The sequence below is a fragment of the Carassius auratus genome, chromosome 9, assembly GCF_003368295.1.
Source record: "Carassius auratus strain Wakin chromosome 9, ASM336829v1, whole genome shotgun sequence".
In the NCBI taxonomy this organism is placed as follows: domain Eukaryota; kingdom Metazoa; phylum Chordata; class Actinopteri; order Cypriniformes; family Cyprinidae; genus Carassius; species Carassius auratus.
Genome location: NC_039251.1, coordinates 8,996,026 through 9,068,114, shown reverse-complemented (window position 1 = coordinate 9,068,114; position 72,089 = coordinate 8,996,026). Strand labels below are relative to the sequence as shown.

Below are 72,089 nucleotides of genomic sequence, written 5' to 3'. Positions count from 1 at the left end.
GTAACGGACTAGTAAATGTAAAAAAAAATTTATAATAATAATTCAATATTGGTTTATCTCTAATACATACAAAAAACAACTTATAAACAGAACTACATGTCTGCTTCTTTTAACGACATTCAAATTACAACACACAGTCATGACCTTTTGGCAACATGGCAATTTTATCTTATTCCCAACAACTAAACTCCTATAGTACAAGGTTATTTAATGAACGGACACACAGACTGGAAGTCATGGAGACATAGTTTGGGTTTTATGGTGGAAAGAAAAATTCCCTGAAAACCTGCCCTCTGAATGCCGAGAAGGAGATAATTGCACATAATGAGACACAAAAAGCACTCAAATATCATGATTAAACTCTGTGAAACAGGATAGCTGTTCCAGCACAAATTGGTTTAATAGTTCAAACAAATGACCGCGGGATTAGACCAAATGCAGCTACACAACAAAATGTCAACTCAAAATTAAAAGAAAAAAGACCATAGCAACAGCAAAAACAATTTTACCCACCACTTTATTATTGCACATAATGTGGTAATTTTTGTAGGCCAGTAAATAAACCCTATGACAAGCATACCGTCAGGCCAGTGGAATCCAAAATGGTAGGAATTAGTGATGCCACATAAAACTTTCAAGAAAAACATGAATCTATCACTGTACCGTGTACTCACATTTTACAAAAAACACATTATGATTCACATTTCAACCATCTAAATCTGTCCTCCCCTCATAAACAGCAGAACATTTTCTACCTTCTCGTTTTAAATATCAAACTTGCAAGCAGAGGCAAAACAGCAACAAAAAAGAAAAGAAAAAAGTATGAGTAATGGATGTTAACAAGCAGGGATTTCCATCAATCCAAATCAATTTAATCAATCTGCCAGCAGATTCCAAATGTTTGTACACTATTGCTTAATAGATTTCTTTTAAATGAATGTTTTTATTCAACAAAGACACAAAAGTTAAGATAAATTTAGAATGTTACAAAAGATTTCCATGTAAAAAAACATGCATTTCTTTTGCACTTTTTCTTCATCAAACAATCCTGAAAAAAAAAGCAGCACAACCGTTTTAAACACTGATAATAATAATAAATATCTCTTAAGCAGCAAATCAGCATATTAGAATGATTTCTGAAGGATCGTGTGACTCTGAAGACTGGAGTAATGCTGAAGATTCAGCTTTGCATAACAGAATAAATTACATATTAAAATATATAATTTTTTTTATAATATTACTCTTTTTACTTTATTTTTAATAATAAAAAAATGAAGTCTTGGTCAGGCTCAGCATAAAAATTACCATAGAGTGAAAAGCTCATCTAACCTGTCAGGCAAAGTGACCAATTGGAATCAGATCCAGAGGCTGAAATTTAACAAGAGCAGCATCAGCAACGACGTCTCTATGTGTTATGTACTGAAACTGTATATATTTGCTTAGCGGTTTTGGAAAATGACAAAGTTCCACTTCATGTCTTTTTCTTTTTTTCTTTTTTTTAAGCTGTACATGTGGAAAGTGCAGTTTGATGACAACATCGCATGTTGTTTACTTGATGTGCTTACGCGCCGATAGCTAAGTTAACAACACAGAGATATCTGAAGCAGTTTTACTCACCGCATGCGGATCCAACACACGATCGTGACCCTTTTTCGTTGGGACTGCATTATCCTTAAGAAATAAACTATGTGCAAATCCGTCGTCAAACTGGGCCTTGTTTGTAAAACAAGCATCTTCGAAATGCAGGGAACAAACACAAACACTTGCACAACTCCGTTGATGCTCTTTAAAAATAAACTCCGTCCACTGATCCCTTAATGCTGTTTCTCTTTTGGTAATCTGTGCAGGGTTGTCTTGCCCTGGCAACCAAAAACACACTTCTTTTGTGACTTTTCGCGACGCTCTCGCTCTGATCAGTGAATGTCTGTTGTGCTCTCAGTGCTGTGTTATACGGGAGCGCGCGCTCTTCCGGCAGAAGTGCCTCAGGACTCATATAAGGAAATTCCGCTCCATCTAACGTCACACAGACCCATACTCGAAAAAAACTTTCCGAAACTTGTGACAAACCGGAAGAGTTTTTTTTGGAACAAAAATACTCCTTCAAACGTACAACTTAATTTTTGAAACTTTGTCCATGTTTAGCATGGGAATCCAACTCTTTAACAGTGTAAAAAACTCAGTATGCATGAAATAGCGTTTTGGAATTATTTGGTTTTGGAATGGAATTGAAAGGATTTTTTTTCTCAGTTGAGGCTTTAACCTCCAATTAAGGTCCAATCATGATGAGATGATTGTGAGTTATAACTTCTTAATATCTATCCTCATACTCTGTTTTCAGGGTTTCAAAGTGGTACCCTATAATAATCGTTTTGGGTTCCCCAAAGAACCCTTCAGTGAACAATATTTCAAAGAACCATTTTAATAATCTGAAGAACCTTTTTTCAATATTAAGAAATTTTTGTACAAAGGTTCCATGGACATTAAAGGTTCTTTATGGAACCATAGGTGCAAACCTTTTCGTTTTTTAGAGGGTATAACGCATAAGCAGACTGAATAAGGAGCAGGCTAAAAACAGTGGCAGGCTGCGATTACTGGCATCTGCATCTGGGTCGGTGCACTGGCATCTGCATCTGGATCAAGTTGCGTTCCCCACCTACCTGCCCTGGGGCTAACACACCATTAGTGCCAGTTGTTTGGAGCAGTAAAGCCTACAGACTAGCAGTCCTGACGTCAGCCTGGTGGCTAAACTGGGCAGCCCATGCAACTGTGTACACACAAAAAGTACAAAAATGGGCTCCAACACCTAGAAACGCAACAGAATGGAACAAGCTGATATTCCCGAAGGAAGTCTGAACTTTGATACAGCCGGATCAAAAACATGTTTGCCAATCCAGAAGGTCTGGAGAGACATGAAAGCACATAAAGCCGTCCACCTTCAAATGCACTGAGGGCCAATGAGATCGCTGAGCCTCAGGCAAAAGCTTCTGAGGTACTGAAATAAATACGAGACCAGGGATGAGCCCAGAGCGCTAGAGCGATATTCATCGTCACTGGCAAATCAGCCTGATGCTCTTCATGTGACTTCTGGGACGAGGACGGCAAGCTGACAATCAAACAGTTGCTTTTGATGGCAAAAGCTCCTGGACAGAGCGCAAGTGTTCACAAATGGTATGGAATGGGATAGCTGGGAGAAAAAGGTTGAGTGGAAAAATAATGCATTGCTGCACCAAATGTGTGATGAGTCCTGAATGTACTAGAGAAAATTCACTGTAAAAGGTGATTACGAAAATTACTGTTACAAAAAGTTTGAGAGCATATGCAAAAAAAACTAAAGTAAAATTTCTGTAAAAGATTAGGGGCCCTATTTTAACAATCTAAGCACATGGTCTAAAACACACGGCCCAGGTGCACTTAGGGTGTGTCTGAATCCACGTTGGCTAGTTAAACGACGGAAAAAATTGTTGGTGCGCCTGGCGCATGGTCTAAAAGAGTTGTCCCTATTCTCTTAATGAGTAATGCACGTGTTTTGGGGATAACGTAATAAACCAATCAGTGTCTCATCTCCCGTTCCCTTAAAGAGCCAGAGATGAAACGCAGCTCCTCGTGCACAAGCAAATAGGTAGCCTAATTCTGATTCATGCAATGACTATTCATTATGACATGTAGGCATTTTTATATTCATGTAGCCTACACGATAATTAACATTGTAATCCTTGATTTTTCAATATTTGGCATGTTTGTGTGCTGCTGCGAGTCCCTGTGTGTGAGTAATAAGAGTGTACGTGCATTGTGGACCCACCTATAGGTGTAAATTCCTAACATGCTCTTTAAATAAATGAATTCTTTTTTTACATTTTGGATTAAAATGGAAACTTATCGCCATTTTATTGTCCACCTCAACAAACCACATGATTTTATATATGTTATGGCTTTCAGTGCCACTAACACTGTGCTTCACAGACCCATTTTGCTTTTAATACCACCAAGTGTTTCTCTGCGCAGATGTGAAGGTGATCTTGAGAAGAAAGTTCACATTGAGGCACACTGGGTAATGTCAACAGATGCTGAAGGAATGTGACGTAGAAGAAAATGCAGGGAGTGAGAGTGAGAGAGAGAGAGAGAGAGAGAGAGATCAGCGAATGGCCTCTTCTGATGAGAAACACGGGATTAGACAGATGCTGGCGATCCCAGGCTGAAATTGCTCTTTCGGACCCAAAGCGGATTAGCGGACGGTATGTGTGGCCTCCAAATCTCCAATCCAGCTCAGAGAGTACAAAACCATTACATCAAGCCTAGATTAGCAAAACAGACCACCAAAAATGAAATCTTGCTCCCTCCGAGAAGATCAGGAGTGAGATGATTGGCTAATGAGTGTTGTTTCTGTGATCTACTTACGCAGAGCAAAATGCTGCTGTCAACATCATTACATAAAACATTCATATTTAGATGAAAGCATGTCAATATTCCCAGTAAATATTTCATTATGTTCATGCATAACCTAAAAAATTTCCAGCATCCTTACTCCAGTCTTCAGTGTCACATGATCCTTCAAATAGCATTCTGGTTTGCTGCTCAAGAAACATTTAATATTAGCATAGATGTTGAAAACAGTTGTGCTATTGATATTTGTTAATCTTTGTAACATTATAAATATCCTTTCTGTCACTTTGATCAATTGAATGCATCTTTTTTGAAAAAAAAATAATAATTCAATATTTAAATTAGTTCTGTCAATCGTTTAATCGCGATTAACAGCATGCAAAATAAATGTTTTTGTTTACATAATATATGTATGTGTGCTGTGTATATTTATTATGTACATATAAATACACACACAAAAATACGTTGTTTATATATTTCTTATATTTATTTATAACATAAATTATATGAATAGAAATATAGACATGTACAATACAACAAGCTGCCAAGCTGTGCAAAACATGCACAAAATATGATAATTATTTTAGCGAAGCATGTCTTTTTTTTATATATATATAATATGGTCATGAAAACGTAACTTTCTCTTTACATTAACTTTATGTTTACGTAAGTAAGACTGCACGGTAACTTCAATGATAGGAGGTACCCATTCATACCATATGGCCATAATTAAGTGTTTATAATTTAGTGTATTATGACTCATGAATGTAAATCTTTAGTGTGGTTTAATCACAATGCCATCACCATAATTTTATAAAAGCAGTAAGCCAGCTCTATCACAGTGATTTTACCACAGCTAAGGTGGATTTAGGCCATAACAGCACTTGCTCATGGTAAAATCCCTATAACTGAACACTCATGGTTCATTGCTTTACTAACCCAACGGCTGCTCACAGAATGAAGCCGTATGACTATTAAGTGCTCATCTGTCTAGCGGATAATTCGATGAAAAGACAGCATATGAAACACTATGACCTTTTCCTCTGTGAACAAAAATGGGAAAATATAATAAGAAAGAGGGAAGAGGAAAGATAAAGGAAGAGAGGGAGGCAGGCAAAAGCAGCACAGCTTACAATTTTTTCCAAGAATAATCAAACTCCTCCTCGAGCTGACAGTTGGACAAGATGGCCTTGGTAGAGTCGAGGGGACAGATATTTGAGTGTGAATCAAAAAGCTGCTCAAAAGCCTTCTCTGGCATCTCAAGGCTGATTCTCAACCCTCTATCAGACGCTATTCCTGCAGCAGAGAAACACTATCCTCCTTTACCGAGAGAAACAGGTTTGTAATAGCACAGATCTGGATCACAAAAGGTTTATTTACAGACAGACGTAACTGAAACCAGAGTGGAGCTGATTCTACAGTGTTTATCTTGTTCAGAGAGGGGTAACACAAGATGCAAAGCACTGAAGGGCCATGGAGAGGTCTTACCTGGGCGGCTGTTGTAACTCATTGTGGCTACGGTGGCGGCTTTCTCTGAAGTGACTGACTTGATAATAAGAGGAGTGTGTCCTGGCAGGTGAGGATGTGAGAAACACCTCACGGCTCCTCTGGGGCTTGTTGGCCGGTCACCATCCACTGTTGAATGGGAAGACGAGTCAAAAGAGACACGAGACAGGAAAGAAAGGACAATCTCAGAAGCTCATAGCGCCCCCTCTGGCCGAAGTCCAACTCTGTGTGTCGGTTCCTCTTCGCTCGATGAGAATGAACTGTCAAAAGAGCAAAAAAAAAAAAAAAAAAAAACACGACATTACACAACAGCTATAATTAATGCTGTCTATCTTGAACTGAAGTACAGCCTCTCAAATGAGCAATCTGGAGCACTCTATATATAAAAAGCACATTAGAAGACTCAACTAGCCTTTGATTTGAATAAACTTCAACGTTAGCATGTTGCCAAACAATACACTCAATACTCTAAGTGTAAACATGCATAGCATACACAAATATTGGGTAAAATATGTGTTGTGACTTAACAAAACTAATGAAAAAAAATTAAAACACAAATTAGAAATGTTTCTTTGGCAACTAACAAAAAAAAACTTAACACTGAAGTATTAAAATTATTAAAACTGAAACTAATAAATAATTATAGATAATTATAATAATAATAATAATATTATTTTATATATATATATATATATATATATATATATATATATATATATATATATATATATATATATATATATATATATATATACACACACACATATATATAGCCAAACAATAAGAAACTTACTTAACTTTAGTTAAAGCTAAATTTAAAGTGCAAAACTGAAAAAAAAGATAATTTAAAGTACAAATACTATAATATTATATAAATACTATAATACACTTTGAATATCCCATTTTATTTTATTAATTTTTTATAAGTATCATATTGACTGAACTTAAATCCTTATGTCGAAGGTGAATGATTTTTAAAACACTCCATATTCCATCAAAATTTTATATATGTTCACCAGCTTGAATGAATTTTTTGGTTGTAATGCATTTTTCGATTGGCTTCTGTGTTAAACATGCGATGCCTTAGCATTTGGTCAGCTAGAATGCCTTACAACGTTCACTAAGTAGGCAGCACACTAGGTTTTGTATCAGAGCCAAATCTGAAGTGCACATCACTCAAGTGGGCTTTTCCTGGTCAATATACATACGTGACAAAGGCCAGAGCAGAAGGATGCCATGACACATTTTTGACATGCCATGGGACGGGTGTAAACCACCCTTTACCAATCTGTCACGATGACACATTTCCTCCCAGCCTGCCATATTTGCTGTCACAAAGCTCAACAGAACTGACAATAACCATCACATGTCAAGCAGTAACGCAGCTCGCCCCACAATAAGTGTGTGTACATTTCTCCTTATGTCCACCTGGAACAAAGGAACCTGTCTGTCAGAATAACAACAGTATCTAGAGCAGTCTAGCACACAGCAGGACATCACAGCTTAGCCATGTTATGTAACCATAAACATCAGCTGTTCCAAGAGGAATGAGGCCTAGACTAAAGGAAAATCACTCAGTCTGTGAGGGTGGGTTTACTCCAACACCATGTTTCTGACAAGTAGGACCGGGTAATGCTAATAGGGATGGGAATCTGAGAGAATTTCCCATTTCAGGACTTTAACCATTCATTATAACAATTATTTTAGATTTTTTTTTTTTTTAAGAGGAAATCCCATCTCACTATAACTGGGCCCAACTATACACTAAAGAAAACACACATGGCTAACAGTAACAGTTCCCAGGTTCATACTGAGTTGCACGGGATGACAATAATGACTTATTTTAATGAAAAAAAGAGCTAAAAAACAAAAACTGTGGGTGAATAAATTTTAGACTGATTCATCACTCATCAGTCATTTTGACTAGTTCATTAAACAGTCTTTTATTTTGAATCAGACTGCAATTGAAGTGTAGGACACAATGCACACACAAAGACAAAGCTCTGGGTGCATTTACAATCTTAGTTTGGTTCTCTTGGTCCAGACCAAAAATGAAAATTATACTGGTATAAGTAGTTTTTAGGATTATTCGATGAATAGAGAAAAGGAATAGAGAGTTCAAAAGAACAACATCTGTTTCAAACAGAAATCTTTTGTATGGATTTGTTGCCATTATTGTTACTAATGTCTTTACTGTTTTGATGCATTTCATGCATCCTTACAAAATAAAATGATCAATTTATCATAAAAAACAGTAGAGTAATGAACAGTAGAGTATGCAACAAAACAAAACAAAAAAAATCCTGGATTGGTTTAGTTATAACTTGGCATTAATTAGGGAGTCAGGCAGTTTGAATGAGAGTTTGAAAAGTACAGAATTATATAGTCAGACAAAAAGGAAAGTAAGAGTTAGCTCAGGGTTTAAATTAGGGATGTCAACGATTAATCGATGATCGATTAATTGTCGATAAGAGATGCAATCGATTAAGGCTATCGATGGTCGGTTAACCGATACAATGTTGGGCCGCGCGGCTCATGCGCACTCAACACGTGCGAGCGGCTGTGAGTGACGGTGACGATATATAAAAGCATCATCATTCATTCACAATGTACAAATTAAGCTTTTAATGTGATTTAAACTTTAAAGTACATTAAAATAGAAACAACATAAAAGTTCTTCAACATTAAATGCAATAGAAATGTAGTTACTAATCATTTCATCAGATAACTGTTTTATATCGTGCGCTTTGCAGGGCTGCGGGACACAGTGACAGGACAGGTAGTCTATTCATTCCTACAACTTGTTAATTCATTCCTTATTAATGTGGCAATTGTCCATGTTTCATTAATTTTGTTCCCTAAATAACCCATGATTTAAGTGAAATAAGGGAACAAATTAATAAATCGAACGAATTCTTAATTCATGAAATCTTTAATTTCCCTTCCCATGTTTACCACAGTAAGAGATGCGAAAACAGTTATTAAAAGCGAAAGATAATAAAATAAACCTGGGAAATTAGAGGGTTAGACTATGAAGATTTAGGAAAAGAAACAATGCCTAAATATAATGAATTTGTGGAAATTCGTGACCAACCGGCAAACCAGAACAAAGCCGCGTAAATGAAGACTATGGGGTCCAAAAGCATAGTCGCGATCTAACATTTTCCAGTTAACCTATTATTCCTCTAATAAACAAAGCTTTTATACCACACTTGTCATAATCAGATCTTATCATTTCTAAATAAATAATTGCTGGATTCAAAACAGCGATTAATAGGCCCTGTGACCGACACATTCCTGGAGCATTCAGTTTAAATAGACCGTAGTATACCGGTCCACTCTGCTGTTCCAAGGACGTTTTTGCTCATATGAAGAGGATCATCTTTTCCGTCTATATGCGAATGCGTGTTAACTACAAGCCTAGTTTACATTATAAATAATAGTTTAACATTCAAATACATTGCGAATATGGAAACATTTCGATTTGTGCCGAATGAGACATGAGCAATAACCTCCAAATAAATCTAGCCAAAGCCCCGCTCGCTCATCCTCGTCTGCACGCATGCACTGTCACGATTTAATGCGCTGTATGCTCTAGGACAGAATCCAGCAAGATCAAATTAATGTGAGCAACTGTGTTTTGGTGCAGCAGCGCCGATGTAGTTCACTTAATGTGCAGCGCAGTCACACGCGCTCCACATTTCGGATAATTTTATACAATAATGTCAGTTGAAAACATTGCAATTGTGCTTTAAAATACAACAACGAGCACCACAAAACCATTTAAAGAGGCGCGTTCAGCGTTCTCCGTGCGGGATTGGAAACTGTCAACAAAGTAAAATGACCTCAAAAGTATGGCGCGCTCTCTTCATTTTATCAAATGATCATAATCGCATCTATTCATTTTATAATCCTGCTACTAGCATTTTATTCAGACTAAAACCTCTTTAATTCAAGTGAGAAAGCATTTTGTGTGTGTGTGTGGCTTTTGCACATCCTGTCATACCGCTGACTGCGTGCCTGCAATAGACGCATTTTGCAGTATTATGGTTAATTTAAACGACGATCGATCATGGAAATAATCGAAATTTGACATCCCTAGTTTAAATCAAAATCAAAAATATAGAAAATATTATAAAGATAAACAACTGGAAATAAATATGCATTGGTGAAGTAAGACCAGGAACATGCATTGAAAAAAAACCTCAATTTTAATTTTAGCCACGAGTAATAACTGGATGCACAAGATTTATGTTAGACCACAATAAATTCTGAAAATGTATCATACAGCATATGATAAATTGGGAAGTGCACATATTTTACTTTAGTGCCGTTCTAAATTCAGTCAAACCCATTGAAAACACTCAAGGGCATGCCTGGCTTACATTTACAAAAGACGACTCCAAACCACACATCTATGCCCTCAAAAATCACAAATAAAAACAAGACTGGAAGTATTCGAACCCATTTAAACGTGCCAAGAAAATGTGATTTAATCTTAGCAACTCCTAAAGCTGACGTGAAGTTTTCCGCACACACCAGGAAAAAGTGTTGCATCACAGGCCCTAGCGTGATGAAGCGAAGCATAAGTGAAAGTGAAGTGATGTGTGGCCAAGTATGGTGAACCGTACTATGAATTTGTGCTCTACATTTAACCCATCCAAGTGCGCACACACACAAAATAGTGAACACAAACACACCATGAATACGCACCCGGAGCAGTAGGCAGCAGTTGGGGGTTCGGTGACTTTTGCTGTAGGGTCTCACCTCAGTCATGGTATTGAAGGTGGGAGAGAGCACTGGTTTTTCATTTCTCCCACCGACAATGCATGCTGGACCTGAGACTCGAACCCATGACATCCGGGTTACAAGTCCGACTCTCTAACCATTAGGCCATGACTGCCCCATTTTAATGCCCCATTTTTAATACTCCATTAATCTGTTTGTTTCAGAGAAGCACGTCTCTGCAGAACCACACACAATCTTTATGGGACGTTGGATTTTCCAGCTTTCCTTTCAAAGAAAGTATGGCTTCTCACTGGGGCCAGGTGGCATGGATTACATTTACTGGAAGGAGTTTAGTTCCAGCTCCTACGGAAGTCTTTTGCACTTGCTGTCATCTCATTTCTCACATGGTGCCGTTCCAGCCCCATGTGCGTAATAAGCAAAGAGAGAAAGTAGACGTGCACGGACACAGTGGATAAAGATCTTGAGTAAATGTGAGAATGCATGGGCGGAGACTTGGGCCACAATGACATTTTTGTGCACAAAGTTGTACGTAAAATGTACAACTGTAGAAATGCCTATTTTATCAATGCATATTTGAAGAACGAATGAGAATTTTATGATTCTGGTCCCCATTTGGATTCGGATTCCAAGATTTTTTAGATTAGGGATTAACAAAACTGAAGATATGGCTATTTAAAGAATAACATTTATCAATGCAATTTGAAGAAGGAATGAGAATTTAATGATTCTGGTTCGGATTCAGGTTCCACAATGATTTTTTAGTCATCAGATGAGATAAAAACGAAACAAATGTATATATATATATATTTTTTTATGAAGTATCATTTGTAAGAGTGACGGTTACTAAGACAGTCCAATAAAAAAAATAAGTGAAGAATCGATTGAAACAATTCATTAAGTCATTTGATGATTCAAATCAATTACTTGATTCAACTCAACTTAAGACAAACTGATTCATTTGAGAAAAAAAAACTGTTTACAAATCAAATTATATATACAAATATATATATATATGTCAAAATGTACTGAGAATTACTATTGATATTATAATGGATATTGAATATTAAAAAAGTTAAATGTAATTTTTTTGTGTGGGAAATCACTAGAATTGTTCAAAGAGACTTAGTATTGACTTATTAATTGAACCATAATTCACAGAAAGTAACTGAATCTGAAAATCAAAAACCACTTTGACTAAAATTCTGTGAGTTTCTGATTGAAAATGCATTCTTATTCATTATTCATTCATTGTCTTTGATTTTTACAAATCAGACTACTTTTTTCCCTATAAACAAAAACAAAAAAACATTTAAGTATCATTCAGTTACTTAATTTTATTTACCGTCAAGAAAAATGTAGCGAGCGAGTTAATTCAGTGAATGATTCAATAAATAGATCCATTCTGTTTGTTTGAACAGTGCAGAGCAGAAATTACACACTTCACCTTTAAATGCTGCCAAAGAAAGCCACTTCTCCAGCATCATTTGCAGTGGTGTCCGTCTACGAGGTGTAGTGTTTTCCTGAGAGAGTTTAATGGAGTGAGCTTCCTCCCTGACCCGAACTGAACACTACAAGCTCAGTCACTTACTCCCTCACGCGTCAGAGATCGCTGACCGACCACATTCGTCCCAAACCACAAATGGCCCCGGCAGCAAGACCAGCGTGACTGTGTGAACCGCAGTGACGCAAGGATGACTTGAGGGAAACCCCTGATATAAAAGTCAAAGTAGCATTTGAAGAGCCACAAAGAAAGACACGTTTTCCACCCCGAGCAGCACTGCTATTCTCAGCTCAGACCAATTTTAGTTAAGGGGTATCTCTTGAATTTACATCACCATGTATGAGTCTGTCAAAACATGTTAACTGCACTGCATCACAAGAGGTCAAACATCGTCTGGGACAACTATATTAACTTGTGCGTTAAATTTAGGCACTGCCGTCCATGATATGCCTCGTAGGCTGATTTGGAGATGATTATTGCTTTAGATTACCCTCCATAGCGAGAACATGCATGTTAGCGTTCATCTTTCCAAACGGCTGGTTTCTATGCTCTGTGGCCATCACACTATGTTTGTTATTTCAGTTGCTCACGTACTAAAACAATATGAGTCCCGCTTCTCAGGTGTCAGAGGCATCTTCCAACACAGATATACTTGGATGAAATAACGTCTGATAAATGACAAGATAACGCACACACAAATGATTCAAAGGAAACATATCTATCCAAAAAGGGTTTCTGACGCATGTTGAAAGTGCAGTTTGGTTGGTTTGATACAAAAACGCTGGCTTTGATAAGGTTAGGACTCTTTCGTTCAAGTCTGAAGTTTTAAAAAAGTAATGATAACAAAAAGATTTCAAAAGTTTCATTAATGTTGTTCTAGCCAGCCTCAACTAATATAAAAAGACTACAAAAAAATACACTGATTGCAAGAAGAAAAAATGTGCACATATATTGTATGATTATACAATAGAAAAATAGATAAGTAAAATGAATAAAAATATAAATATTATGAATATCAATCTTTCTACAATTTCATATCATAAATGTCAAGAAAATGAGGCCAATTGCCAGTTTAAAGAGAAAAAGAGATTTTTATATATATATAAATAAATATAATTATGACATATAATAATTAAAATATCAATCACCATAGGCTGAAGATGTATGGTCAAAACAGCCACAACTAATTTATATAAATATTATTATTTTATTTATTATTATTATTATTATTATTATTATTTATTTTTAGATAAGATTAATGGTAATTGTCATAATAAATCATACAAATAAATATGAAAAGAGATAATATAAAGATCTAAGGTCTTAAGTTGCTGGGGTATATTTTTTTGCAATAGCCCCTCTGTTTGGGTAAAAATTTTAGATTTTTCTTTTATGCCAAAAATCATTAGGATATTAAGTAAAGATCATGTTCCATTAAGATATTTTGTAAATTATCATAAATATATCAAAACATAATTTTTGATTAGCAATATGCATAGCTAAGAATTCATTTGGACAACTTTAAAAGGTGATTTTCTCAGTATTCAGATTTTTTTTGCACCCTCAGATTCCAGATTTTCAAGTAGTTGTATCTCGGCCAAATATCGTCAGATCCTAACAAACCATGCATCAATGGAAAATGAATTTATTCAGTGTATTTATGAAGTATCATGGGAACCATTCAATATGTGACAACTGTAACGAGACAGGTTACACAAAGATATAAAAAAAAAAAAAAAATCTGAATTGGAATACTGGCCTAGTTTTAAATAAAACTGTGTCAAGAAAGCGGGTCGCAATGCTAACAGATAGCTTCAGGACAAAAATCAGCCAAAGTCGGTCAAGCGTCCCGACCCTGACTGCTCATGTCTGGGGGTGCGGGTTTAACCTGGGGCAAAGAGAAGACACATACATACCCTCAGCGGCATTTCGGTCTTACATCATCCTGTCTGGGACAAAAAAAAAGTGAGACATGGCCGACCAGCCGTCTAGGGTGACCATCACAGAGGAGCAGATCTGATACAAGCTGACAGGCCCAAAGAGAAAAGCCACGCTACAAGACATCAGCAAGAAAATGACACCCAATCCAACATGACAGAACGCCGCCTGTGTTTGTACAACGGTCGCTGCTGCTCGCTCATGTTCACTACACCAGCAGAACAAATATAATAGCAGTTAGTCATTAGGCAGCACTGAAGGAGCTAATGAATGTTTAAAAGCTACTGTGCTTTTGATCAGTGACCATTTATTGTTTGGCAAGTCTAAATGAATCAAAACTGAGAACCAACATAGAAACAAAAGCCTCTGGCTGACCATAAAAATCTCTTTTTCCCAATGTCTTTGCTTCGGCTAAACCCCAGCTAAAGCTCTTTGTGTCACATTCCATTAAAAACTACAATATTGCGAAACTTTTGAGGGAACAGTGTTGGAAGGGATCTCAATGTCTACTCATAGGCAGGCTGATTTTCAGTTGGGTTTCTCGCCAGGGCTGACGTGGTGAATGGTGTTGTGTGCCATTAAATTCACTCCCAATTTTCATTAAGGAATTCGCTCAGTCGCTGACGTCTTGGTTTGGCAGTGTAAACTAGAGCAAGATGTGTTTAAAAAAATGAGTAACAGATTGTGCATGTTTTAACCAGTGATTTGGTGCAGTAGGTGTTCATTAAAGGAATTAGATCAGCCGAAAATTAAAATTCTGTCATTATTTACTCACCCTCATGTCTCTCCAAATCCTTAAGCTATTTTTTTTTTTGTGTGTGGAACACAAGGGGAAAACTTTTTGAAGAAACTTTGCGCAGCAACTACAGCTGTTATTAGGGTTTATTATACTAAAACAATTCAAACTCCTTTTTTTATTATTGAAATTAGGCTGCAAGAAGATAATATTAGATGCAAAACTTAAACTATTAAAGAAAATTTAGAAATACATTTTATTAAATTTGTTTATTTTGAAGCATCAAGATTACTACCTGGAAATGAATAGATTAAAACTAAAAACTAAAACGAAGGCCCTGTCCACACGAACGTGGTTCTTTTTAAAAACGCAACGTTTTCTACGTGGTTTGGCCGTTCGTCCACAAGCAAACGCAGCACCAGGTCACGGAAACCAAATGTTTTTGGTTTCCTGCCAGGGTGAGGGTTTTCAAAAACTCTGGTTGCAGTGTTATCATGCAGACAGCGAAACCGGAGTTTTTGGCTCTTGACATCAAAGCCTGCGCTGTTATCTCCACCTACTTTAAACTTTTTCAGGCTTCCGATTGGCTTTACGGTGGAGATTTTATCGCCACATGTTTATTTGGCATGCAGTGCATCATAGCGTACATTTGTATTTTCATGTGGATGGAGATTTTTTTTTTTTTAAACAGAAGGGAAAACTAAATTTATAAAAATACCTAATACCTGGACATAAATAAAATGAAAATATAAAATCTCTATTCAAAATATAAATAAAAATGGTTAAAAAAAATTATCAAATAGTACTAAAATAACTAGCTGTCTTCAGCTCAAAAGAAAAACTGAATAAGAGCAGCATGGAAGTAGTTCAAAAGATTTTGTGTGCTATATTTCATGTCTTTTTAAATGTCTTATATGATAGCTTCACATAGGAATAAATCAAAATTGAGATTTTTTTTTTTTTTATGAAACTACGAATGAGATTTTTTAAGAGATAATGTATATGAGTTTTATGCTCTACTACTTTATTTTACTATAAATTAAAATCATTTATTCTGTGTTCTAAAACCATATGCATTTCTTTCTTCTGCAGGACACACTAAAAAAAGAGATTTTGAATAATGTTGGTTATCAGTTCAAACTTAAAAGTCATGTTTCTCAAAAGAACTAAAAATATACAGTTTTGGATTTGGAATGACAGCAAGTAAATGACGACATAGTTTGTCATTTTTGGGGTGAAATACCCCTCTAGCTGTTTTTTTTACCATTCTATCTTGGAGCTTGACAGCGATGGTCACAACGAATTGCAAGAAGAAATTCACCTTTTGCAAAAAAAATAAATAAATAACAAGAACATAGAAACTCATACAGCTTTGGGACAACTTGAGAGTTAATAAATGATGACAAAGATTTTTCTTTTTGTCTTTAAACTGTCCGATGAGCATCAGTTGAGCAGCATGAATTCAACATCTCCATGTCCATACAGGCCTGTGTGTTTTCAGACAAACAGAGAGCAGGAAATGAGCCTTGTGACTGTGTGCCTGCCTGGACTTTATGAGGGGCAACACAATCATCACTCACTCTCTCACTGTGGTCATTCACTTTCCCTCGGCTGTTGTCTGCCTTCTGCGTCCTCCGTTCAGTCTGCCAGCCCGGTGGAGCGTTAACAAAGGCCAGAAGGGCCACAGTTAGGTGACAATGAGGTTCATATCACCTTGACTGATGTGCTGCCCACAAACACTCAATTTTCATTAAACTCATCACATAAACAGACAAGCTTTTCATTATCGCAATCTTGGGTTTCGGACAAACACGGATTGCCAAATGAACCCAAGCCTTGCCAAGTTTTGCCAACAGAACTTAAGCAAAGCAAAAGTGGCACAGACACTAAAGGATTCCACACTGAGGCGACAGCATTCAATCCACTCATTTTAATACCCCAAAATCAAAAGTCTGTCAGTATTTACTCATCCTCATGTCGTTCCAAACCCATACGAATTTCATTTTTCTGTTAAACATATTCTTAAAAGTGCCCTGCACTTTTGCAAGTAACAAGTGACAGTTGCTGTAATTCTCCAAAAAGACAAAACCACAAAATATATGCTGCATGATTTGGGGGCAAAAATAAAACTAATTCTGATTTTATGGATTAAAAAATAAAATAAAATTAAAAACTAGTGCTGCCATTTAAAAAATTATGATAAAATAAAATTTTATTGTTTTTGTTATTGCTGTTGTTGTTACTAATTAAAATAAGAATTGTTTTAAAAAAGAACGAGTATTTAAAAGGGATAATTCATCCAAAAATTATTTTGGCATCATTTACTGAGCCTTATATTAAATCATTTGATAAAAGACATAATTGAGATTTCAGTTTTATTTTGATAATGTGGTAGAAAAAATAAAAGAAATAAAATTATGTTTCTTCCATATAATAAAAGTGAATGGGGACAAGAGGCTGTCAAGCTCCAAAAAGAACAAATGAGCACTACAAAAGCAGCATAATAGCAGTCCAAATCAATCTTGCACTATATTCCAGCCTTCTGAAGCCACATGAACACATTACGTGAGGAACAGACTGAATTTAAATCATTCTTCACTAAATTGTTTCTCGTCAGTCGTGGTCACCATTAAAAGTATGGAAAAAGAGGAGTTTTACATTTTTATAAATATCTCCTTTAGCACTTCACAGAAAAACAAAATCATAGAGGTTTGGAAAAACACGAGGGTGAAAACAAAATGACAAAATATACATTTTTGTGGTCACTAATCCTTTAAGGAGTTAGGCATCCAGTAACAGCAGACAACACTAGGCCTCAGGGACATGAACACAATCCTCTAAATAAAACTGTCGGAGACAAACATCCAATTTTTCAGTTAGAGGACAACCTTTCTACGGATCGCCAGTCATACTTGTCATCTGTCCAGCCGCATTTACCACCTACAGTTACGCCCCGTCTCCTGTTAGTGCTCTTCCTCGCTAAGCATCATCTAAGAGCGGCTGGAGCCAAATTCTCCCTCTCCTTCCTCTTCAGCCACAGATGCGGCAAACGGTGCAATCTGCCAATCTCCATGAGTCATCCAGCACTGTTAATTATGTACCCTGAGGAGTAGAATTGATTAGCGAGGGGTCTCAAACTGATTTAAATTGTTATTTGAGACTATATAAAGCGTGGGCCTAAACATTGCCATTTAGTCACATTCACTAAGTGCTGTCGTTACTCAGAATACTACTTTGCCAAGTCACACAGACTGGATCTGTGGACAGAGAGAAATACTGTAGATAGAATAAATGATGCTGTATGCGTTTCGAGGGGAAGAGGTGTTGTAGAATTAATTACTCAATCATAGACGAGTCTCCATGGGTTGACTAGAATGTCAATAAGAATGGCAAGTCTACAACTAAACTGTTAGCACAAGAACAGAAGAGCAAACTAAACGTCAAGCCATTAATGGAAGCATGAAAACACAGGACCATTCAGATTGCTTCCATTGTCCTCATTTGTAAATCGCTTTGGATAAAAGTATCTGCTAAACGACTAAATGTAAATGTAACATTTGCATCCAACTTAAGTCACAAAGCAGAAAATTTTAACAGAATTCAAAAAACCTTGCAACAGTATAATATTTATAATTTCTTTCATTCATTCCTGGGGTGAAATGAGACTATTGACTTGAAGAAAAAAAAAAGCAAGAAAAGCAAAAATGATTAAAAAGTGCTATATAAAACAAGTCAAAACCCCAAACATGGTGTGCACACATTCTTTTTTGGTTTGTTCGCAGAAATCAAAAAGTGCACAACAGGGGTCGTGCAAGACTGGGTTAACTCTCTGCTGCCCTGCTTTGACCTTCTTCCTGTGGGGCCTGGAATTTACAAGGTCTGAGCGCCGGTCCTTGAGATCCGGAATGTGGAAAGACGAGCGAGCTTCCTATAGGCTGTGATTAAAGCCTGGGTTTATATGCCTGTGCATGATGCCACATGTTAAAGCTTCAACCACCAGCTATGTGTGACAGCATGATATAATCACCAGCGGACAACACAGTCGTCATGACTCAGCTCAGAACATGAAAACAACATTACTATAATCTCATCCTCATTTCTGATAAGAGAACGGCTACTTTGTGATACAACCAAACGTTACAGAATCAATCTTATCCGTTTTGCTTAAGTCCAAACTTAAAGAAACTACAGCCAATCTCAAAAAAGAAGGTCTATATGAGCTAGAGAAGCACTACATGGAAAAAGCAACAAAATCCTACAAATAGATATCTATGAATACTGAAATAAATACGTACGTACATCATAGAACAACTCTTAAAGGAAAAGTTCAACCAAAAATGAAAAGTTGCTGAAAATACTCACCCTCAGCCCATCCAAAATGTAGATGAGTTTGTTTCTAAATCAGAACAGATTTGGAGAAATGTTGCATTACATCAAATGCTCACTAATGGAGTGAATGGGTGCCATCAGAATGGGAATCAAAACTACTGATAAAAAAAAATAAATAAAAAAAAAATGCCACAAATAATAATCTATGATATGCATTCGGTCCATCAATTAAAATCTTGTGAAGTGAAAAGCTGCATGTTTTAAAACATTTCTTCTGGCCAAAATACAAGTCCATAATCCATAATAACACTTCCTCCCATCCTTTTTTCCTCTCGCACCAAAAATCTCAGACATGTATGTTTAGAACTGGTTTGGATTATTTTCACTTTTAAATTGTGTGTGATATGTGCATATCTCTCCCCTGTTTCAGACTACACTTTCTCACTGAAGAAAGCAATATTGTGGATTATGAAATTGTATTTTATTCAGAACAACTCCCATGGTTTCTATCTTAATGTTGATTTTTATTTTATTTTATTACAAACATGCAGCTTCGTGCTTTAGAAGATGTTAAGTGATGGACTAGAGTGGTGTGGATTACTTGTGGATTATTGTGATGTGTTTAGCTGTTTGGACTCTCATTGTGCTGACACCCATTCACTGTAGAAGATCCATTATTGAGCAAGTGATGCAAAATGTATCCAAATATGCATGAGAAAACAGACTAATCTACATCATCAACATATCTGTTGTATAGCCTGAGGGGAGTACATTTTTATCAAATTTTCATTTTTTGGTGAACTGTCCCTTTAAATGACACAAACCTGACACAAGCATCGTGTAAGGTGCACAAACTACCAAATGCCAAAACGTCGCATGAAAGTGTGTAAAAAAATATGACACTGGCAATGAAAACGGATCTACTGATCATAGATGACCCTGTCAACATGTCAACTCTTGTTTCCAAAGAACTGAGACAGAGTCAGAACACGTTTATACAAACCTATACATAAATTATGATAACAAGCTGTAGTTTATTATGACTTCAATAACATTTAAAACATTATTTTAGGGACCGAACGTTCCAATCTTTTAAAATATCACTTTAAAATCATAAAAGCGCAAAATTTATAGAATTGCCATTACATAGTCCAGCCCAAAATGCATTCATTACATCCTAAAATATGTTAGCTTATTAAAATCTATCTCTATGATTCTCCTTAACCTGCAGGTACTGTATGAATAAAACGCATAAAATGAAAAGTGACACAACTACTCCGAGACGAGAGTTCAACACACACACACACACACACACACACACACACACACACACACACACACACACACACACTGTTTTGATTGTTTCATCTGATCGCCCACAAGTTTCTTTCTCTTACTGAAGCGATCAATGCATTTAAGCATAAAATCCCAGGAGAACGCATGCGAATCGTCTCTCACCTCTCCGCAGCTCCGCCGCGATCGGACGCAACGCTCCGGACTTTATTCCCGTTGGAGAGCGCGCCAACGACGGATCCACTCGCCGACGTATTCCGCCATACTGGATTGTGGCGAGCGGATCACGTGTCGAGTCCCCGGCGCATGTCCTCCAGAGGCGGGTGCTCACAGTCAGTCGAGCCCGCCGTCTTCATGTTCTCACATGGGATGGGAAGAACTCAATTATTACGATTCCTTAACCGTGCCACTAACGATTCTTTTGATGAACAACGATTTGAAATAAGAAATGGAGTTCTTGTATAGGGCTGTCGAGCCCTTAATGCTAATTTGCATTAGTATTAGCCTGTATAGACCATTTCAGATTTCAACATATATAACTAATAGGAAATAAATGTAATCTAATTCTTTCAAAATGGCTGTTGTGACTTTTTAAAGGCGATATAAATACAATAATTGGTGCTAAATTACAAAACTCACCGTGTCTTTAACTACACATAACAACAACCAGTTGGTTTTTCATGTTTCTTGAACCTAAATAGGCTATGTCAACTGTTCTTTTGAGTTGGACATGACTAAAATTCTCAATAAATTGCTAACAAAATAAAATAAAAATCATTCACCAACAGCAAAGCAATTTAAAGGGTTAGTTCACCCACACAAAAAAAAATTAGCACATGAATTTACTTACCTTGAAGCCATCCTAGGTTTATATGACTTTCTTTTTTCATACGAATCCAGTAAGAGTTATCTTACAAGCTTTTTGATGCCTCGGTTCTCGGATGTTTAATAAAAAGTGCATACATAAAAAAAAAAAGTGTCTTACACAGCTCCTGGGGGTGAACAAAGGCTTTCGGTAGCGAATTGTAAGAAAAATATATGTAAAAAGTAATAATCACTGTGATGCCGTCTCCCGACACGACCAGAAAAAAACAATGAAATCCATTTCAAACGAGGCATTTGCTGCATCCAGTGGGGAAATAATTTTGAGCACAAACAGGCGTTTGTTGCATATCGTGCTGCTTAAACATAAAATCATGTCTGCATATGTGTTTGGAGAAATGTCAAAAAACAAGCGCTGCTCTACACTGCTTAAAATTTGCATTTGAATCATCAATGGCAAATTCTTTGAATATGTAAAAATACTTACAGGCGATGAGTCAAAAGTGCCAGACTGTTCTTGAAAATGTATTATTGCCCCACTTTATAGAAACAGACACCAGCATCGTAGGCTACTTTCTCAGGAAACTGTCCTCGTCATCCATAAAATGTGCTGCACACATATGAATATTTAGGTTAAACAGTTCTTGAACCGTTGTAAATACAACTTAACCACTGATTTCTAGTTTTGTCCTCTTTTGGAAGGCCAAACAAAGTAGTTTCACTTTCACAACGAAACGCAGTGTCTCCACAACATGATGGCAGCAACAATACTACAGCGAGTATCAAAGTTACGTCATCTTTCTTTGCGTGAACATTTGGCCAGCGTTATACAAATCTTCCCACATATTGACGTATGTGGGGGTGTGTTAGAATGAACTGCTTTAGGAAGGCATTGTTGGATCTTAACTTTTATAATGAATATCGCTTTGGATTTGAGACTTTAGTCTTTGCAACTTTACAGATCTTCTTTTGGCACCAAGAGCTTGTAACACTCCAAAGAGAAAGGAAAATTTTAAATTGCATCATATGACCCCTTTAAGAAATTAAAGACTATGATTCCCAGACTTTCAATCCATTATTAAGGGGTTCCTTAAAAGGCCTGCTGAAATTAAGCACTGGAAAACTCATGGGAATTGTCTTTTAAAAATAGTGAAAGTTTATATACAAACGCAGCTTGAGCAAACAAATAAATCTCTATAAATGGCTTGCATGGTTTGCACATTTTTGTTGCATGAATACTACTACTTGTATTACTAATTGTACTATTTTTGGCTGAACTATTGAAGATGTATAAAGATCACCAAACATAAAATCTTTACAAGGTCTACAGTCAAAATATTTGATACATGTTGTACACATTTATTTGAAATCTGGTGTGAATGTGAAAAAAGACCTCTAACATTAGCTTTCTCTTCTCTTCTTTTCTATTGTATCTGTTTTATTTAATTTATTATATAATAATAATAATAAACGTGTTACGTGTACTGTGTTAAGCTAAATGAGACTTGATATAGCACTTGCATAACATTGCTCATTTCTTGATTTGGATTGCTTCCATTGTCCTCGTTTGTAAGTCGTTTTGGATAAAAGCTTCTGCTAAATAACTAAATGTAAATGTAAATCTCACTTTCTTTCTCTCTTACACACACACATCTGTTCTCAGCTGAATGTGCCCGATAGTGCTTGACCGTCATGTGAATGTAAAGCGATGTTGTGGTGGCCGCTGTTTCTCAGGTTGCCCCATTTAATACTCAGAGGACTACAGAGTTTCACTGAGTACAGAGATCCACTGATCATTTAGATTGTCTTGTATGATGCCAAGCAAATGGGCCTTTTTGTGTCCTAATCCTTACATATACACGCTTTTGGAACACAACAGAACTCATTTACGTTACACAGCTCTTTTATATTCAAAGACAATGAATAGTGACCACATCTGCCAATGCACCACTAAAAAACACTAAAGGCTTTTACCTTAGTATTTAAATCACAGATTTCCCTTACCTCTTGAATACATACTGTTTATTGACACTTTTTCTTATATTTCATCTACTAGTGTTTTTGAACATCTTTTAATAAATGATAATATAATAAAATAATATATGATTGTTTTCAGATCATATTTTCATTTTATTTCTAGAGCACAAATGCAATATTTTGCACTCTGTTGTACCCATTTTAATGATTCTTTTATTTTTGTGTACTTAAAAACATATATTTTTGTTATTAATTTCAGGCCCTATTTTGTACTCTATTGATGTAAAATGCCTAGTACTATGAATAGTACTAGATTCTAGAACTTGTACTAGATGAGCCGTAATAAAACATGCAGATTGTGTTATTCCTATGGCTGTAACACTTGCTCAGAGTGAGCTGTTTGGAAGAATGATCTGCTGCAGATTGCACATGAGTGTCCTGTGTTTAGCAACAGAATTTCAAGCTATTACACCTGGCTTGGTGACAGTAATTATCACTTCCAAGCAAATGTAACTAACCTAATTACTGTCTACAGAGTTGTCAAGCATCAAAAGCTGAACATGAAAACAAAAACAAGAGGGCAAATTAGCTCAATTAGATGCCAGGAGGAAAAAGCACTGTGTTGTTGTTATGATACGAGTTATTTTTCATGTCTTTATGACTTTCCTCCTTTCATCTTTACTCTGTTCTTCATCAGAAAAACTGCAATCACACTCGAACACAGAAGAAAACATTCTGCAGCGAACTGATAAAAACAGAATCCTTTTACTGATAAAGTCAACCAGATGCTTCTGTGATGACAATCAGCTGTGCACTTTTCTGTTGATGGAGGCAAAACACACACCGAGTCTTATGGAGGTTTTTGATCCACTTAACTCATCCGCTGGATCTGCATCTCTCCATCAACGGCACTTTTAACTGTTCAAGATGCTTTGAGGTATAGCTAATGTTGAGCAGCATAACTGAGGTTTGGAAACACTTACTGTGGTCACTCCAGTGGAACAGAGCTTCATCTGAACGCCATCGCAATAGAGCTTCATTTCTGTGGTATTAGTGCAAAAGAAAACATTACAAAGGCCATTGTGAGAACAAAGTTTTTATTGGGCAGTTTAAAGGAACAGTTCAACCAAAAATGAACTTTGTCATCATTTACTCGCCATGTTATACTGTCCCCATCATTTCTTCCATTAAATGCTACAGCAGTCCGAATGGTAAGTTTCCACACAACGAAAAATCATTGTGACTGTGACAAAAATTACAATATGCAACACCACTGCATTCTGAAAATAGTCAATACAACCTGTGCACTAAATTCCAAGTATTTTACAACCAACAACAATTACCAGAAATTAAAACTGATATAATTAATTGATTATCTTGCTAGTGTTCAGTTCAAAATAGTTAAAAATACATTGTAAAAATTATTATTTTTTGCCATTTAAAGGTCCATTCACTCAGACAAAGGCAGTGAAATGCAGAAAAAAAACGAATAATCAAAACCATCCGAAAACTAGCCCAATTGCAATTTGAAGGGGAAAATACACATTCCCCTGGACAAATTGCTTTGAATTACTGGGGTTGCTTTAACCTGTGGACATGCAAAACCAACGCTATCTCACGACCAATTCGTATGTATTTTACGAGGTGGCTTATTCGTACGAATTTGTACGACCTCACTCGTACGATTTTATACGACCCCAGTGACGTTTAGGTTTAGGGGCGGGGTTAGGTGTAGGTCATTTGTACAAATTCATACGAATTGTGCAAATCGTAAAATACGTACGATTTGGCAACAATCGTATGCATTTGTACGAGTGTGGTCTTACGAATTCGTACGAATAAGCCACCTTTTAAAAAATGTACGAATTGCCGTGAGATCGGCTTGGCAAAACAACCTGCGGCAACAGTGTTAAAGTAGCCCAATTCCTTGGCAAAACCGTCTCCCATGCCTCTCCCAAAGTTGCATTTATTTGATCAAAGATATAGCAAACACAAGCAATATCCTGAAATATTATTAGAATTGAAAATAACTATTTTCTATTAGTACTGTATATATTTTAAAATGTAATTTATTCCTATGATGCCAAGCTGAATTTTCAGTATCATGTGTCAGCATAATATGCTGATTGTATGCTCAAGAACCATTCGTATTATTATCAATGGTAACTTTAAGAATAAAACCACATTACAAATCCTGACGCTGTATCCCCCCCCCCAACATGCGGCAATGTCAGTTCATTCAGAGAATAAAATGATCTCCCCCAAAGTGTTTCTGCTGTTTTCTGCACTATGTGCTCGAGCACTCCAGGTAGTAATTAGATTACAGTGACTCCAGGAATTTGTTTACATTCAGAAATGAGCCTGTCACTTTTTTAACTGCACGCTGCACTTTTGAGGCCCGTCTGCCATTTGTCACTGTAATTAACCAGAGAGACTCAACTCCGAGCATGTTCAGCACATTATGTACCTCGCGCCTGAGAGCGGAGGAGAAGCTCAGACGTTCTTTCGATTAATAACACCGGATGTGGAGGCTTCAGACTGATGAATCTCTGATCCAGTAAATGTCAGTGTTATGCAGAACAGCCACATCACAGACTTTTAGCGTCAGACCACATAGGTCACCGGAGATGGCGGGCGGGGGTTTGCAGGGGAAACGCATGCACTGGGTGGAACAAGCAGATAAACCTCTGTCTGTGCCACACCATTTATCTCTGCTCTGCAGGGGCCGTATACAAACCCCATTATACTGTGGTTATTGCGGAAGAATTCTTATAGTTTCAGCTGATAGACTGTAAGCTTTCGTTGAAGAATTGCTCATAAATCAGACTATTTGTAAGTTCTAGAGATCAAATGTGGATGAAGACCAAGTGAGAGGAAGTTTGATATTTCACCATAAATAGGTAAAGACACTATAAGCTAACAGTAATAATTCTAAAGTAAACCGGATGGGAAAGTTCATCCAGAGGAACCTTGACTGCTGGCTTGACAAAATCCTCTCTGAACGTCTATGTCTTAAAGGCATTTTCCAAGTTTTGGCTAGATACAGAGAGAGACATGAGAAGTCATATGAATTTGGACAAGATGGTGAAATAGAAGAAAGAACGAAACCTAAACGTCGAGGAAAAGTCAAACAATGACATGATACAAAGTCATACAGATTATTACAAGTTACTATGAAAGTGATAGATAGAGAGTTGTCATGTTAGTGGTTGCTAGGCAGCTGATGATTGTTTTGAGTAGATGTTCAGACGTTGCTAGGTGGTTACAATACAGACAAACAGACAGACAGATAGATGGATGATATTGCAACAAACAGGCAAATGTAATGACAGATGCACAGACAGACAGAGTTTGTTGACTTTGCAAAGCCACCATCAAAAGAGAGGAAGTGTGCATATCTGACTCCTGAGCAGGACCGCCGTTTCGTCTCTGGATGTTTTGCACCTTTAAAGAGTTTCAGTAAAAAGGTGATTTTGTCTCTCTAGAGGCATTTTTGTCTCTGCAGCTCTTTTAAGCCATTCACAAAAAGAGACGTCATTCTTTTGGAAACGGTCATCAAATTAACCCATCAGCAGTGTGCAATGCATGAGAGGCTGAATCCCCAACCACGACACGTTCTGATGTTGGACCGGGATCTCTTCAAGCTTTCGTCTCGACTCTGCTGTTCCTGGTGGCAGTGCTGAAGGCTCCTCCGGGACGGCTTGTTGCCAGCTATTTCTGCGCCGTGCTGGGCTCAAATGTTTGTTTGTTCTACACATCTGACAAACTGAATCCCTTCTCCCATAGGTTTCTCTTATGTAAGGGAGCCAATTAGTGCAGACACTCCTAACAGGATGTGAACAGGACTGTCCCAACATTAGGCTGTAGGCTAGACATCTGATAAAGGATACATTCTATACAGGCCTTTTTTTTTTTTAAGTCGGAGCACATTTACATAATTAGATTGCATAATTTAAAAAAAAAATTCAGTCTTTTTTGGGAGAGAACACTGATGAAAAGCAATGGTTTATGAAGATGCAAGAGACATCCCAGCTAACAATAATGTTTTATGAATGCTTTTCTAATGTTCTCATGAAGTTATTAAAATGTTATTTCTGATTGTTCTGAAGTTCCGAACATCCAGATATTTTTTTATATTCTGAAAAAATTAACTCAAAATAAAATGACACAATAAGAAAGAAAAAAAAAAAAACGATAAACAAATGCTAAGATTCAATCTAAAACTCTGCTGTGTTTAATAAAATTTATGAAGTTACTGTTGATACATCCTAGCTAAAAAATAATGTCTTAAGAATGTTCTCTTAACTTTCAAATGAAGGTAAGAAAACACTATTTCTGAGTGTTCTAAATTCCAAACATCCAGATTTTTTATTGTTTTAAGAATGTTTATCCTTGGTTATATCAATATTCTGAGACAACAACAACAACTAAAAATAAATAAACAAATAAACAATATAATAAAAAAAAGTTTTATTTAATGAATTGTGGTTTAACCAAATGAACATAAATATTAAATATAAATTATATTAAAAATAATGATTTATATATTTATATATTATATATTTAAAATATAGGCCTCCTCTTTGGACACTTTCATCACATTTCCTATTTTCTTGAGGAGATTTTGGACACATTGAAAGTCACTGTATGGAAAAGAACTGTGTATGGTTCTTCAAAATTTCTACTGTGTTATAGAAAAAAAATATTGTCAAAGTTGGCACACCATAGCTTAAAAAGTAGAAAAAGATTTATTTATGTTCTCACCACAGGTGACGTTTTGAGCCTATAAGCTCTTAATGTGCAAAATGTCACCTGTGGTGAGAACATAAATAAATAAACAAATCTACTTTTAAAGCTGTAGCGTGCCAACTTTGCTCTTCCTGTCATTTGTTTGTGATTGGGAACCCACATTGAGCTTTCGGCCTGCTGGATGTGTGCACATTCACAACATCAAAGTGAGTAAATAATGCCAGAACTTTCATTCATTGCTATGATAAAAGGTAATACACTGTATGATTATTATTTCATTGCAAGAATGAAGTGACAATACAATGTACTATAACAGTAATGTATTAATTTATTTTAGGACAGACCTCTCATAGTTTAACACTTGCATTATTGTCTACAGTACATATAGTAGCCACTATGTTTTAAAAGGGGCAAGCAATTGTGACTGATGGCACTGATCTGTTAATGTACCAAGCAAAGCTAAACAACTAATCTTATTTATACAGGAGAGTCCTGCGAAAATGTCTAAAATGAGGCTTAAATGAAGCTAAAAGTCTGAAAGAAAACAATATAAACCAATTTTGTTTTGTGTATTGTAATGTCATTTGCATGACTGTAAATCATAAGATAAATTCTATAGCAAAAAGCTTTCATACTGATGTTGCTTGAAAAATCGGAATAAAATGGGACTGACAAATGCACAACATTCATAACAGTGAATAATCCCTCACCTAGAGGATCCTTTTAGAAAAAGAAAAAGAAAAAACACTTTGACGATATTCTGCTCATTACAACAGTCAGAATCAGAAAGAGCACATCCCTCGAGATAGAGATTTAACCTCTCAGGAGATAACAAAATTGGCTCATTTGTACAGAACGAAGAATGGCGTCCAGGCGAGGAGGATGTCAACATGCATGCTGTGTTCACTATTAACAAGTAAATGCAACACTCAGGGCCATAACACATCCTCACAACACAAATAAGATGATGATTTTGCTCCCATAATCTAATAAAACCCTTTCTGAATCACCTCATTAAGATTTCTTAGATGGAGAAAAGCAGCAAACAAACAAGCAAAGTGCCTGCATGTCCTGATAACCTTATTACTACTTTAGGTTTGTTTGTTTTTTGCGTAGACTTTATCATTGTGCGCAGACGAGCGTCTGTCCTCAAATGAAGCGATAGGCCACTCGAGGCCATCATGTAATATGTAAAACAACACTTAAAAGTTAAATGCTGCTACTTATCGAGCTAAGCTATTGAGTTTTCTTTCCCGTTGTAGTGAAATTGTCCAGCAGTGTGTTAGGCGGTTCAGTAATTCTCTTGTGTTGGAGCCGACACCAAACAGCATGATCTCTGATTACTCATCCAAAACCATCTGATACCACCAGAAATCATTCCGCAAAGACAGCTGGGCCATACAGATAATGGCAGCATTTAAGCCTAATTGTCTACTGTGTTTAGCCGATTTAAACACTGCTTTGCTCTCCACTATTCCCACTCTCCCTCCCCACCATTCAATAACCTGAAACCAATCATTACACACTAGTTCTATTGCAAATTCTGTTCAAGGGATTTTATAATAAACAGCATTTCCACCCCCCTGGTGTCCACTTATAATGTAACTTTTTTTCCAGGACTATTTTATGGCCCCAAATTTGACATTTAGAATAAACTGCCCCCATTATTTTTATATTCATTCATGCATTTCTTTTCTTTTCTTTTCCTTTTTTCTCCTTTAACGTGTTACTTCCCTTTTTTTTTAATACAATTTCTGAGTGATGATTGTTTCACCATAATTTTTTTCAGAGCATATATCTTCTGAAGTCATATTGTAGCTTCATGCAATGTTGTTATTGTTCATTTAAAACAAAATCACAAAATCTACAATACATTAAAACTATTGCAAATTTGATAGTTATATGAAATAAAGAATTCAGCACCTGAAATAATGCTAAAATAGAACAAAATATAAATATTAGAAGAAAGACAAAAATATTGCTTTGGAAAGTAACTGAAATAAGTTGAGCCTTTTGTTTGCACTGAAACCAAACTACTTTCTCCTCTCAATTTTTTGGTTTGTTTTGTTTTCCAGTATAGTTTAAACTGCCCCATCTTTCAATAACAGCTCTTTGCAAAACTAAATAAACATAAAATCGTTTAATGTAAAATATGTGTTTGTTTATTTCACTGTAAAGGAAGTTTTGAAATGTAAAAAACAAAACAAAAACAAAAACAGTATACATACTGTATACATTTAGTATATCAGAAGTCTTCTGAAGTCATATTCATACTAGTTCTATAATTGTTAACTAATAATATTAATAACGAAAATTAAATAAAAATTATTTGGGGTAATTGGAATAAAGCTGAAATGAAACAAAATATTAAATTACAAAAAAAATTTTTTTTTAATAATAATAATAATCGAAGCTTTGCCTTGGTGGCTTATTGGAATATATACAGTAAATGGCTAAAACTGAAATACAAAATAAAAAAAAAACGAACTTTGCTTTATAGAACAATTTTTTTTAAATCTAAAACGTACTGTTTTTATCAGTGAAAAACACTGAAAAACACAAAGCTATTGCACGACTTGGAATACAATTAATATTTTTCTTTTTCTTTTTCTTTTTTTGTGCTTAATGGAAGCTATGGTCACTATGAACTGTTGTTGTGTTAAAAAAGAGCTTCGTAAAGATTCTTCAAAAACTTGTAGTTTTCTGTTCCACAGAAAAAGGACAGTATATAGGTTTGGAAACACTAGAGGGTGAGTAAATAATGACAAGATGATTTTGGGGTGAGCTACACCTTCAGGTCCCCTTTAGATGGCTGCAATTGTAAAACTCTGTCCCTGTGTTTGTGTGTTGTGACTTGCCGCTGGCGTTTTCTCTGCTCCACTCCGCTATAGGTGCTGTAATTGGATAAGAGGAAAGAGAGATTAATGGCTCAGTCCCCAGTCCATCAGCCAATCCCGTTAAATGCAGCAGGCCCCAGAACAGTGCAGTGCAGGAGCTCTCGGCTCCAAATCGCCAACAAGTGACACGTCCTCTTGGCACCTTCTCCACACACACTGTCACTCTCCTGAGCATCTGCCAGCAACCTCTCAGCTCTTCATCCTCACTCTCTCTCTTCCTCTGGTAATCAAACTCCATCAACTGCATTTCCTCATCGCAATCTCATGATCTTTAATAGATATCGATCTGAATCAGTCTGATTCGAAATCAATAAACAGACAAAAGAGAATATCAATAAGGAACAAGATACGATCATGAAATAGGATTATGAAATCATACTCCTAAATACAACATTTCACAAGCTTCGCAGAATTAAGCTTTGTTTCATGCAAGATATAACTTTTTAATTCTGATCAGAGTGACTTGGACAAATTGGATTCAAAAAGAAAAGACAAATTCTTGAAAATATGCTGTCTATCTAAACATTTTATTTCAGTTGTAGTTTATCAATTTCAACTGAATAAAAATGAGAAATTATGCTTTGGCAACTATAAAAAAAATTAAAATAACGAGTTCTGGTTTATCATTTTATTTTACTCCAGTTAATAACAATTAAAATTGCATAGTAATATAAAATCAATATTTTAGATAAACTGATGGTCACACTTTTTTAAGGTTCAATTCTCACTATCAACAAACCATTAACTATGGCTTTTGCCTCAATAAACTCCTAATTTGCTGCTTATCAATAGTTAGTATAGTAGTTGGTAGGATTAAGGATGTAGAATATGGTCATACAGAATATATGCTTTATAAGTTCTAATAAACAGCCAATATGTTTATAATAGGCATGCTAATAACTTAATAGTGAGAACTGGTCCCTAAAGTGCTACTCAGTTGATTGAAATAGTAGCTGCACCCCTGTATATTATATTATATTATATTATATTATATTATATTATATTATATTATATTATATTATATTATATTATATTATATTATATTATATTATATTTTTTAATAAAAAGCTTTCCCATGTCCTATATTGCGCTGATTTTTTGTCGCATTTCTTTGTCGCTTTCACATAACCCTAGTAGTACTTTGCTCCAATAGTCATGTAAAATAAACCTAGTACAGTATAAAGAGCACAGATGTCAGATTCTAATGTCAGACGCCCTCTGTACTGTACTGACCTACTGTATATGAATGCAGCCTTTGTGCTCGAAGTCTCTGAAATCATCATCACCGTTGTTCTCCAGTATGACCTCACATTTATTTAGACCCAGGCTGTTAAATAAGCCACAACCTTCCTCTTTATCTCTCTTTTATACTTCCCTCAGCCTCTCACTTCCTCTCCTGACGTGCCCTTCATACTCAAAGGCACGCATATACACAGGCCTCTAGCTCTGAAGGGAAATAAGAGGACCTCCACCTGTAAAATCTTCATCACGGCACAGTTTGTCTCCTGCCCCCTCAGACCTCGCTGTTCCTCTCACAATGCTCCGAGCTCAGTGTCTCTGTCAACAGGAACAATAATGAAACGCCAAAGCCATACTACAAACGATTTATTCTGCTCAGGCACAGCCGTGTCTCTGTGTGCTCAACGCCTTCAGCAAGGTGACATGCTTTTCTGTGGAAGTTCATATTCCACAGAATAAAAAAGGTTATTGTGACTTTGTATCATTATATCTAGGTAATTATGATAGCGACTCTAAATCTGATAAATGTAAGAAATGTAAAAAAAAAAATCAGAAATGTAAAAAAAATAAACTTGCAATATATCATGTATAAACCGTATAAACTTGCAATATATCATGCAACTCTGAGAAAAAAGTCTGAATTGTTAGAAAAAAATTCAGAATTGAGATATAAAGTGGCAATTGCAAAAAAAAAAAAAAGAAAAAGAAAAAAAATGCGAGTTTATATCTTGTTATTCTGAGAAAAATGTCATAATTGCAAGAAAAACTGTCAGAATTGTGAGATATAAACTCGCAATGGTAAGGATATAGACTTTCCCCCCTATCAATTGGACTTTTTTAATCGCAATTATTACTTTTTTTTTCAATTGCTAGTTTATATCCCACAGTTCTGACTTATTAACTCCCAATCGCAAATTTATATCTTGCAAATCTGAGAAAAAAAGTCTGAATTGTAAGAAAAAAGTCAGAAATGTGAGATTTAAAGTGGCATTCGCAGGTTAAAAATAATTGCGTTTTTTACTTTATTTTTGCAATTGCTATTTAATATCCTGCAATTCTGGCCTAATAACTCACAATTGCAAGTTTATATCTTGCAAGAGTGAGAAAAAAGCTAGAATTGCGAGAAAGAAGTCAGAATTGTGAGGTATAAATGTGCAATTCTGACTTAATAACATGCAATTGCGAGTTAGAAAGTTGGAATTGTAAGATATAAACTCACAATAGTAAGAAAACAGACTTTTTCCTCACAAACGGACTTTATAACTGACAGTTGATCTCACAATTCTAAGGAAAGAAGTAAGAATTGAACTGAATTGCGAAAAAAGGCGGAATTATGAGTATGCAATACTGTATTTTTCGGACTATAAGTCGCACCTGAGTATAAGTCGCATCAGTCCAAAAATACGTCATGATGAGGGAAAAACATATATAAGTCGCACTGGACTAGTCGCATTTATTTAGAACCAAGAACCAATAGAAAACATTACCATCTACAGCCGCGAGAGGGCGCTCTATGCTGCTCAGTGTAGACTACAGGAGCATCGAGCAGCATCTCTGGCAGCATAGAGCGCCCTCTCGTTGCTGTAGACGGTAATGCTTTACTCTTGTTTCATATCTCTCGGTTCATGTCAAATTAATTTTGATAAATAAGTCGCACCTGACTATAAGTCGCAGGACCAGACAAACTATGAAAAAAAGTGTGACTTATAGTCCGGAAAATACGGTACTTGCAATTCTTAATTCATTTCTTGCTTTTGCGAATTTATATCCCACAATTCTGAGAAAAAAAATCTGAATTGTTAGAAAAAAGTTAGAGATTATATCTAACAATTCTGACTTTATCACAATTGAGAGCTTATATCGCACAATTCTGAGACATATCAACTCAACTGTGAGACAAATAGTTCATTTTTTAATCTGTGGTGGAAAACTGCCATTTTCAAAATCACTTTTTTCCACTTATGCATTTTGCGGTTTTCATTAAAATTGGCTTAACAGCCTCAGAAGGAAAATATACTGTACATAATGTAACACTGCTCACATTTGTCTTGGTAAACAGACATTTAGCCTCACAATCTGATTCCTCCCACCACTACAACATCTCATCCGAGTACCAGTGCGCAGACTTTACACCACTGAGGTGCAATATGCATATTAAATTAAAATAAGACTGAACATGTTCCCAAGATTGTTTCGAGAGAATAGGACGGGTGCTTAGATACAGCGCTGAAAGACACTCCCACGGTACAAAGGGGATGCCAAGCGCACAATATTGCGTTTATCCGCTGACAACGACTACTGGCATCAAAGGGATGAGCTTTTGTGAGAGTGATGGTTTGAATGCGTACCTTTCTGGAAGCACCACCAAAGTCAGTTGGGGCTGATGTAACCATAGTAACAGTGGATTATGATGTCTTACATAACCATGCCTGTGCATTTAAACCCCCTGGAAGAACCGCGCCACATTGATTTCATAACGAGCATGTGTCTTCTGGGCATGTTTGAGTGTGGAAAAAAAAAGATCTCATTACTGAAACATGAAGAAAAATCATGTATTATTTCATTTGATCTGCATTATAAGAGTTTTTGTACTGTCTTTTTATAGATGCTTATTTAAATAAAATAGAATCACAGTTATAAGAATGACTATTGATGGCAAGAAAAAAATGTGAACTACAATATGTTTTTAAAAATTATTAACAGAAAATTACAACAATGAAAATCAAGGGGGTAAATAAATAAAAGTTTTGAATTTTGCAATGTGACCTGGACATACAGAATACATATAAAAAAAGTGAAAAAAAAAAATCTATAATAAAATATTTCAATATAAAATAAATACAAAAATATCAAACAATTACAATATCACAAAATAAATATTTATTGGAAAAATAAATAAATAAATAAAACAAAGACAATATATATTTGTGCAAAACAACAACAACAACAACAACAAAACAGCTAGACCATAACTCTTGAAAAATTTCTTGTTTGACCGAGTAATGAAAGACTTGTTTTAAAAAGTCACTACTATTTTTGCAGTTTCTTTTAGCATAGAAATTACACTCCATTAAAGGACATCCCAATAAAAGTCTGTTATTATCTATCCACCTCCTTGTCATTCCAAAGTTGCTGTTTTTTTCTTCTTCTGTGGAACAAAAATAGAAGCCATACAATAGTTTTGTGTGCAGACTAGAACCGGTGTTGTAATTTAATAATAATGAAATATCAGCCGTCAGTATGTTGGACGTCAGTAACATCAAATGTAGTTCTCGAGTTTCTCATAACCAAACACTATGCCATCAAACCTGCTGCCATATTTGATAGAAAAGCAGCGGAGGTGAATATCATCAGCAAATAAAGAGTTTCAGTATATAAAATAATACAGCCATTTTGACATAATCAAGTGGAACTGCAAAGAAAACTATCACACAATCTGATAAACTTGAGACTTATGCATCGCTTGTGTAGAAATCTGAGTATCTAAACATGTTTTGTGACCTGTTCAATCTGCTTAAATCAATGATCTCACAGACATAAAGCACAACAGCTATTTTATTGAGAACAATTTGCCATTACTGGCCCAGACCAGTTCCTTCCTCTGCCTGTTTTATCTCATATCTGGGCTCTTTCCAGAACCGCCATCTGTTGGTCTTTGTTAATGACACAGTTTTTCTCAGCGTGTTGCGCATCTCCATTCGGTAGAACGGCTCTAAAGTCACAATGTGTAATTTCGTGCCGCCGATAGGCAGTTTGTGTTTTCAGAGTTTTCTGTTGATAACACGGGATGCTGAGCGCTCTCACGGTGGAGGGGGAAGGTGTTCGGGCATGAATTAGACAGTGGGGGAGAAACTGTGTGGGTTGGAGTTTTGCTTATTGCTTCAGTTGGACTGAAATCGACCTTTAAAAGTACATTTAAATGCAATTATAACTTATATTTCAAGCTGTTGCCTCATTTTGAGAGAAGTAATGATAACTTGCATTTGGTATGTGAGTCACTAACCACTCTGGGGTGCATTTCCCCTACGACAAAGAATAATGCATCTGTGGAGGAAACTAACAACTAGTCACAACTGTTTTGCAAAAGCATAGTAACATGGTCACAGCTCTATCATTTGAACCATGTTGGTTTAACAATGTAGGACAAGACAAAGAACAAGTGGTAGATTAATAACTAAAGAATCAAGTCGAGATTATAGTTAATGTCAGATTCTTGTAATGTATTTACACATACTAAGATGTTTTTTTTATTATCAATGAAATGAACACATTTAAATCAAATGAACAACAATACTGAATGTATCACATGATAGCTTGCTTATTGTGCTCATTCAAGTGCATGAATTAAGTCCATGTGTCATTCAAGAAACAACTGCAAGACGAGATGTCGTTCCAACCACACTTTGTGATGGTGTTTGCGAATGTTTGTTGGAACTACAGTTTCACCAAACACTGAAACGTGAAGAACTTGTGACTATAGTTGGTCAACTTGGAAAACTCCCCCAAGACTCATTCAAAGTCTTTGTACAGTATGATGATTCATTAAAAGAATCTGTTCATAAGAGTCATATGTTCATGAATCAGGCTTCCCTGGTTGTGCTGTTCAACAGAAAGACATGTTTTCTTGCCTTTTATTTTGCAGAACACGTTCTTAACATCAGTGTAATTTTAGATTATTATTATTTCGATTTTAGTTTTAGTTAACAATCAGTACAGAGCCTCACACATGGCATGCAGGAAACTAAATTGTAGGTTAAATCATGTGCACGATGTACTATTTTGTTCTCTTGATTAATAAATTGTGTTCACGATTTACAAATTCTTTCCCTCAATTTGCTAAATCATGCACACAATATATAAATCGAGAGAACAAATTAGTAAATTGTGAGTACGATTTAGCAAATCGAGGGAGCGAAATAGTAATTGTGTGCACGTTTTAGTACATTGAGGGAACAAATTACTAAATCGTAAGCACATTTTTTTTTCGCTGCATGTTATGTGCGGGGCTCCGTAGCTACATCATAACCATGCTTTCATTTTGTTCAATTCAGACTGCAAATTCACATTCGGTACTCAAATGCATTTCTTTTGCAATGAAGCTGAAGATTCGTGATGGCATAGATTCTCCACCACTGAAAAGTGATGCAGTACAAAGATGAAAATCTACTGTACAACGCACATGAATCACATTAAAAATACTATACCATGCTTTCTGTAGCTTAGCATTATAAACCATCTGAATGGAAAACAGCTTCTCTGATATTCTGCTTGTATCTATAGTAGTATACTTTTGTGTTTTACTGAAATCAGAAAATAATGAAAAGACATCAGTTGGTCTGATTCATTTGATTTAAACGTGGGTGTGAGAAATACGTTTTACATCAGTATTGACAAAACAGGAATAGCCTAATGTGAACAAGCTGTGCTGACGCTAATGATGCGGTTATTAATAATTTCATCTAACCGGAGCACATTATCCTGCACAAAACAACAGCAGGCATATTGCATTAAAGGAGCAGCATCCAGTGCCCCCGAGACGTTTCCATCCTCAACATTTTATTACCACTTGTTTATCGCAGGATTACGTGCTTCTGTGAAAATCCATAGCAGGTTATTGCAGACACCTGGGATTTAATCAACTTCATTTGCAGCAATTTCCCTTTTTGGATTCAGCCATTAGACAGTAACTGGGTAAATGATGTGCTACCATGGTGGAGACGTTAACAAAGTTACAGGACTCCTTTAAAAACCACAAATGAACACAGAGTAATGAACAACATCGAAACAAACATTTTGTTCAACTATTTTCTGATTATTTTCCTTCCCGACTGAGTGAAACAGACAAAAAATGAGCCTAAAAATGTCTAGATGACTAGATCATGCCAAAAAATGTGTGAGTCTTGAAGCGGTAAAATTGTATTAATATTTAATTGTTTTGGAGGCGTGTCTGAATCTCCATCACAATGACTTAAGTGCAGGATTCAGTCAAACTCCCCTCATCACTTTGATGGAAAGTTAATCTGAAAGAATAAAAAGCTTGTTACTTACTAAAATGGTTCATCAAAACGATGGCAGTTTAGCGCTTTATAGCAGAAATCTGACAGCATACTGGCGTCACTCAACTTCGGCAGGCCCATCAAAACAGCCGATCGGGTTTCGCTCTCAACTGACATTGACATGACATACATGATTTTTCTGAATTGTGACAGTCCTGCAGGAGTGCAGACATTTCCTCTGACAGCTAAATTACAACGTGGCAAGTCGGGCTGAATGTGTCTCATCTGCCGCTTCTCTCTCTCTTTCACAGCCCTGAAATAACAGCCAGCAGCGCTCCTCGTTATCAGGAGTGAAAAAGGTGCCATTTTCTGTGGAGGAGTTCATAAAATCACTATAGTGATAAAAAGTCAGAAATACAGCACAGAAAGTGAAGGTGGAATGAAAAAGTTGGCAGGATAAAATATGAAGCATCATCTTTAGAATACTGCTTGCTTATACTGCTTATGTTGCCTTGCACTTAAATTACATAGAGTGTAGGGTTTGTTCTGAACTTTATTTGCCTTAATGTCAAATAGTTACAAACTGCCATGAGGTTGTGTTAAACACACCCAATGTGCATACTTGTATTCCTTATTTTGTAGATGGAAAAGCATTAAATACGCACCTGATGCACATTAATTGCTCTTTATGTTGTTCTGTAAAACATAGAGAAGGAAAAATGAATGAAATTTGCCTTGTAAATTTAATGGCAAAGCGACATTTTACTTACACAGAACCAAAGCCTAAATTAAGCTAAAAGTAGTTTTGCAGTTTTGCATGCACTGGTAATTCCGTTGGGAAATGCAAATCAAGTTACACATCAAATTAAAGCCTAAAAAAGGCAACAAATTTGTTGATTTAGGTTGATATACATTATTTAACAAAACCCCTTGGCCTACAAGAGAAGTGAATTAAGTATTACTATTAATAAGACTGTTAAAACCAGTTTTGTTCAAGCGTCAAGACGGTTCCTGAAGTTTTTTTACATTCTTCGCCTCATGCAACAGGGCTAAATTATTCAAGGCACAGCTCAAAACCATGTCATGCTGTGAGGGTTTAAGGTTCCCTTGTCCAGTGCTAAAGGGGGAAGGGAGGGATGTTCTCCACGTCCTATCATTTTCCAGAGATGCTGCTGGGCTGAAACAAGAGAGCTTGAAGAGGCTGGGGATCAGGGGACCGTCCACAGGCCCCGGGGACTGACAGAGAGAGAGAGACACTACACATGCGCTCTCACACCAGAACAAAACCTGACAGAAATGCCACAGTCTGCTATTAGTTTCCAGTCAATACGAAATCAATAAAAATAAGTCAAAATTCCAAGTAATATACTGTTTTCGTAATCTTTCCTTAAAGTTGGCATAAAATCAAAATTGACCCTTTGTTTATCGTCTGTACAACTCAATAGTGAATTGTATTGCAAATAAAACACAAATTCCAATCCAAATCCAATTACTTGCTTCCCCTCTAAAATGACTCTCCCTGACAGCACAAATCCTTCTTTTCATTGACCTCTCCAACCACCTCCATGATCTAATCAATTCCCAATGGATAAAATCAAGTCTGTAAACATTGCTGCTCTCATATTATGTTTTTACTTGGAATTATGTTAGATTATAAAAGAGAAATGGGTTGCGAATATCATTTCATGTTGATTTTAATGGTTTCACTCCAGTACCAATTTCCTCAGCACTTACAAATAATAGGATGGTCTTGCTTACCAAATACTATGTATTTACCTGCAATCCAAATACGAAAAGCCATTGTCGTGGACCAGAGTGACTGATTTGGGTCTCATTTTTTAAAGTGCCATTTCCACCCAAATACTGTATGGCACATGATCCAAATATCTTCATCACAAATCACTGAAAGAAACATACAAAGAAAAGAGCAAGACCAACAAATTTTAAGCAGACCCAATGGTTAAAAGGTTAAGAAGTCATTGATGGAAATTAGAAATTTGGGGTGACCCTTTCACTCAACGTATAAAATATTGTATAATTTAATTTAAAACAGTTTTTGAATAAAGTCTCATGTGCTCATCAGTGCTGTATTTATTTGATCATAATGACAGGGAAACCATAATATGGTTAAATATGTCCATGTCACAGCTGTCAAGGAGAAGTGATGGAGATATTAAAGAGATTTCATTAGCACATTTTTCTTTTCTATGGGCCCTCATGTGCCAATTAACAGAGAATGTAATCTTTCGCAATCATCCGTGCTGTATTACAGTACCTGAGAGATCCTCGTGCCTTTCCTGGAGAATTTTCTGGAAATTAGAGATGAATATTTGCAACACCTCAGGTATTTAACACTCCATGCCGAATTAAACACGGCAGTACAACTCCATCAAATCTGAAAAAGGAGCAAATGTTAATCTGTTTGAGGCTCACTTTTTCGAATTTGCTAATTAACACATAATGATCCCATTTACACATTTAGCAACAGAGCGAGAAATCTCCGCAACTCAGAGTCATGCAAACGATTAAACCTGAGCACTTTGTCAGCATTAATGACATCCTTTTGTCATGATGGGTCATTCTGAAGGGAACCCTCGGAAGACAGAAGAAGAAAAATTTAATATTTCTTCTACGTCTAGAGAAGATAAGCTCTCCAGCATATTATTTATGTCTAAAAAATGACATCCAAAAGCCTTATATAATATGTATTATGTATTAATTAGCAATGCCTTTCCTGGTGCAAAGATGACAATTAATGGTGGAGACTTTTGGAACATATGTAAAAAAAAAAAAAATCGCATATTAATTGCTCCTAGACTAAAAAGTGTCTGTTATGGTTGTTTTGTAAAGGTTGTGTGGATTATAATAAGTCATACAATGTTTAATAATTCATTTTTATGACCATTTTACACCTTCTCTCTGAACCTAGGGAATAAACGGGCCATTCTTTTATTACAAACAAACTTCACATAGTCAGGAACACTGATAAACTTTGCATTTTAGATATAATCTTTGTGTGCTTGTAAATATGATACTATACATGAAAACAGATTCATTGCATGATACAGAAACAGATAAGTGGATCGGATGAAACTTTTGGTTAAAACTATTTAGCAATATGCTGTAAATGTGAAATCTCTCATGTCTGAGGGTAAGTGGTGCACAACATCGAACATCTCTGCATCCTCTGAAGTGCTCTTTTTCACTGTAATTGTGCTAGTATTTTCAGTACAATAAGGCAAACACGCTCAAGCTGTAACAGAACCCTGTGTGTGTATAAATAGCCCTTTTATCACATGCTTGTGTCGGTTGCTAAGTGAAATCCAAGTCAAAAAATTGAACATCAGCTTAGCTCGAATAATTTGATACACTACCATTTCTCCAACTTGGCAAGATCAATTTTCACTAAATCAAATCACCGTAATTACAAAGAGAGAATTCTGCAGTAGTAACCTCGCAGCTTCAGCAAAATAAAAGTTTCTGTTTCAGCCGGCATAAAACCCATTTAAGAATTCAAAGGATAGACAAACAAAATCCATGATCCAGCACAGACAAGTGCAGGAGGAATAATGGCCATTACTATTTGTTATAAACTACGTAAGCTTGTGTGTTAGCATTATCAGATGAATCTTAATGGAAAAGAGTATCTGCACTAAGCATTTTAAGCCACATGGATGGGAAAGTTCTCAGACTTATTTGACTTAAGACTGCATCTTGTACAAATTATGTAATGTACACCAGAATATGTTTTTACTTAATTGAATCAGTTTTTCTAAGTAGATTAAAAAATAAAAAAAAAGAGTTTTCAAAAATGTATTACATGCCAGTGTCGCTCCAAAATCCATGGAATGTTTTTGTTCCAGTAAACAAGAAAAGAGAAAATTTGAAGTACCGCACAATTCTTTTCCAAAGTGACCACAACTGTCAAGCTAAAATATATGCATAAAGAATTAAAAGAAATCATTCACCCAAAAATGAAAATTTGCTGCAGTGAACGGGTGCCATCATAACGAGGGTCCAAACAGCTGATAAAAACATCACCAAATCATCAATAATCCACAACTAATCTACAGGACTTCAAAGCACTGAAACTACATTTCAAAAAAAAAAAAAAAACGAAACGAAAAAAGAAAAGAAAAGTGGTTGCATATTTTTACCACCTGAGCTCACTCACTCTATTTGTCACATTGAAGAGTCAGATCCGTGTAGAAATGCTAAATAGAAATGCTAATAGTCACTTGGCCACATTATAAAAGCAGTTTCTCATTCTTTTGAACAAGTTGCAATTGCTTTGATATATTCAAGCAAATTATTATTTATATTTGTTTGTGGTTTCCTAAGTTATCAGTTTCTAATGTTGTTGTTCAGTTCTCTTTGCAATAGTCTAGCCACTCAAAACATAGTCATTAGCTCATCGTATAAACATTCTGCATTATTCCTCTCAGTGCGTTTTTCTGCGATGAATTGACCATCCTCATGTGCTTTATTTACGGAAATATTGGCATTTACATGTGTGCGCATCTCACGCGGATATTTACATATGAAGGGCGGGATTAAATTTGAGATAATGAGTTTAGATGAAAAAGAACGAACATTGTGTCGGTTTCATACAGATTACTTTGTAAGACATTCTCATGTCTGTGTATTGAGTATTCGGTGAGTTTCGGTTCACTGTAGTGACGCGTTTCAAACAGATATGCGCAGAGAATGAGACGGCTGAAAGCACATCCTGTTTATTTTCTTTATTTCACAAAAGCACAATGTTTTGTTGATATTGTGAGTGTACACTAATAAAAGTAGACTCTTTACATATTTAAATGCTGTATTACTCTTATATGTACAATCAAATATGATGGAGCATTTAAAGTTTTTTCGCTGTTATCATTCAAATCTGGACGTGGGCCGCCGGCGACCCAAGGAGGTTAAATGCAAAATGGTTGATCTTGTTGTTATAAACTGTCAAGCATATTTTCTACACATTTCTATTAGACTTTTTGTAAATTTGCCATGAACTGTGGAAGTGAATCTGGATTTAACTGTAATGAAGAGAATTTAGATCAACCAATTATAAACCAATTCTCTGAAATAGTTTAAAGGTGCATCTAATGAACCTTCAGTTGGAAAGCATAGAGACAGAGGACAACGCAAGAGTTACAAATACTGACTATGGATGAACATCCAGGAGATTATCAGGATTAACAGCTGAGAGGAAGAATAGGAGTAAGGATGCATTGTGGAAGGGTACAGAGGCAAAACAGAAAAAAAAACAGAAGAGGTTAAGGGCAGAAGTGCATATTGGATGAAATAAGAGCCACTATTGTGGACCATGTTGTCAATCATGGCTTACAATGGCTGAGGTTTCCCATGTTTCCCTTTCTAATTTTGTATTTTCACATTTGTACCCATTTTTCATTCAATACCCCACATACAAATGGGGGCAGCTGTGGCTTAATGGTTAGAGAGCTGGACTTGTAGGTCGCTGGTTTGAGTCTCGGTGCTGGCAGGAGTTGTAGGTGGGAGGGAGTGATTGAACAGCGCTCTCTTCCACCCTCCATGGCTGAAGTGCCCTTGAGCAAGGCACTGAACTCCCAGTTGCTCCCCGGGCACTGGATCTATAGCTGCCACTGCTCCAGGTGCGTGTTCACTTCTCACTGCTGTGTGTGCACTTGGATAGGTTAAATGCAGAGCACCAATTCCGAGTATGGGTTACCATACTTGGCAAATGTCATGACTTTCACTTTCACAATAGTGTGTAAATTTGCACTCTTAAAAAATGGATATAAGGCATACAGAAGAAGTGCAGTCTTCTGCATTTTTAATTCAGTAACTGCCATCCAAACAGTTGCCATAGTTTAAATCAGGTAATACCTCAGAGTGCCTTGTTATATTGACAACATGACTAAGCATTTTGACTATCTTTTTTATGAACAATGACACATTGACTTTTCATTCTAATGGCACTGTTATGTTTATTGATATAAATACTTTTGAGAGATGATCTAAAGATTTTGAGTAAGTAACAGGCATTTGCAGGTATTCCATTGTGTGGTACTGTTTGGATAAATTGTTTTGATAAATGCACATTTGTTTTGCAAATATTAACAATGATTTGAGAAATGCAGTAAAGCGACTGAGAAAAACTGTAATAATAGTGAATATAGAAATATACAGTAGTACAAAGCCAATTGCGTGCCAATGTGAACCTTAAGAAAAAAGGACAGAAAAACATTTGTTAAATTACAGAGGTATTTTCACTGAAGCATACTCATGAAGTTTGAATGATTACTCACTATTGGTTTGAAAGCTAAATCAATATAAGGGAACCTAAAGAGGTTTCTCGTCAGCACATAAAGGTTACGGCAATTTTTCATGAAAAACAAGAAATCAGTCAGGGTGTGATATCACACGAGCAATCGTTCATACTGATAGATTAACCTTTTCAAAAATAGAGTGCACATAATTCCAGAACAAACACAACAGTGACGATCGCTTTCCATGGGGTTCTTCTCTGAGGAAATAAAGAGGAAATATGGAAAAATTATAATAGTAATGCGTTTAGGATGTCGCTAAGTAAATCATTAAGAGCTACAATTCTGCTAAATACATCACAAATTCTCACCAGCCAGACTTCTGAATTCATGTTCAGAGCATATTTCAGTTTATTCTGCAACAAACTGAAAGCTAATTTAAAATATAGCACAGTGTTCCATCTTGAAGTTAACGATGGACAGAGGGAACACTGTATTAATTTTGTTTGGCTAGAGCTTCCTGTCATCCATATATATAACATACAGACAGACATCCAGACAGATAGACAGACAGACAGATAGACAGACAGTGTTAGACAGAAAGACAGTGTTAGACAGACAGTTAGACTGACAGATATACAATAAGAAAAACAGACAGGAAGACAGATAGTTAGACAGACAGAAAGACAGACAGACATATAGACACAGAGAGACAGATATACAAACATACATACAGACGTGCAAGCAGACAGACAGACAGACAGACAAACAAATAGACACAGACAGACAGTTAAATAGACAGACAGACAGACAGACACAGACAGATAGCTGGAGAGACAGACAAATAGACACATACAGACAGACATACAGACAGATAGTTGGCACAGAGACAGACATACAGTTAAACAGATAGACAGTCAGACAGAGTTATAGTTATACAGACCGATAGACAGATAGACAGACAGACAGATAGATAAACAGATAGACTGACAGAGTTAGACAGACAGATAGTTAGACAGACAGACAGATAGACAGATAGACTGACAGAGTTAGACAGACAGACAGTTAGATAGACAGATAGATAGACAGACAGTGTTAGACAGACAGTTAGACAGACAGACAGATATATATATATATAGAAAGACAGACAGACATACAATTAGAAAAGCAGACAGGAAGATAGACAGACAGATAGACAGACAGACAGACAGATATATAGACAGAGAGACAGATATACAAATATACAGACAGACGTGCAAGCAGACAGACAGACAGACAGACAAATAGAGACAGACAGACAGTTAAATAGACAGACAGACAGACACAGACAGATAGCTGGAGAGACAGACAAATAGACACATACAGACAGACATACAGACAGATAGTTGGCACAGAGACAGACGTACAGTTAAACAGATAGACAGTCAGACAGAGTTAGACAGACAAATAGTTAGACAGACCGATAGACAGATAATTCAACAGATAGACAGACAGACAGACAGACAGACAGATAGATAGATAGATAGATAGACAGACAGACAGATATACAATTAGAAAAGCAGACAGGAAGACAGACAGACAGACAGACAGACAGATAGACAGACAGATATAACAACAGATGTTAGATAGATTTCACCATGTAGTATTAAAGTGTATTGTATTACAGTCATCAAGCACGGCTTCGTACACAGAGATCTTGGCTGAATATCCACTGCCTGGTCTTTTCATTTGGAGTAATTTAACGTGGTTCAGCACTGACGTGAAATAAATTGTTCCGCCCTCTTGTTGCAGACGCTGTCAAAGTCTATATTTCTAAATGATGAACCTGAAAAATACTGTTGCAACGAAGCCAGGCAATTTGCAGAGCAGATCGCTCACTCACCGGCTTCAGCTCGCCGGGTCATTGGCCAGAGAGCAGAAGTCAATGCCAATTGGCCAACAGACCAGAATATAATCCAAAAATAAATGAAGAAAGAGGAAACCTTAAAGCAATAGTTCAACCCAACCATTAAAACATGTCATATTTATACACTCTATTTCTAGCATCAAACACAAAAGATGTTCTTTTCCAAGCTGCTCTTTTCTTTACATTTCCTTCAGTGTTTCAAAGAAAGAAATGATACACAATCGGAATGAAACAAGGGCACATAAGCGATAAAGAAAAAAAGGAAAAAAATGAAGTTCTTTCTAAAAGCATACATTCTCTTGCATTATTTTTTTTTAATAAAATGATGGAACAAGATTGAAACCAAAACACAAGCTATTTTTGGTAAGCAAGACTTTGTTTGACGTTATGCAAATTAACTTTATAACCATGCATATGTTGCCGCAAAGGAAAGCTTTGAAGGTAAGGTGTATGCAGGAAAGAAAAGGGACTGTGACTCAATCTCATCACAATGAGCTGAAGGAATGTTTGAATGTGTCGTCACAGCCTTGAATGGTGGATTGCGCCTGCCCTTTCAAGATATCTGTAGAACTGAGTGTCTGAGGAATACATGAATGCAAAGCCGAGACACTGATTCTGTGGCGGATGCGGTAATCAGAATGCATGCATAATTCAGGCAGTTATACCAGAGGCGAGCGAACACAGAAGAAAAGAATGTGGGTGATGATGAACACTAATTTAGTGCTTTTTGAGAGCACCATTCAAAAAGCATCAGGATAAAGCCAAGAAACTTTTTTTCCACTTAATAATGCAGGTTATTCTTTTGCATGATGTGCAGCAGTTTGACAAAAAGGAGATGTTCTGTCATGAAAGGTGCCAAAATTAAAGCTGTATTTTATCTGGATGACTATGGGAAAGCCAAAGGGTCAAAATTTGACTGTTAGTTACCATATTTATATAATTCTGTAGTCAAAATGCGTATTTTGCTACAGTGGTGTTGTTAACTAAAAAGTAACTGAAATAAAACAAAATATCAATATTGGACGGAAAAATTACAAGCACATTTGAAAAGGTTGTAAACTAAAATTAAAAACCTTCAGTGTAAAAATAAAAGTTAATTCAAAATGAATAATGGTTTTCACATTATACTAAAATCATACCCGCTCACATCAAGTCTATTTTGCAGGTCTACTTCTGCAAAAATCAAAAAATGTTGCGTTGAACTGAAATATATAAGTTTACAGTATTGCAAGTCTTAACATTAGTGTATCTAACATAACTAAAAATCTTTAAAACAATACAAATAACAAAAGAACATAAAATTAAATAAATTAAAATGAAGCTATATATTATACTAAAATAAAAATAACACAGTTTTGCCATTAAAACGTAGGCAGAGATGGGGAAGACTCTTTACAGGCATTCCCAGTTAAAAAAACTAAACTAAACTAAAATACATTTATTTCATATAAAGTTTAGCGACACTAACTAATATAAAAATTATAATTCAACTATATTTGGAGTACTACTTGTGTACAATGCATACAGTACATGCATTTCAAGTACAAAATTAGTTCTAGTTTATACAAGGTTAGTATACGAAAAGAGCAATTGCAAGGCATTTTTATTTAGTGCATGAATACGTGAATGTATTTGTAGTACATTTAGCATATATATATATGTATTTGTATATTTATTCTTCACTAGGGTTGAGCCCCAAATATTCATATTTATCTTTGAAAAATGATTGCAAATGTCAAGAATAGGCATACTCTTTTCCAAAAAACTTACTTTGAAGGCTGCGATTTACCCAGGCAACCCTTTCAGCTGGAAACATTCCTCCAGTATCATGTTCAGATTATTGGAGTGAAAATATTCTCCCCTCGAGTTTGGACTGCAGCTTCCACGTCCCACCCCGCACCATTCCTTTACAATAATGTTTTCATGATCTCGCATTTCAAAAGGTAAGATTTCAAGCAGTTTCCAGGAAAAGGGAGTATGCCAGACATCCAACACTGCAGATAGAGCAAAAACATGCCACAGCTGAGACGTGCATTGGGTTTGGTTATGCCCTTTGTTTATAAATATTCCCCCTAAAATTTGTTGAAAAATGTCTCCAATCCAGAGTCATTATAACTTGAGGAGAAAAATACATACAGAACTGTGCAGAAGTACAATGAAAATGATGACTGTTTACTATATATTTTTTTTTATGGTGAATGCACTTTACAGAAAAATGTCTTCTGTTGCATGTCAAGCGGGAACAGACCCATTAAACAGGCAGTATACCTTTATACGAGAAGAGAGCGATTCTCTCCTGGAAATGTTATTGGTTGAGAGCACTTTGCAATCACAATTTCTCTGAATATGTGACACCAAGGTGCCGTTATACCCAGCAAGCATTTGATTAAAACAACAGAGCAAGTGCTACATCTTTCTTGCGGCACCAAGAAAGAAGATAAACATTCACCTCGTTGTATTACTGTTGTAATTCTGCAGAAATCATTGGGTGTGTTGTCTTTTAGTTACTGTGGACAGAAGGTGTCCTAGGGGGTCATTTGTGGAGCAGGGGTTTATCTGACGTCAAAGCATCCCAGGCAACATTACCGCCACCTGGGCCCTTGCTAATAATGCCCCAGACAAATCGACCAAATCTTGTGTGGCCTAGCGCAGGGCTGCAAAAACGTCACTGAAGGCTGGTGGTGCCGTCCACGGGGACTCGCTGATGACGCTCGACGAGATCTGATTTCGATTGTCTAAGATTAGACTTCATACTCACAGGGAATGAGCAGGTCTCCATTGAATCATGCTGCTTTTAGGGAGAGAGCACATCACAGAATATTAAGCAATACAGTTACTTGGGGATCTTTGGAGACCCTCTCTTATTGCAATTGTGATTTGTCATATCTAAAGGCCCGCTGGCACTGACAGCAGTTAAATCAATGGAGGTCGGTTAGTCTCTGTGCTGTTGGTTTCTAGTCTAATAGTTCGTAGTTCACAATTCTGTCACGGTTTTCCACCTGTATCACACGTCAGATTTCATTAGCATCAGCAAACATCCACTAAATTCTGTCACTCATGTTGCTGCAGATCGCTTACAGTGTAAACGCACCTATTATAAATGTAAAAAATGGTATAGTAAATACAAGAAATTAGGTACACGAATGAACAAACCATGACTACGACACAACATCCAAACGCAATATGGTGTTTAGAAGGGTAACTTCATATTGTGCCAACAGACACTGGCACACATTCAAGCACTATTCATCTATTTATACCAGTTTGGTGTATCTGCTGTCGCTTGTTTCTGGTTGTTGTTGGGCCCTAGTGGTTCTTTCAGTTCAAGGCCCCTGGACACTAACTCCATCATCCTGGTCCTTAGTTCGAACTTGCAATAAAATGTTACATAATACATTTATGCAAACCTCAAAAGCCTGGATATGTACATGATGAGGATTTTCAAATAGGGCGAGTGTGAAAAGATCCATGTGGGTATGACTAAATACAAATAAATGCAAAGAAGAAGAAGAAAAAATAAGATTTGTAAATGTATTGGAGAGTGAGTTAGGCCCATATGACTGTTTGAGTATCAGGACCATTGTGATTTTATTTTTAATAAATGTAATAATGTATTAAAGTCTACATAAAAAGAACATTTCAGCAGAAGTATTAACAGGCGAAAAATAAATGTTGTAAATTCCAGATTGTATGTGAATTTTCTGTTATTACTGGTCTGTTTTTAGTTATTAGGAAATACCATAAGGTATGTACATTTTTTGAGAGCTGGTTTTTGTGAAGTGAGACGTCTCCATCTAGTGGACAATAGATAGTGGCAACTAGAGACGAGTTCTTTAAAGTGATTAAATGCATGTAAACATTCAAATGTATGTTTAATTCAATAATAAATTCAATAATAACATTCTGACCAATTTATATATACATTTCACAAATTCACAGTCACAACTCACAACCTGATTTGTCCTGTTAGCCTGTGCTTTCTGTTTAGCCTGATGCTGATTTGTGAGAATTAGTAGCAAATAGCTTGATGTTAACGATGATTGCCTGCTTTAGTTTGTGTACACAATCATAGACCGATGATAATGGCTACATTATAATTCCATGGGGAAAAAAAAAACACACAAAAAAATGCAAAAAATGAAATGCATTCATAAAGATGCATGATCTAGTTTACTGGGATCTGAAGAAGATTCTTGGATTTTTTTCAGTAAATTCAAAGGCAAGCAAATGTTTTGTTTGTGTCCAAATGACAGCAAGCACATTCTAAATATTATGCAACCGGGCAAAATACACTGGAGTCCCTAGTTAACCAGTATTCATCCACAGGTCTTATCAAAGGTTTCTCTAGGGACAGTGTTGTATAGCTCAGTGCTTTAAGTGGCCCAAAAGGGGTGCCGATGTAGCAGTCAATTCTGTTCCCCTCGGAATGTCTGTTTCCCCTAATAAACCCAACCAAATAGTTAATCAAACATATCCCCAAAGTAGCCTAAATTCTGCGGATTTGGCAACACTGCCGCATGCAAATACACCAAACACACCTGGATGTAGGCTAAGGAAAGCAAAAAGGGACAAATTTCTTGCTACACTGCAGCATAGTAAAATGATTCTCACACTCCCGTTTATGTTCTATTTTTTTATTTATTCATCTTGCAGTTGTTCCTTTATTTTTGTCTTATGTCTGAGTTTTTGCAGTTCAATTTTTCCATTGCAAATTAGTGTAATCTGTCCATGCTGACGTCCAAACTCAGGGAATTATATTATTTTTTCCATATAGAGCAGCAATACATTTGAACTAATATTCTATTTGATTAATCTGTTTAGCATCTTACTGATAACAGTGGAATATAGTTCCTCATATATTTCAAACCTATATGAGGAAATTCTAAATTACAAAATTCAAAGTGTTTATCCATTTGGCTTCAAAAAAAAAAGAGCAGAAATATTTCACCTGCAGATGTTCCTCCAGTTTCCAAGTTGTAAGCAAAGTATTTTAAGTGATAACTCCTCTACACTGACACATTTTCTCATAGTAAAGTGAGGTATAGTGATACACCAAGTCTTGATAATAACAAAAAGTCAGTTCTTGTCAAGACACTATACTTAACTGACTTAAAGCAACTAGCACATTGACAATGTCCTGTTTTCTAATTTCAGTTTAAATGGGTGTATTCCTTCAATTGGGCCTTTAGAACCTCATTGAAGGTTATTTGTTTAGATTTTAACAATAAAGCTATTTCAATAGATGGCAAACTTGATCTCTTCAGAAAACAATGTAAAATTTAGAAGAAAAGTGGCTGCAGGATAAAAAGAGGCCAGCCAATTTTTATTTTAGAATTAGAAAAAATCATTCTACCTGAAGCAAAAATATAACGTTAGCCTAGTGTCGAACATAAACCTGTTTACCCACTTAAAAAAGCGTGTGGACACGTAACAACTTAGTTTTGTGTCAAAACTTCTACACTTTCATTCATAAATTCACACCGTCTGTGTTTGCGAAACGATTGAATCGCAGAAATCCAGTCAAAAGCAGAACGTCACGGAATTTGGCTATTTTTGAATGAATACATCTATAGTAGGGCTGTAAAATGAATCAAATATCGATATGGACTTGTGTATATGAATATTAAAGTTAAAAGAGACTAGAATTGTTCCACACGTCTCTGGGAATGAGCGCTCAATATGTGCATTTTTGTCATTCAGATACACACGATGTTCGCAGTGTTTTCCCCCACGCCGACTCCGCCCTCGCCACGCCCCCAGCTATGACTAGATACCGACTGTATGTATTATAGGCTTTATTTTATTTATATATATTCTTTATTGATGACTCCCCTCATCCACTGAGGTAACAACAACTATGATGAAGGGCTTTTATATACAGCAGTCAACAGGTGACCTTAATAATAAATATTTTTTATTAGTTTGTGGATTTGCTTGAGCTAGAAAGAACTACTGAACATAAATAAAATGTGCTAAATGATTTTGAAAAAAATACCCTTAGAAAGAGCTACTGCATTACTTCATTATTGCGTCTGACCTCCAGCGATATCATTCCGGCTTGGTGGGGTGTCAGCTAGCAAGTCAGCTGATTCTGACCCTGTTATTTTAGTTCTCAGAGTCTGAAGCCAGGAGAGCATATTAATTGTTGTTTACTGTATTTGTATTTTTACCGAGCTGAATGTACGCGTTTCACACACCCTCTCCGGCCATGTTGAGTTGTTGAGACTGACAGCGGAAAAAGCGACGCATGCGCTTTTCACTTGTAAAACTCAAGGGTTTATGGGTAATGTCTCTGCTCTCGTGGGACGAATTAGGCAGCATCCATTGTGAAGGGCGCTCGGAAAAGCGGCAGCGCAGGCAAAGGATTAAAAGCTCTATTAAAACAGATGTCCAAATGAACGTACCGGTACGCTAAAAGCATGTTCTGGGCGCACGGAGAGGTGGCAGTACGCTCAAGAGCTAACCTTATATTTGGAAGTGGTGGTACTGAGTACCAGTGTTTACTCCCAAACTGACTCAAATGATTCGCAAACCCACTCCGAACTCCCGAACTGATTCAAATAATTTGCGATCCCCAAACTGACTCAAATGATTCGCGAACCCGCTTTGAACTCCCGAACTGACTCAAATGATTCGCGAACCCGCTACGAACTCCCGAACTGACTCAAATGATTCTAGAACCCGCTACGAACTCCCGAACTGATTCAAATGATTTGCGATCCCCAAACTGACTCAAATGATTCTAGAACCCGCTACGAACTCCCAAACTGATTCAAATGATTTGCTATCCCGCTCCGAACTCCCGAACTGACTCCTTCGCGAAGACGTCCCCCGGACATTCACATGGATGTGCAGCGGCCATTCGGGAGGTTTATGGATCTTTCCATTCAAATCCTCTAAATGTCATTTTATTGTACTTTTAAGCTAATCAAAGACAACAGACACGCTGTATGAAGCAAAATACGTTTATTTTAATTGAACAATTGCAAAGATTCAGGGCTATTTTCGTGTGTGTGTGTGGGTGTGTGTGTGTGTGTGTGTGTTTGGTGGATGGTGTGTCCGCGTGTCTCTGGTTGTCAGCTGTGGTTATTCAATGGCATTTCTCCCCATTGTCTTCTAACCTAAAACAAACAAACAAAAAAAAGAACATATTCAGTAGTGTTATGACTTTATATGTCTAGGACTATCCTTTATCTATTGACAAAAGATTTGTAAAGACCGAAATTTAGCGGACATAACTCGCGGGACAACTTCAGACTTAGCGCGGGACTACTTCAGAAAAGGTTTAAAAAGGTAAACTTCATCAAATGTAAGCATTAGGACTAGGAGATAAACAGTAGTTAAGGTAGCTAATGTCTAATAATAGAAAAGAATAAATACCTTTAATAGAAAAGAAAAGAATAAATACCTTTTCGACCAAACTAAAGCGAAAACTCAAGGACATGTCTGAGGAAATCACCGGATGACCGTTAACTGTCACTAGAGGCTGAGCGTTGCCATGGATACATGCCGCGTGATCTAAAGTGATGTCATTCGGTCATGTGCTCATTTGATCGACAGCTGCTTGGATCCTATCTCCAGTGTGGCTTTATTACTTTTTTTATTAGAGCTCCATGTAGTATAGCAGTCTTAAATGCAATAACTAAAATAATTTATTTCCTAAATAACTTTTCTTGTCGGCTTACCAACAGTTTATACAATACAAGTTTATTTATATAGCACAAATAAACAGCTTAATACGTAAATGAAAATAATTAATTTATTTGTCTTACCTGTGTTATTTTTCACTCTCTTTTCTTCATGTTGTCCTTTGGCATTCACTCTGTCTATAACATTCTAGTAGAGCTCCTGGGATGCAAACATATTTTCTTCATTCATGCATAAACCTAATATATGTTCAATTATATTATTGAAAGGCATCATGATTTTGATGTTTAAATGCTGACTCCTGACTTAATGACATTTTTCATTACAGAGGTTTCTCCTATTTTCTTTTTCCAGAAATGAAAATTATTAATTTAACATTAACTTTATTTTACAATGTATTCAAATATATATAGTAAATGATAATAAAAATATCAATCTGCAAATCAGAACATTTTTTTTTATTTTGCAATCTGTTATTATTACAGTTTTTTTTTTTTTTTGGATTTTATTTTAGGCAAAAATACCCTTTAAAATCCAATATGAGTTTATATTAGTTTGATTTTGTCAACTATCTTTGTCTGAGTTGCAAGGTGTCAGGTCCAGTGTTGGGAAGGTTACTTTGGAAATGTTATAGGTTACAGATTACAAATTACCTTATTTAAAATGTAATAAGTAGTGTCACTGTTTCAAGTGACTTTAAGTAATGTAACTGATTACATTTGATTACTTTTTGATTACTTTCCTAAATTTCTATTATTTTCAAAATTGGTTATTTTGAATCATCTAAAGCAGGCAGGGTTAATGATACAGTGGTACTCAACACTGATTACTCTCAGATTTCAGAATCCTTCTTCACTTGAATTAAGATTGTAAAGTACAACCACCTCAAAATAGGACTTTAGCAGCTCTTTTTACTTTGCAATCTTTTTTAGGTTAAATACAGATTTTAAATCATAAGATATAGTTTAATAGCTATGATACTGTTTTTGAAATCAAATCTTTGCATAGCTATGACAGGAACCATTGGCATCTAACAATGCCTTGGAAAAATAAAATACAAAAATTAAAATCTAAAAATTAAATACAATTAAATAAATAAATAATCATTTACATAAACCAAAATAGGAAATAAAACACTTATGGAATAAGCATGTGTCATATTCTGTTTCTTCAACATTGAACAGAAACATTGGTGTCTCATATTTTAAATATGTATATGTGTGAAAATATTCAAATGTAACTCCCTTTGTAATCATTAACAATATCATACTTAACTAAAATTTAATTACAGTTTACATTACATTAACAGATTACAGCTACATTTATTTTGCTATTAAATACGTAATTTAGTTACATCATGTAACTGGTTACTGCCCAACACTGGTCAGGTCTGATGATAAAAGATAAAGGACTGAATTTTTCAAGTGTTGGAATGGAAATGGCAGATGAGGGACGAAACAGGGACTTTAACAAACTGTCTCAGACGAATGTCCTCCGAACGTCCGCCAGCGAACGTCAAAAAGCGGACCAAATCTGGACATACTGCGGACCTAAGCGGTCGTTCGGAGTGTCTGGGGGATGTCTCCTGTTTGCTGGGGAACAGACTCAAATGATTCGCGATCCCGCTACGAACTCCCGAACTGATTCAAATGATTCGCGATCCCCAAACTGAGTCAATTGATTCGCGAACCCGCTTTGAACTCCCGAACTGACTCAAATGATTCGCGATCCCGCTCCGAACTCTCGAAACGATTCAAATGATCCGCTAAGCCGCTGGAGAACTCCCGAACTGACTCAAATGATTCGTGATCCCATATCAAACTCCCAAACTGACTCAAATGATTCGCGAACCCGCTACGAACTCCCTAACTGACTCAAATGATTAGCGATCCCACTTCGAACTCCCGAACTGATTCAAATGATCCGCGAAGCCGCTCGAGAACTCCTGAACTGACTCAAATGATTTGTGATCCCATGTCGAAACCATAGACAGTAAAAGAAATGGACACAGCGACCCATTGGAACTCAATTGAGGCCAATGAAGCCCAGTTTTAGCGTTTTTTAGCACTTCCGTTTCTGACGCGCAGACTCAAACGAAGCTTGACGACGTCAGCAACCTGTCTGCCAGATGTAAATCTTCTAAGTGGCTGTGCGTGCAAAATGCCATCGTTAATCTTGCAGAGACGGCGAGCTTGAGCAGGGAGTTTTATGGCGTGAGTGAGCAGGAGTAAGTATTCTGATTAATTATTTTGTATAGTATTTTAAAATGTAACAGTACGCCATATTAAGTTAATTGCCTGCGAGCTTCTCCTCCTGTCTGTACGGTAATGCGACAGAGAGCCGAGTGGTTATGATGCAATCGTTAGCCTATTTTTTACAAAAACTGTTTATACGGGGCCATAATGTGACATAGAAGGTAATGGAGCCCTTTATACATTGTCGTGTATCTTTAGAAATAAATAATGGACAAACAGAGTCTTTAAACGCCTCAGATGTAAAGTTATTCGCTGTCAAAGTGACGCCAAAATGAAGGGGAGTCAATGGGAATGCTAACGCAAGTGAAGTTCTGCTAAAAGATGGCAGCCCCCACCCGACTTCAACTTCCGGTCGAGTTCCTTGCCCCTTGGTCGAAACTCCCGAACTGACTCAAATGATTCGTGATCCCGTGTTAAACTCCCAAACTGACTCAAATGATTCGCGATCCCCAAACTGACTCAAATGATTCGGGAACCCGCTCCGAACTCCCGAACTGACTCAAATGATTTGCAAACCGCTTTGAACTCCCAAACTGACTCAAATGAATCACGCTCTGAACTCCCGAACTGACTCAAATGATTCACAATCTGAAGTTCCCATCCAAATTAAATGACACCGCCAGTGCTACTATTGGCTTAGTTCTCTAATTTCATAACATTTACTGATTTTAAGCTACGAAAAGTATGTTGTAAACAAATAAAATATCAATATTTCCATTCCAAACTGCTTTCCATGCTGAAACATCCACGAACATAACCAGGTGAGCAGATCACTCACTATTTGATTGTTCTAGTCTTTATCCACTCATCATCATCATCCACCAATCACAACACACGAGAACTCTTTGACCACAGCTGCTGTGCTTCTGAAGCTCTTGCAGCAGCTCAACACTGGTTTTCTCTGAGGTGGTGGATCACATCAGATTGTGGTTAATCTTGCATATCATGACTTATATCTACTCTTCCTCTCCCTGCAGTTTGGTAATATAAAGATTCCTCCTTTGAACTCCCACCTCTTCTGTCGGTTTTTTTTTGTTCTGGGTCTGAATTTGGGCTCTCTCTGGGGTCTCAAAAAAAACATTTTCTATCCCCAAGGTGAACGTTATGTCAACACACTCTTAGAAAAAGGATTCATTGGGGTTCTATATAGAACCATAGGGTTCCTTACTCAACTCCAAAGAACCTTTTATGCTAAAAAGTTTATATAATGACAAGAATACATTTTGTAATCATTAAATATACATAATCACTAGTAAAACAATACATTGGTAGTTTGTAAAACACACTGATGTCTAGGAAGCAGCAAAAACTATCTAATCAAATGTCATTTGCCGACGTGTTTTATTCATATATCAGACACACATAGCAGAACAATAAAGTTTACTCTATTCTTCTCCCAGTTCAACAGCCACTTACTTTCATGTATTTCAGGAGAAACTGGGGAATTCAAGTACTGTACGTTAAATCCGGCTGACAGTACCTACTCTGAACTGCAGCGCTCATCTCGTTATAGATCAAGATAATTTAAAAAAAGGTTTTTAATAAAGGTTTTTAAACGAAGAATCTGAATATCAGATAGTTCACATGGTAAACAAGTTTGTGTATATATTTTAAGAAAAAAAAAATTAAATAAAACGAAAAGCGATACATCTGTTAGTGGCTGCGGTGTGTCACGTGACAATCATGACGCGTCGCCACGGTAATAAGGGGTCAGTTAAAATATCTGTAATTTACATGTGAAAGGATTGATTTAAAAATATATATATTTTCTAAGTAAACAACAATAGCCCAAGTTTAGTAAACATTTTTTATTGAGACTATAAAAAATAATTCTGCATCTATATTTAGTTGTGCCAGCTGCCACTGTGGGTGACACAGGCAAACCCTGGCACACCCGTGGCTACGCCACTGGTAGAAACTGTATAATATATATAATACACCGAGCCATTTTACTTAAAAAGTGTATTTACAGATCTTTTATATACATTTTTATTCAAAACTTAATTTTATTCTACAGACTCTTTCACAAATCTGCAGAAACCTGTAATGTCAGCAGACAAAACTCATTAGAAAGCACATCAGCCTACTGTAAAAACCTTTGGACTTTCTTAAGAGTAGAGAGAAGACTGAGTCATAATCAAGAACAAATATCTTTTCAGAACAAATAGTTGTAACTTATTTTTATTATTACATTTTTTTTTTCCAGAAACACCAATGACACACCTTATTAAAACATCTCTAATTGACAGACTCTCTAAAACGGACTCCAATTGTAAATTTGAACAACACATATGGAGGTAACGGACATAAATGCAATGCCTTTCACTGAAGCTCTAAAAGATGAAGATGGATTGCCAAAGTAATTCAAACTCTTGTATTCTTCTGGCCATCATAGAAATAAACAGTTGCATCGCTGCCCTCATTCTCACTATCAAAGGCACAGCTCACTGTGGCTGATAAAAACAAATGGTTTCATAATTCAGTAATAAAAGACTGTATCCAGCGATACAGAAGTGCAATTTGTAAAAATAGCAGATTTCAGCAGAACAGTTTCTGATAGTGGCCTAAATAGGCAAATGTTATTTGGTCACTCAACCTGTTTGTTCTGCTTATCAGACCTTTCTTTAAACATATACCCTATGGACTTAATAACGTGGATGTAATTATGATAAATAAAACCAGTCACAGCAATCCTGTACTGAAACTTGGTTTTAAGTGAACTTTGCCTTGAGAGAAACTGCATTGATCATTAAATCTGCATTATCAGAAGATATCAAATCTGTCTGAAGATGTCAAAACTGTTTCTCTTTTTTTATTATACCTGTTATCTTGGTGTGTGTTTGCAAGGCTTTCATAAAACTCCACACAGAGGTCACTATGCATAGATATCATAGAGTAGATCAGGGTAATAAATCAGCAACACAGCAAATTATCATTAAGCTAAACAGCAAATGTGAGTTTACTTAAAGTCATTGCACCACTGATATAAATCTTTACAATCTTAATATCCTATTACAGTGATCTTTTATCCACCGTCTGTAACTTTTAAAATTTTGTGCTTCTCTGTGCATATGCTTATCTTATGAAATTACATCACACAAGATCATTTATCTTCTGTATTTTTTCATCTCATAGCATCAGCAAAGATTCATTTGTTTACACTGTTATATGTATGATCACGTAAACAGGAACTTAACCACTAAAATACTTTATTCTTTTGACTTTCTTTTTTAAAATCAGCATGTACAGAGATAACTTTCATATGCAAAGCATTAAAACACACAAAACATAACAATCTACTGTATGCATTTAAATAGAAGGACAATTAATTTCATATTCATGTGACAAACATTAACTCATGCACTTGATAAATGTAATATACATTGGTTAAGCAGGTGTTATGTTCAGAACTTGTCTTTTTTCTCAAGGTCAATGTGTTCCTCTACAGGACGTTTTTGTTTCTTGGATTTCTTGACAAGTCCATACGCCATGAGGACAATAGCGACTGCTGCAATAACAGTGAGACTGAAGAGGACATTGAGAGCCAGTGTAGCATCAGGACCTGGCACTTCCAAGCCTAAGAAACTAACCAACAGTTCCTCACCAGGAGGAGATGGAGGAGTAGTACCTGTAAACAAGAATACAAGGAGAAGTTGGATGGATGGACTGATGGACAAATTAATGAATAATCTAGGTACAACTACATTGGATAAGTAAATAAGTACCGGGGATGTCAACATCAGGTTCATGGATCTGACATTCATGTGGACTTTCTCCTGGGCTTATGAAGCCATTGCAGTTGATTAATGATGCATAGTGCCAGACAGATTTCTTAGGAATACGTGGTAAAGAAGGATCTGACCGATTTACAAAGAAAAAGCCAAATTTATCATCAAAACCCGTCGCCCATTCCAGATTGTCCATTAGTGTCCAGGCAGCATAGCCACGGATGTCTACTCCATCCAGCAAATACGCTAAATAATGAGATGAAATTTTATGCAATTATCATAAATGAATTTTTACCTAAACGCTAGTCTAAAAATCAAGCAATAATATTAAAACACATGGAAAAGCATCACAGAAATCTGTTGCATAATGCTGTCCTCTCTGAGGAAAACAAAATTTCTTTACCTTTTAGGGCCTGATTGATATAGTTATCATAGTAGTGGATTCGGTGAACATCATTCAGATCCATTGACCCTCGTTCTGATACTCCATTCTCTGTAATGTAAACAGGAGGGTTCCCATATTCCTCCTTAATGAAATTCAGAATTTTTCTGAATCCCACTGGAGTTACTTTCAACCAGAAGGATCCAGAATCCAGCCATGTACGATCCGCAACCGTTCCTGCACCCCTGGAATAGATGGCAACATAATATTTATTGATGCATGTTTTAAATAAATTGGTCCTGAAACAGTATGACTATTTTTAGTAAAACTTTAAAGGCTACCTGTCTGCATCATAATGCTCGAGGTTCTTGTAGTCCATGTTATAGGCTAAGACAGTGGTGTAGTGGTTGAATCCAAAATAATCATGAGTTCCCTTAATCCTTGCTACTTCTGCCGGGGTAAATTTCGGAAGCCTGTTAGACGTAAAATACAAATGTAAAAGCATTCATAAGCATTTGACAAAGCTTTGAATTCCTCACAAAAAAAAGAGATAATATCTTTGTTACCTTGATTGTGGTCGGCCAGCCGCTAAACTTCTCTCTCGAATTATGTTCTTCATTAAATCGCTGTAATCTCCATTGAACACTGGATGAGCAAACCAACCAATCTGGAACTGTCTCGAGAGATTAAAAGAAATGTAAATTTTGGTTCTAGTTAATGATAACAACACTCTCATGGATGCACAAATGGTCGAACTATGAAACTGTACCTGAATTACACGAATGGCAGCATCCACGTCTTCCTGTTTATATGGGTTTCTTGGTTCAGCCCAGTCAGAGTTTATCGTGATGCCAACGATGCCACCGTGTTTTGCACGATACTTGTCATTATACACATGCCAGGCCTCAGCATGAGCCTTGATGAGGTTGTGTGCCACAACATATGGTGCAGTGCCTGGTCTAAAACTTATACCTTGACAGAAATAAAACCGTAAATTACTTTATTAACGTCAAAATCATGTTTAGCAAAGAATAAGAGGATCATTTTCAGTGCAAATGATACCTGGTGCTGCACTTCCATAGCCATGTCCTATCATTGCAACATTGTAGGGTTCATTTATAGTGATCCAGAACTTTACTTTGTCTCCCAGACTGTTGAATACAACATCAGCGTAGTCTCTGAACCTCTCGACAATGGTGTCATTTTCCCAGCCACCAACATCCTGAAGTGCTTGTGGGAGATCCCAGTGGTACAAAGTCACCTGCCAATTCAAAATGATTCATAGAAATTAGCTGAATTCCTTTAGGCTACGAGAGGAATTTTATTCAATATATTTTACCTGCGGCTTGATATTGGCTGCCAAAAGAGCATCTACTAGTCTATGATAGTAGTTGAGTCCAGCTTCATTAATTTTCCTGTTTGTTCCATCTGGCATGATTCTGGGCCATGAAATAGAAAACCGATAGTGGTTGACCCTGAGAGTTTTGAGACTATTGATATCCTCAGGGATTTTGTTGTAGCTGTCACAGGCAATGTCACCATTTTCATCCTGCGATATCTTTAAAGAAGTATGAGCAAATTTGTCCCAGATGCTGAGACCTTTTCCATCGGCTCTCCAGGCGCCCTCTATCTGTGGTGTTGGTGAGTAACATAAAACAAATGTCATCATTTGGAGTTCCTCAGATCAAATACAACAGGATGAAAATGTTACACTTTATTTTATACACCAGTGGTTTTCAACCTGTGGTCCGCGGCCTAGTGGGTCGCGGTGGTATTGCAGGTGGGCAGCCAATTATTTTCTGTCCATTTCTAAATCGCTTTATAGCACGATTTTCCATGGCCCTGACCTTCCGTAGTATGCTATCCGATCCAGTCAGAATACATTGCGCCTAACGCGAGAACAGAACAGACTGGGCATATGCCTAACTCCAGGTTCACACAATGTCTGTGATGCGCCATTTTTCCGAGAACAAATTTAACGGATCAGAGCGTTCACACTGCATGCGGTAAAAGGCTAGAAATAAAAACGTGAGAAAACAATTAATATCTAACACACGAGCATAGAATTCTGAGTTTACAGGACGCAGTTTAAGTGAGAGGAGACACGTTTTAAGTGTGCACACTCTCTCCGCGCAGAGCAGCATGTATTTGAGCAAGCACGTCTGGTTTTATGACAGAGATTCGCACTTGTGCATTATTTTAATGTGCTTTCGCGTTATATTTATGCGCTCTCGCTGCTGACCGCATACACATACTGTACACGCTGCAAACACCTGAGGCACCGCTACAGTTAATGAGCTCTATGAACAATGCATGGCAAAAAAAACAAAGAAAAAGGCCTTGTACACGGGATTTATATATATATATTTAATATAGTGATAATTTTGACTTATGTCTGTTCTAGAGACATTACAACTTTTTGATAAAGCTCTAATTGGTTTTCTTTTGGAAATATGTTTCAAATTAATCCTGAATGCATTTATGACAATGAAAACATATCGGTGTGTGTCACAATCGCAAAATTGATCAAAGAAATCGCAATATATATATATATATATATATATATATATATATATATATATATATATATATATATATATATATATTTTTTTTTTTTTTTTTTTTTTTTTTTTTTTGCACAGCCTTAGTTCATTTAATAAATACAGTTAACAATCTAGTACTAAGTTATTAACCCAACAATGGTGTGGTCAGTTCATTTTTTTGAAGTGGTCCGCGCAAACATGTGCGTGTGGTTGTGTGGGCCGCGAGTTGAAAAAGGTTGGGAACCACTGTCATACACTACATTTCAGCTCTTATTAATTTGCAACTACATGTCAACCTCAGAGTATTAGAAGAATATTAGTAGATTTGATTGGTTAGAGTTAGTAGAAAAATGAGACATGTACTTGCACATTTACTTACAGTCAGTAGAAGTCTGTTGGGAAATCATCATAATAAAGTATGAGCGGATATTGAGAAGACAATCTACTAATACTGTATTAACTTGTAGTTGACATGTAGTTGTGATGTTACTTAGAGTCAGCAGATTGTCTAAGCTGGACTATCAAAATAAATTGTATTTGTTGAAATGGATTTTACCTGATAGGCAGCAGTTGCCGTGCTCCATATAAATCCCTCTGGAAAATGTCCATATAGCATTTCTTCCTCTGTTGGCAATGGAAAGCCATTATTTCTCATTATATCAAAGTAGAGGTGAGCAGAGCGCTTTGGAGTTCTTGGCCGACTTGAATGTTTAAAGTTCACATAGTGAAGTCCATAGCCAACAGTGTAGCCTTTCAGCCACTCGAAGGAGTCCATTAGAGAGGAAGCAATGTAACCCTTGACACGTACTCCATCCAGATTGTGTGCTAAAAAGAGAATACATAAAAATGTCTGTCAAGTTCAACAATTTGCAGAGTACACTATTACAAACTTTGGGCAGCATTCACTATTAATAAAAATATTTATTCTAAAATGTAGATTCTGCAGTAGTATTAAAAACTAATTTTTCTTTGGATTTTATGCACAAATATGCACAGTTAGTGAATACCTTTAAGAGCCTCATCAATATAGGTCTTCAGGAAGAATATTCGATCAGTGTCATCAACTGTTATGTCAATGCCGGTAGCCACACCATTTTCTGTAATATAAATCTCAGGGTCTCCATACTCTTCCTTTAACCAGCTAAGAAGTCTCCTGAGTCCCCAAGCAACAGCCTTCTGCTCATTAACAGCTGTATTTTCAGAGCCATCTGCATTGCCCTTTTCAACATCCTGATCAGTTTCATAAGACTCAATATTGAGTCTGCTGGTCACATGACGCACGACTTTGGTAGTGTATGTATTAATGCAGAATACATCAGCTGTTCCTTGGATAAAGGCTTTGTCTTCATCAGTAAAAGAAGGCAATCTGGATTCTGTCAAGCCTTGAAGTTCACTCTTGTTTCCAACCTGCCACTTCATGGCTTCAGGGTAGTCACCATTTTTAAAGATGGGATGTGCAAACCAGCCTAGCTGGAACTGAAGGGCTCGATCAGCAGCCACCACCTCTCGAGGAACATTGATGTCTAGGGGTTCTGCCCATTCAGCATTCAGACTAATGGATACCAGACCTCCTTGAGATGCCCTGTATTTCTCATCATATGTGTGATAAGCTTGTGCATGAGCTTTCAGGACGTTGTGTGCAACCCTGTATGGTGCGTCTCCGGGTTGTTTCACATTAGGTGGAATCTGACCCAGTCCATATCCGGACCATGCAATTGTCTGAGGTTCATTAAATGTGATCCAAAACTTCACCCTGTCTCCAAATGTTGCATAGCAAAAGTCACAGTATTCATTGAATATGTTAATAATTTCAGGGTTGTCCCAACCGCTGATGTCCTGCAAAGCTTGTGGCAGGTCCCAGTGGTAGAGAGTCACCATGGGTGCGATATTGTTTGCTATGAGACCATTTATGAGCCTGTTGTAATAGTCCACTCCCTTCTGGTTAAGAGAAGATTTATAGCCATTGGGAAAAATTCGAGACCATGACAAGGAGAATCTGTAAGTCTTTACTTTTAAGGCTCTCAACATGTGTAGATCCTCATCTATTTTATTATAACTGTCACATGCAACTTTACCATTGTCATCGTTTGGGATATTACCAGGCTTTACAGTGAAAGTATCCCAAACACTTGGTCCTTTTCCATCTGCATTCCAGCCACCTTCTACCTGATATGCTGAAGATGAGACACCCCAGTGGAATCCATCTGGAAATGTTCCATAGTGATAAAGCTGTCTCTCAAACTTGGTCTGAGGGGAAAACTTTTCCCAAACAACCTTGGATTTTGAAGGAACTTCAGATGGTGGCAGATTAGGGAGACCAGTGATCTCAATTTTATTTCTATACATTTGCATCTTAGCCTTTGTCGCAGTATCAGCAAATCCATTTTGTTCAATCACCTTGGAGTAGTAATATGCTGATGCTTTGGGGGTTCTTGGTCTGTCAGGATCTTCAAAGTCCACGTAGTGCAATCCAAAGCGTTGACTGTAGCCTTGAGGACCCTCAAATCCATCCATTAGAGACTGGACTGTAAACCTCTGGACGTCAATTTCATCTAAAAGCACAGCTATTTGAACAGAAAGAAATAAATTTTAAATAGAATACTGTGTTAAATTTAATTAAAGGGTTGGTTTACCCAAAAATTAAAATTAACCCATGTTTTACTCAACCTGAAAGCATCCTAAGTGTATATGGCTTTATTCTTTCAGATGAATCCAATCAGAGTTATATACATTTTTTCCAAGCATTAGAATGGAAGTAGGAGGGTGTTTTTGTTGAACAGTCCAAAGGTAGTCAAATAAAGCTCTACCATCCATAATAAAATGCCTCACACGGCTCTGCATGGGGGTGAATAAAAGCCTCCTGTAGTGAAACAATGCATTTTTGGAAGAAAGATATCCATATTTAAAAGGATATAATTTTTTTTATCTCACATCTGCTGACTGTCATATGTGCAAGCCCGTTCCGGCAGATGACATAGGACGTATGCGCTGTGCACGTTCCTGTGAGATATGCTAATCTCACGGGTTTGTTTACAGGAGCAAAGGAAGCAAAGTTTCCTTACTTTACCGTGTGAGGCACATTTTGCTATGAATGCGTACACTTTATTTAACATCTTCTGGACTGTTGAACAAAAGCACCTGCGTACTACTATTCTAATGCTTGGAAGAGCCAGATTAATTTCTAAAAGAAGAAAGTCATATACACCTATGCTTTGAGGGTGAGTAAAACATGGGCTGATTTTCATTTTTGGGCAAACTAACACTTTAAGGCTATTGCTTCCCCCAAATTTCTTCATAGCAAGCTGCACTGATATTGGTGACCTAAAACCAAGACACATAAAATGATTGCAGAGTTTAACATTTGTATATATTTTCAGACTCCTGCTGTATTCATTTTTGAGACTTATTTGACTGGTGATGAACTAAGAAGTTTTTGAAAAGTATATAAGTACGTGTACAGTAGTCCTGTTTTCATGGAAAAGGGAAATTTGCCCCTCATATCTTATACATGGCTTTCTAGAAAAAGTATTTTTGGCCTGTAAATTAATAATGTATAATGAATATTTCGAATATAAAAACGTTAAAATCTGCAATAAAAAATACCTTATAGGAATACATTATAGAACAGAGGTTTAAGTCACCAACTCTCTAATTTCACACAGACTGACCTGCTATCTCTAAACAGGCTAACAGAGTCTTAGTTTTAAACATTGACCACAAATCTCTTAAGATGCTTACCTTTCATTGCCTCATTAATGTAGGCTTTGAGATAGTCGACACGCTCAGTGTCACCGAACACGTCACCATCGTATTCAGTTGGCATTCCATTTCCTGTGATGTAGATGGGCACTTTTGTGATGGACGTGTACTCTAAAGAGATGTAGTTCAATAATCTTCGAAGGCCCCACGGAACAGACTGGATCTGGTCAGAAGCGGTGGGGGGCCATGTTGGATCAATATGAGTCTGGAAGTCCCCGACATTATTCTGTCCAGCATCACAACTATTCAAGCTCTCACTAATCAGCCGGGAAGTGTGGTGATTCAGTCCAAAGAAATCAGCTGTGCCTTGAATTCTTTGTTTCTCAGCCTCAGTAAAAACAGGGAGTCTTGCGAGCTCTTCACCACATAAATCTATCTTTTTCGCAATTTGTTCTTTTAACACAGTTGGATAGTCTCCATCTACAAATATAGGATGAGCAAACCAGCCCAGCATGAAGTTTAGATAACGCTCAGCTGCTGCTACATCCTGATCACTTGAGGGATCACTTGGCTCTGCCCAATCGGAGTTAAGAGCAATGCCAACTTTTCCACCCTGCAGTTTTCTGTAATTATCATTATAAATATGCCAGGCTTCAGCATGAGATTTTAGAATATTGTGTGTCACCTGCAAAAACAAACAAAGAATTGTCACTTTCTAAACTCATAAAAATACATTGTTCCTTCTAAGATAGAAAGACACACCTTGTAAGATGTGATTATTGGGTCTTTCACTCTCGGGGGATGTTCCCCTGTTCCGTACCCCAAGTTGCTCACTACCCATGGGCTGCCAAAGGTGATCCATGTCTTGACTCTGTCTCCATAATGTGAGAAGCAGAAATCAGAAAATTCTTTGAAAGCTTCCACAATAGAGTCATTTCCCCAGCCGCCTGAGTCCTGCAGAGCTTGGGGAAGGTCCCAGTGATGCAGGGTAACAGTGGGCTCGATGCCAGATTGAAGGAGTGTATCAATCATCTTATCATAATAAGCAACACCTTTTTCAATCAAACTTTCTTTGCGTCCGGTGGAGAAAATGCGAGCCCAGGAAATTGAGAACTGATAATTAGGTACCATCATGCCCCTAAGCAGATACACATCATAGTCCACCTTGTGATAACTATCACAGGCCAAATCAGTGGTCTGGTTTCCAAAGACATGACCCTCATGACTAAATCGGTCCCATATTGTCTCGCCCTTCCCGTGTTCAGTCCATCCACCCTCCACTTTGAAACTTTCACTGGACACAGACCAGTCAAAATCAACAGGGAACGAACCGCTCAAGAACTGATCACGCTCAGCTGCAGTTTGACTCCTGAATTTCTCCCAGACCTTTTGGTATGAGAATGCAGAAGCTGATTTCTGATGCGAGACTGTCTTAGTATTTTCCATCTGTAAACTAAATGAGAACATAGTTGTTATGATGACTTTTGTATAGCTATTATGTACTGATATTTGTACTTTTTGTGTGTGTGTGTGGGGGGGGGGTCTCAGCTTTACCTTTTAAGGGATTCTTCCTGATCTAGCTTTTCAGAAAGGTGTGTGATGTCACAGCCCATGATGTGAAGATCTTTGTTCTGTAAAACTACAAATAATAGGTTAGCATCTGGTATTTTGATTTTATAAAAAGCATCTCAGACATTCGTCACTTAAAGAAATATGACAACTTTTACCTCCAAAAATTGGATGAAGTGGTTCAAATTGATCTTCATATCCATCACAGTCTTCGACTGTCAGCTGATACATAAGGATGGGCTTTTGACCACTGCCAATCTGAAACAAGAGCGTCAAATGTCATTCCAGTTGACCACTGCCAATCTGAAACAAGAGCGTCAAATGTCATTCCAGTTGACCACTGCCAATCTGAAACAAGAGCGTCAAATGTCATTCCAGTTTCCTGAAATATTCTGTCAAGTCAGGTAATTTAAGAAGCCTTTAAATTTTAAAAACCAGCTGAGATGAGTCTTAGGAAATCTGATGATTTTTTTATTATTATTTTTACTTCAAGAGCCACAATAAATCATTACCTGAAACTTCCTCAGTTCCTCCGTTAGAAGTGTCTCCAATTTGCAGTTGTACTGTAGATGCAGAGAGATGAAATCCACATGTGCCTGAAGATGAGACAAGAGAAGTATGTGGTAAATTACATAACATTAACTATTCACCAGTATAATATATGATCTGTCTTGAACACTTACCATGATTTTTGGCCCCATTTGATAAAAGGAGTTAATATCACTTGCTCTGATCCCAAGAGACAAATGAAGTTCTGAAAGAAAGAAACAAATCTGTCTGAATGGCATTAAAAATAATAATAATAATAAAAAAGGGCTAGTTTTTAGCAATTTTATTCCAGTGAATACTACTGCTACAACTAATAAGTTTTCTTACATTTTCATTGATTGGTGAACATGAAATTATTTCATCTTATTTCAACTACATTTGAACCATTGAACAATTTTCATGTTATTTATGAAACGTTTGTAAAAGGTGATGTCATTACCCTGGCCAGTGTGTCCTATGTGTCTGACTGGACACATAAGATTTATTTGAAAAAGCTTGCCTTTAGAAACCTTTCAGGCTTTCATAAGAGTAGTTTTGTCAAGATGTATAAATTGGACTTTTGACTCAAAACATACAAGTTACAAGTTACTGAGAGTTTCCCCTAGACATTAATTTAATAAATCAATTAATGAACTCATACCTTACCTTTGAACATTTGATTATAAATATTTGCATGAGACTGGACAGCATTTTGCAGTTGCATGTCATGTAGCTCATGCAGGTGACTGAATGTGATGATTGTGTCCACAAGATCTTTAAATGTGCTGAACACAAATCCTGCATACTGCTCAAACATCTGCACCAGTAATGGATTCTCCCAGCCTCCAAACCTGGCTCTGAAGGGTTCTGGTACAGCAGAACGATGGAGAACCAGCAGAGGTTTGATGCCAGATTCAGTCAGCTGCTGCACGAGCGTCTTGTAGCACTTCACAGTGTCTTCATGCGGCTGGTTGGGATCACCTGAGGGAAGGATGAGAGACCAGGACAGGGGAACTTTAAAGTGGGTCACCCCTCTGCTCTGAAGGTACAGGAAGTAGGCTCTGGATTGTTGAGGCAGTGGACCTCCACAGTTAAACACATGATCTTCATTTGAAGGTGAAGTCTGGCTGGTTGTCAGGGGGCCAGCAAGTGACATGAAGTCCTGTTGCTCTGCATTACTGGAGCTCCAAAAAACAGCCAACAAACCTAGAGAAAGAAATCCCTCTAGGACCTTCATCATGACTGCTCTACAAAGGGGAAGAGTGTTCAAAGCTCTTTATAAGTACTACTCCTAATCTAAGGGGAGACATAAATATTAGCGTCACAATCATGCAGTTTAACTTTAACTTGTGATACAGTTTATGGCAGTTGTTAAGTTTATCGTATTGACCAGTGGTCATGAATTTATGGCTCGTGATCCACACATGGCTCTTTGGCAAAAATTAAACTGAAAAAGCATTCAATTAATTTCCCTTTAAATTATGATATTGCCCTGTTGCATCTTGATCTGCTTGATTGTATTCAGCAATAAAAAATCCTACAAAAATTGTACCATTAATAATCTGCTGAACTGATATTCCATTCATTATCCTTCCAAGTATTATACTAAAAACTTTTTAATATTAACAAATTTTAATTCCCGATGTGTATATTTAATATGTCGTATTATTATTTGCAGGCTCTATTATCCACCCTGTTGATATTCACTGACAATCTTGTGTTCTGTTAAAAAAAGTAAAACACACACACACACACACACACACTTACTTATACTGTACTAACACTCTAATGAAAGTATATACTGTATGTAGGTGCTACGTTACTATCAAACCATCAAAATAAAGTGAAACCTTGTTCAGGGTCAGTATTTATTTATTTTTTATGTTTTTGAAAGAAGTCTCTTGTGCTCACCAAGGCTGCATTTATTTGATAATACAGTAAAAAATAAGCAATATTGTGAAATATTATTACAATTTACAACACATACATTTTTAGGACACAATATCCATGATTGCTAATATATATTTACATATAATATTTTCAAATACAAAGATTCCAGACTGTATGTGAATTTATTAGTATCACTGTTTCTATGAATCTATTAGGAAGGTTGATAATTATTTCTTATTTTCAAAAGCATATAATAATATACGTCAGTAACTTTGAAAATATGTCATTTTTCTCCAAAAGTAATTCTTAGATAATGTACAAGGGTAGTGTGAAGTGAAACAGTGGTGTTACACAACCACCTAGTGGACAACAGGTAGTGTAAGACTTATTTGAGCTTGAATTTATTTACCATTGTACATGCTCAGCCAGATAGAGCAAACCTCTAAAAAAGTCAATAGACTATACCCCTGGGGTCCGAGAGCCCCCTAAAGTTGGCCCATATACATACTATGGTAAAGGGACTGTCCATGAAACAGGAACCAAACTCACTTTTTTTCCCTAGGTAACTTTCACAGGAATTTTGCATTGAACATAACTGCATCGCAATGTCATGGGGTGGGCTCATTTTACTCTTTAGCCAACCAATCATGATCTCAGGATCACCGTGAAGCGATCAAACCACGCCCTGGCAACCATTTACAGCACTCTAGCAACAAATTCCTTTAGAGAATCATTATTGGCAAGTGCCAATCAACTCCCTAACAGCCAAACAGAGTACCCTAGAAACTGTTTAGTAAGATTTACATTACTACAACAGAATATTGTATAGTCTTGGGAGCTCTTTAGACTCATGCTAGCAAACAGGACTTCCGACATGCTAAACATGCTAGTACTGAGTAGCTACATATACCAATAAGTGTTCAAACATGTTAACTAAATATAAAAACATTATAAAAATAATCTAGTAACTGCCAAGTGCTGTCCTTTGACACAGCAAGCACCACTCACATTTTCTTTAGAAAATTTTGCAAAGCAAAGCATCACTATTCTTCCATCCTTATTAGTGGTGCTTGCAAAACAAACCGTGTAACTTATTATAATTATTATGATTGTTATAAGTGATTGGGCTTTTGATGTTCATACAGTGGGTGAAAAATCCCATAGACTCTTGTCCACATCAGAATATTGTAGAGACTTGGGGGTGGGCCCATTGACTTAACTTATCAAGCAATCAATAAATGGTGACATTTCAACCTTTAGCCATGTCCGAGTTACAGCACCTAAGCAACCAGTCCATTGACTTCCATTGGGGGAAAAAAGAAAGGTATATGTGAATCAGACCATTGTAGAAACAAGTGGATGGCGGATTTGACTCAGACTGAGAAGTAGTCTTTAATCATCATTGTGGAAACTGTTTAGTCATTTAGGTGCCCACATTTCTGAGCCACAATAAGCCATATGGGGGGGGGGGGGGTCTTTTGACTCAGACCGATAACATGAGACATAATAACGACATGCTAATCATGCTAAAACATGTTAACAACATGCTAATCATGTTAGCAACATGCAAGTGAAATGCTAA

At 36.6% G+C, this 72,089-nt stretch overlaps 2 protein-coding genes across 6 annotated transcripts in view; both read right to left on the bottom strand.

The window, feature by feature from the left end:
- LOC113108296 (histone deacetylase 4-like) overlaps window positions 1–20,848 on the bottom strand; it is a 201,100-nt gene extending 180,252 nt beyond the window's left edge. For 2 of the 5 annotated variants that reach the window (XM_026271245.1, XM_026271250.1), the window contains exons 1-2: window positions 20,598–20,847; window positions 5,869–6,146 (exon numbers count right to left, since the gene is read on the bottom strand). In XM_026271245.1, coding sequence (XP_026127030.1) covers window positions 5,869–5,890 — 22 coding nt within the window. In that variant the 5' untranslated portion in view covers window positions 5,891–6,146; window positions 20,598–20,847. Of the gene's footprint in view, window positions 1–5,868; window positions 6,147–20,597 lie in introns of all 5 variants that reach the window. The other 3 variants (XM_026271246.1, XM_026271248.1, XM_026271247.1) reach the window with 3 other exon arrangements.
- A 38,512-nt stretch (window positions 20,849–59,360) lies between these two features.
- On the bottom strand, window positions 59,361–69,882 carry LOC113108294 (lactase-phlorizin hydrolase). The gene is made up of 17 exons (XM_026271243.1): window positions 69,284–69,882; window positions 68,773–68,843; window positions 68,602–68,685; window positions 68,248–68,347; window positions 68,075–68,159; window positions 67,283–67,973; window positions 66,560–67,205; window positions 63,829–65,385; window positions 63,378–63,646; window positions 61,618–61,908; window positions 61,341–61,539; window positions 61,048–61,250; window positions 60,845–60,951; window positions 60,620–60,751; window positions 60,300–60,523; window positions 59,894–60,142; window positions 59,361–59,796 (listed from the first exon to the last, which is right to left on the bottom strand). The coding sequence occupies exons 1-17, from the start codon at window positions 69,855–69,857 to the stop codon at window positions 59,573–59,575; spliced, it is 5,706 nt and encodes a 1,901-aa protein (XP_026127028.1). The 5' UTR covers window positions 69,858–69,882; the 3' UTR covers window positions 59,361–59,572.
- Between the last annotated feature and the right edge of the window lie 2,207 nt (window positions 69,883–72,089).

Excerpts from the sequence above, each read along its gene's own strand:
- LOC113108294 (XM_026271243.1), bottom strand. The coding sequence starts at position 69,857 with ATGATGAAGGTCCTAGAGGGATTTCTTTCTCTAGGTTTGTTGGCTGTT. Across the intron at positions 67,974-68,074 it reads CAGGAAGAATCCCTTAAAAG|TTTACAGATGGAAAATACTA; the intron begins GTAAAGCTGAGA and ends GTTCTCATTTAG. Across the intron at positions 60,952-61,047 it reads CTGCCATTCGTGTAATTCAG|TTCCAGATTGGTTGGTTTGC; the intron begins GTACAGTTTCAT and ends CTCTCGAGACAG.